This window comes from Rhinopithecus roxellana, chromosome 8 (genome assembly GCF_007565055.1).
Source record: "Rhinopithecus roxellana isolate Shanxi Qingling chromosome 8, ASM756505v1, whole genome shotgun sequence".
NCBI classification, from domain to species: domain Eukaryota; kingdom Metazoa; phylum Chordata; class Mammalia; order Primates; family Cercopithecidae; genus Rhinopithecus; species Rhinopithecus roxellana.
The window spans coordinates 89,886,838-89,958,179 of record NC_044556.1 but is presented as its reverse complement, the minus strand read 5'-3'; the positions used below and the strand labels follow the sequence as shown (position 1 = coordinate 89,958,179).

Genomic DNA, 71,342 nt, shown 5'->3' with positions numbered 1-71,342 from the left:
GCCCCCAAACCCGGGGGGCTCCCGAGGGTCGGGAGAAAGGTCCTTTCCTTACTTTTGGGGGAAGGACAGGCCGGCGGGGGCTCCTTGCTCCCTCTCCCCTCTGTGTGGGAGCTGCAATGCATGGCCCAAGGGTCCCACACAGCTGGCTGGCTTGTTCCAAGCTATGCACCACCACAGCAGCCTTCCCCTTCCCCAGCCAGGGGGTCAGCTTCACTGGGCAGTAAACTTTTCTCCCTGATGGAGGAACCACTTGTATAAGAATAAGAGGTTCTTCCCCAGGGATTTTTAAACCTTTTTTCTTTCCTCTTCTCCACCCCGTCAGCAGTTAAGTTTAAGCAAGTTTTTTTTTTTCTTTCTAGAAGACATTTTGCTAGGCTAGGAATGATAAGAATCCCTGTTTATAGTCTCTGTAAAGCTTTAATTGTGAAAAAGGATTTGTGGGGCTAATGTTGGGCTGTGGCCAATCTGATGTGCTTTGCAAGTCTGTATGGTTTGTGCTGCAAGCCTCCATCTTGTTTTGCATGCTGGGGCATGGCCAGTAACCTCTTGGCAAGGCTTTAACAATCCTGCCTTAGGGGATGACTGTCTCTGGTTGGTATCTTCATGTTCTCCTTGTCCTGTCCCTTAAAGGGTCCCACCCAGCAACGGGGTTTTCTTGTGCCTGTCTGTGTATGTACTGTGTGTGACGTCTGTAAAAAGAGCTCTAATTAATTTGGCCTAAAGAAAAGCGCTTGGACCAAAATTTTTTTTATTTTTATTTTTTGAGATGGAGTTTTGCTCTTGTTGCCCAGGCTAGAGAGTGGTGGCGTGATCTTGGCTCACTGCAACCTCCACCTCCGGGTTCGAGCGATTCTCCTGTCTCAGCCTCCTGAGTAGCTGGGATTATGGGAGCACACCACCACGCCCAGCTCATTTTTTTTTTCTTTTCTTTTTTTTTTTGCCATTTTTAGTAGAGATGGGGCTTCACCATGTTGGCCAGGCTAGTCTCGAACTCCTGACCTCAGGTGATCTGCCCACCTCAGCCTCCCAAAGTGCTGGGATTACAGGCATGAGCCATCGCGCTGGCCTGGTTCAAATATTTTTCAAAGGGATTATAAAATCTGTGGTACCTTTCAGTTCATGTGATTTTAATCTTTGAGAAATAAAAACAGCTGTGAAGATTATTAATGCAGGTCAGATGCAAAGTTTGCTAAGTGTTTTCGGGTTATAAACTGCTTTTTGGGTTTTGAGAACTATTTGACTTGCCGGCTTCATAACTGGTAAGGCTTGGGGACATATGGAACTAACCAGGCCCTTAACTAAGACAGCAAACCTTGACTGCAGTTAGCACACAATTCAACTTACCAAGTTTTACCTTAAAGTTAAAAATTGCTAGGAGTTACAATTATGACATGCAATTGAAACTACCAAAAATAGATTTACATGCAAGGGGTGTAAGAAGAGTAAAATGTGATTTTTATGTAAAAGGTTATAAGAAGGCATGGACATGTAAACATTTGCCTAGGGTTAAAGGATTATTTTGAGTTAGATAGGGAAAGCTGAAGGTTCAAACAAGTGGTGGAAAAGCTGTGGAAATTAATCTTGCAGAAGAGGTTCTCTGTGTGAACATGTTAACTAAATGCAAAAGGGTTATAAAAAGCTTTTGCTTCTTTAAAATTTCTGAGTCATCATTTTGAGAAAATAAATAGTTTGTGGTAAACTGGAACTCTATTTCACAGTATCAGGTGCTTTAAACATATTTAAAAGGCTTCTCGAAATCAAACTTAAGTTTCAAAATTGTCTTTTCTGATACCTGGCTTTTCAGATGTTTCAGAGGGCCCCTGAAACATCCCAAAAAAAGAAGTAAACAGGATTATTTGGCATGTTTAGGTACATGGGATTGCCAAAATGATTTTCAGTCTTCTTTAGGTTATACTTTCGTGAATACTGATATATGTTCCAAAATTGTATGGGATTTCTAAGATTCTAATGTCTGAGTATATGCTACCAATCATAATTAAGGTTGGTGTTTTAAGTTATTGTAAACCACCAAGATAACCAAACTGTGTCAATTGTGTTTCTAACTGTAACTACCCTGGATGTTTTGATTCTTTTCAAAAGGAAGAAAGAATGTCACTTTCTAAGAGGTCCCGGAGCTCCAAGTTTATCTTGGGACCTTAAGGTCAACTCAGAGTTGTTTGAGGATAAAAACCCATGGTTGGGCTCAGCTTTAAAAGGTCTTGTCTGAGATTCCTTGTGGAACAAACTTGCATCAAAGCCAATCCAAAAGGCCTATGTAGAAATAATTATTCTTGCTGCACTTTGTGCAATTAATCAGGCCAAGTGTAAGAGTAAAGTCTATTTTGCAAACCATTCAGTCCTATGATTATTTTTTAACAAAAATGAGGACTGGAGAGAGAGAAATCATGTTTCAAAACTTATTATACATTTGTCATTAAATTCTAAACTCATTGGTTGTTTTTAAGTTTTCACCTACATTTTAGAGTAACCCTGCTTGCTCCTGTGAACCAACCAGCAATCTCCAGCTGCAGCTCAGAAAGAAAAAAGGCATGGGTAATGTAGAAATCTGGATCAATATTCTAACTCTGAGCAATTATCCTGCAAGTCCTGCCAGGTGATTGGAATAAATAGGATGCCTATCACTTGGAGGTTTCCTTTTTGGGAAAGTAAGACCAAGAAAGCTAACAAAAGCCAAGCACCACGCACCCAAACCCTCACAAGCATTACTATAGCCACCAGTTATCTGGTTGTGTCACAAGACATCTTTTTCTCTCCATTGTTAGAGGAGGACTCAATTCCACAGTTTCACCTTAGCATTTGGCTTGCGGTAAGGAGTCCATGCAACCCCCTGAGACACATTTTTGTCCCAAACTCAATTCCAAGCTTTGGGTCAAAGTCCTAGGAAGGAAAACTGGATCTGAGGGATCCAGAGACAAATGACAACAGAGGTTAAAAGGCACAGTGCAGGTGAGCGTGGCTCATTCCTGCCAATTAAGCCAACCCCCAGCTTCCTGTTTCATGGATAAAGCTATGTCATAAATGAAGTCTAGGGAACTCCAAGGCTACTGACAGTAGGAGATAGAGGCATAGGTGAGAGCAGATAATTCCTATTCTCTAGGCCCTCCCTGCTTCATGGGTGCAAGCCCCTTTGGCACTCATGGTGGCACCTGCCAAGGTCACCAGGACTCAGGGATGCAATGACGGAAGAGGGAAAGAGGACGCTCTCATGTACTCCGAGTATCTCTAGGAAGAGAAGGGAACCAGGGACACCTGCTCCCCTCTTTCCAGATGGGTAGCTATTCATCTGCAGTCTGTACCCCTTTCAAATGTACCCTGAACCCCTGGGACTCCTTTAAAAGGTGTCTTCTTTTTTCCTTTCTTCTCCTCTGTCCTCTCTTCACTGATAGGTAATTGTGTCTCCGTACTATGGGACGATTCCCTCAGGTGCATCCTGCGAACTGGAAAGAGTTAATTTCCCAAACCTTAAACTGTTTGGCTTAGGATTAGGCTCAGGGGAAGGGAACTGAGAAGCCCAACATGCCAGCAAAAGGGTCCAGTTTTTGCCAGTCGGGCCTTTGGCCTCCCTCTCCCTGTGCAGACTGGTAAAAGGTCTCAGAATTTTTGAGCTGTCCTTACCCCTCCCCTTGTTTCCTTTTTTTTTTTTTTTTTTTTTTTTTTTGCCCAGGCTGGAGTGCAGTGGCATGGTTTCGGCTCACTGCAACCTCTGCCTCCCGGGTTCAAGTGATTCTCCTGCCTCAGCCTCCCGAGTAGCTGGGACTACAGGCATGCACCACCACGCCCAGCTAATTTTTGCATTTTTAGTAGAGATGGGGTTTTCACCAGGCTGGTCTCAAACTCCTGACCTCAGGTGATCCACCCACCTCGGCCTCCCAAAGTGCTGGGATTATAGGCGTGAGCCACCGCGCCCGGCCTGTTTTGTTTTGCTACATGTTTTCTAATGACCCTGTTTGTCTGTTCTTGCCTTCAGGCCTTCAGACTCCAAACAGTCATGCAACCAGAGCATCTGATGATGGCCTCTTCTGCTGGGAAGCCTTAGACAGGCATCTGAGGGAGCTCTGACTGCCATTTCCCAAAAACAGTGCCCCCTGTCAGCAGGAAGCCGTTAAGATCGGTGTTCATCCTTATCCTTCATCTAAGGGCAGTTAGGTGAACATCTTTAGAGGGGAAATGAGAGAGCCAGGTGGGAGGGGGTCCCTGCAGAAACTCCAGCCCCACCTGCACAGTGAGGTGGAGCCTCAGGAAGTTCATGATATTTGCAGCAGGGAGGAGCCTTGCCCCCTCTTTCCTGTGTGAAACCTGGTACTCAAGCTGCGCCCAGGAAGTCTCTAGCAGGGACTCCAGCCTAGCGAGATCCCTGTTTCCCCCTTTTCTTCCTTTTCACCCAATAAAACCCTGTTTCACTCACCATTCAAATTGTTTGTGAGCCTGAATTTTCATGGCTGAACTAAGGAAAAGTCCTGCAACATTATCACCCCAAGTTGTTCCTGACGTGTTTTATATAAACTGAATCTTGGGTCTCATGACCCTTCTCTAAGGCTTTACTCACAGGCTGACTTGGTATTAGGAGCCCAGAAATGTTCATCTTGGTCCTCTTGGGAATGAAGACCCATCCTCTGGGTTCGGTGGCCCAACATGCAGCCTGCACTGATTTGCCTCCCGGGGTCCCCCACCTGGGACTCTCACTGCACCAGGTTTGGGCCCCACTCCTCCTCTGAGGAACGCATGGGCAACCCCATCCTCAAACCCAAGCACACTGCCTTCCCACCTCCTCGAGCCCCTTGTCCCCTGCACATCCTCATGTGTCCCTTCCTGTGACTGGCCACTGGCAAGCACAAGCCTCTCCCAGGGCCTAGGGTCTGGGGTGTAGGGAGTTGTGGGGAGCAGATGCCTTCGTGTTTGTCACAGCCCTTTCCTTCTGGGGTTGAGGAGAACTCTGTCGGTAGGGAACACTTATTCACCCCCCAGCAGAAAGGCAGTGGCTGGCTCAACCCACGTCACCCTTCTTGAGGTTAAGAGGCTTGGTGCTGGGAGAAGAGAGGGAATGTTAGTGCATGCAAAGGGTTTCCTCCCTTCGCCTGGCAGTGCTGGAAGGAGAGCTAACTCTATCTCCCTTTGTGCCTTCTCATGAGCCCCTCTGAAGCTGAATGACTGCAGAAGAATCCTCCAGCCAGGAGCATTCCAGTTTAATCTGAGCACATTGAGTATTTGAACAGTGCAAATTATCACAAAATGCTCCCTAGAGTGTCTGGGGAACTCTGAGAGTGCCTTGGGTCATTGTACTGCCTTGGGCTTTAGATTCTGGTCTTAGCAGCGACTGAAGTCAACCTTAGGCACAGATGCCATTTCTGTGGCCTTGGAGGGGCCATTGCAGTAGAGCTTCAAGTCTCACCAAAGGTTGTGCTTTGAAGATGATTCGCTCTTTTGGACAACAGCAGCATCGAGGCCATTGAGACTGTAGCCTCTCCCAGGTAAGTGGACCCTAAGGGTGCTGGGCTGGCCTGAGGAAATGGCAGGAGGTGGGGCGGGGCCCTTCCCTTGGGTGTGAGTGACAGAGATGACACCTGGACACTCGTTGTCAGAGCACTCGCCCCCCCATGGCACCCAGCACTGAATGCAACGCTGCAGATGCGGTTTCATTCCAGACCCCAGCCTACAGCTCCTGGTGCATCTGAAACCAGGTGGCCTGTGTTGTCAGCCCCAGCAGGCCGTGATGAACACTGAGCCGCCTGTTGAGTAACTCCCCAGGGATGAAGGCAAGCACGGAGCTTTCTTCATGCCAAGCACAACTCTTTCATTGAACGCTATTAGATTTCATTGTGTTACATTGCCTCTGCCCGTCAGGAGATTTTGGGATTCTGATTTATTCATCTAATATACTTATTTCTCCTTATCCACAAATTTGGTAAGTTCTGTAGGTCTTCATCCCATTATGAGTGAAGGCATTGGCTGGGTTGTGGATGCAATTCTCTCCCAGGTGCACCTGTCCTTCATTATAACTGAACAGGTAGTTATACATTCTCCTAACCACTCTCACCCGGACTCTCATTTATTCAGAAGTCTTTGTCAAATATGTATGTTGCCCACATTTCCCTCATCAACCAGTCTAACAATTAAGAGCAGGAAATGAGCTGCATCTGTACACTTATTCTTGGTAAACCCCATCTGGGGCCTGATGCTTGATTTAGCACGCAAATTCCTGGTTGCAAAGGGATCAGATTATCAAAGATGAGACTGTTTGAAGAGTAACTTGCACAAGCCTTTCGGAAGAAGGGGAATTCAGGAAAAAGGTCTGAAAGAACGCAAGACCTGCCTTCGGGAGGACAGCCTTCATAACGCAAAGCACACCAATAGCAAAGGCTGCAGAGGTGGGAGGAAGGCGTGTTGTCCCAGTCAGAGATCTGTCCGATTCGGAGCACGGGAGGACACAGGGATTTGATAAACTACCAGAAAGGTCACAGGAATGTTTATTACAACATAGAAAAGAGGGAAAGGAAGAAAAAGGTTTCCAAAGTCATATTTCCAAGGATTTAAAAAAACACAAACTTGGAATGCCAAAGAGATGTCATGCTTTATATATTTATAATAGGAAGGTGTGTGTATGTATAAATATGTACATGGAGATATGTACACAGGTTTTGACTATCATATACGGTGTTTTTCATTGCATGTACAGCAATGCTGCTTGAGTGAAGGGTTTTAAAGCTGGCAGAAAGCTGGAGAATCTGGAACCCTGCTTGGCCCCTAGAGGGCGCAGTGGAGAGCCCTGAGCAGCTTCCAGGGAAGGTCTGGGGCTAGGTCCTGAGGGTGCAGGGGAAAGCTGAGCTGCAGGCGGGCTTGGGCCCCAGGCTGCAGGGTTCCAGACAGAGCAAGTCTGGAAGCGTCCCTAGGTCCCCGACATTAGATGTTTTCTTCCAAGAAGGGTTCCAGTCATTGGAATAGGATGGAAATACCCTCATGGCTGGACTGGGGTAGGGTAGGCTCCCAGCGGGTCAGGGTAGAAGTGAGACAAGAAAACTCCAGGAGCTCAGAGTCTTCTCTAAGAACAGTGAAAACGCACAGCAATTAATTTCACAGAAAGAAGAGAGACCCAAACAAAGCCAGTCACGGTGTCAAAACACTGCAAATCACAACACAACACTCATTTGTATGTAAATGAAGTTGATACACACAAAACCAGTTGTTGTTTTTTTTTTTTTTTATGTTGTTTTTAAAAAAGACACCACACACAACAGCAGGGAACTTAGCCAATGAAAAGGGCTGGCCACAGGTTCTCATGGGTGCCCAGGCCTTCTGGGGTGACAGTGCCCATGAGGAGCCTGATACAGCCACCATCACTTTGTCCCTTGCTTGAAACATCCAATCAAGTGCTAACCCAGAAAACAGTGAATGGAACCTCCTTCCGCCTTCTTTCCTCCCTGGTTCCTGTGCTGGGGCAGGTGGGTGGGAACACTGCCCCTCTCCTCTGGTCAGGTCCACCTTCCCCTTCCCACAGGAGGCCAAGCTGGGGTCTTGGGGAATGGGCACAGCCAAGTTTGGTGCTGAGCCCACTCACCCTAGGAGTGCATGGGAGGAAGAGATCCACAGGTTAGGGTCCTGGAGACAGGAAATAGCGTGTGCATGTGGTCTGGGCAGGGGTCAGGGGTGTGATGAGGGCAAAAAGTGCTGCCAGCCAGCGCCCATCCTGGAAGAGGGGGTGTGGGCTCCTTTGGATATAAGTCCCAATCCTGAGGCTCCAGGCAGACACCAGCCTGCTTCCCCCAGCAGTCAAAGGTGCTGGGAATGTGTGTGAGTGTGTGCCTCTGTCCATGTGGGGGTGAAATGCAATGGGGATGGACTGTGGCATCCACACCTGCCTGGACGATTGGCATTTTGGCAAATTCAGGCAGAGAGGGAGAAGGGTTGGGGGCCGAGGTTCCCCAGCTAAATGCAAATCCAGATGACTTGCACTGGAGACTCAGGACACACACACGGTGGACGCTACAGGGCACCTTTCTGGCCTCTGTGGTAGCATCAGGAGGGGAGAGTGGAATTGGGGGCCAGTGTTTCTGTTCAGCTAGAAAGAAGCTTGCCAGCCTCAGCGAGGCGGCGAGGCCTGGGCAGGAGAGGACAGCCCTTGACCGGATGGGGCTGGCCCTCCAAGCCCTTGGCTCTGGCAGAAATGGGGAAACGATGGCTGCCTGAGCCCTTCTTTGTTCCTAACCTATAGATGGGTAAACTGAGGCGAGAGGCAGTTGGAGAGACGCCAGCAGTCATAATAGCACTCAGGCCGGAACTCACTCCTCGGCCACAAGGGGATATTTGGGGTCACTCTGGTTGGGATTCTTCCTTTCTCTGCATGGCCTGGGATTTAGGGCCGGTGTATGACTGTCTGAGCGTGACCATCTCCATGCCCCCATGATCCCGTGAACATCCAGCTCTAAGAATCTTGTGGGAAGAAAACTGATGAAAAACACAAGCCCCTGAGCCTCGCACCCATCTGCTCAGGCTGAGTTTTTTTGTGATTATTTTAAAGATCCAAGCCAGTCAGAAGGACCACAGTCACCTCCCCTGACTAGGCTGGCATCTCATCCCCAAACCCAGTGCACAGAGGTCTCTGGAGGCAGAAGGGGCAGTCCTGTCCTGGAAGAGTACGTCCCCACACCTGCCTCTGCTCACCCTGCAGCTTCACCTGTGGAGGCTGGGACGGCAGGATTGTGGAGGTGAGGACATCCTTTCCAAGCACAGGACCACCAGGCCCACGTTAGCTCTCACTGAGCGCTTGCTGACGAATTAATGCAAAGCATGGAGGTGTTCCCCTGGCAAGGACTGCCCGAGGCCACTACCTGAGTGCTCACTGAACCCTCTGGAGAGGAAACCCTGTATTTCCTCAGCCTGAGGCCCGGCTTCTTCCCTGGGAGGGTTGGCAGCAAAGGCCTCAGGCTGCTCCCTAAGCCGGAGGCCTGCGGCCACATACAAGGTCATGGTCTCTGGGGAGCTTAGGTGCAGCTGGGGTGCAGGGGGTGGGGTGCACTTTAAAAGTGCTCTCCCATTTCCAATCCCTACAGTAAAAACCCTCCAACAAAACCGGCAAAAGGGAGGAATAACAGTAAACTCTGCTTTCAGCCACTATTGCGGAACTTCCATTTAAATGACACTGACCCCAAACATTGATGCAATGCTCTGGGCTTTCTTTGCAAAATTCACTAACACTATAAGAAACAGTCAATGCAATTAAAGCCTAAAGTGGGCCCAGGAGCCTAGAAGGGACCCTGAGGAGGCCGGGCTCTCCACCCTCAGGCCCAGGGTTTGGATCCTGGCAAAACTGAAGTGAATTCTCGGAATTGCAGGCCTCTGGGCAGGGAAGGGGTTAGCTAAAGAACAGGTTTCAGGGTTTTTGGCTTCAGGGGTGTTTTGTATTTTAAAGAGCCACACTGGTGCAGAAGGACCAGGGCCCTCTTAGCTTCCCCTCCTCCTCAAGAACTTCGGGCCTTCGGAAAGCCTTTGACCCCGGTCCTGAGGTTTCAGCCCGCTTTGCGCTGCCTTACACTTGGTGTTGGGGTCTGTGCCTGGCTTTTCTTTTTGAGAGCGGGGCCCCTTTGCCCTCCTGGGGAAAAGTTAACCATGTGGCTTTTTTTTCTTTCTGCAGTTCCTTTTTGCAGCATCCTCCTTACTGCTCCTGAGCCCTGGGCGTCCTGCATGAGGCAGAGTTCATCTCACACCTCTGAGATGCCAGTGCCAGCATGGCTGGAGCCCCGGGCTGGGAGAGTGGGCGACTTGGTCCTCTGCATTAGGATGGGGAAGCTCCTACTACCAGCTCTCTCTCTGCCACCATTCCCTGACACCCTCAGGAAGGGGCACCCTTCTGGGCCTGCCTAAAGGAGGGAGCATGGGTGTGAGGGCTGCCCAGGCAGGTGGGAGTATGGAGCCTTGTGGGGCAGGGTGGAGGCGTCCAGGACCTTCCCAGGAGGTTTTGCCCAACTCCCCCTGAGTGATGACAGGTCTCACGAGGGGGCCACCCCCACATGAGGGAGGAAGAAGCTTATTTTCCCGGCTTGGGGTAGGGGTGGCTACTGAGGGGATGGAGAAGAGATGGTAATTTACGTCGCATGTTTAGTGACACAATCCAGATGCAGGTGGGATTATGTCACTAAACATGTGACATAATCACCCTATTACTCCTGAGGGGCAAGGACCCCTTCACAGGACTGCTCTGGGCTGCCTGCAATTCTGCTTCTTCTGGGAGTTCTGTAATGAGTGTGTGGATGGCACAGGCTGTGAGGGCGGCCCAACCTGGCCACTTGCCCATCCTGCCACTTGGAAGCCGAGTGTTTTGGGGCACATGGCTTACTCTCTCTTGGAGCTTCTGCTCTGACATGTGAAACTCACAAAGGCATCTCCCCTCCCAGGAGCTAAAATGCCCTGCGCCGTGCCTGGGTGAGGCTGCTCTTGGGGCTGGATGTGTGGGTCTGGGGCAACTGAGGGTGGGAACCATGATGCCTGCCCCTTCCTTACCATGTCAGGGCCAGCGGCGTGGCCGGCTGGAGTGGGCCCTGGCAGCAGAGCTCTGCAGCCCCAGCGTTAGGCATGGGCCAGGGGCCGGGACCACAGCCGGGAGCCATCAGAATCCTGCCACTCCCATGGGGACCTGGCCTTCTCAGCCTGAGGTCCTTGGGTCTAAAATTGACTCAGAGCTCAACATCCAAATCAACAGTCTCCACCGTCCGCAGGACACACCCAGGCCACCCACAGCTCACTCTGGCTTTAGGTTCCCACTCTGACCCAAGGGAATGGCCACCCTGATCCCCGTGTCACAGTTGGGTACTGGGAGCACTCATTGCCTCTGATGTTCTCTGCAAGCCTGTGATTCCTGCCCTAAACACCCACAGCCAGGGAGCGTCCTATTGAATTCCGACCGACAAAGGGCCCCAACCTGGAACGTGCCCTGCAGCCTCTGAACCAGCAGCCTTGTCTGCACTATCCAGGCAAAGCCCAACTTTGTCACCAAAGGACTGTGTGTCAACCAAGCACTTGCTGGCATGAGAACCCTAATTTTCAGCTGGCTGGTGCTTGAGAAGTTAACTCTGGCCCTGGTCTGAGTGGCCAGCTGGAACTACTTGGAGTAAATCAGCCACTGTCCCTTACCTACTGAAGATGATCATGCTGGAGACCACAGTCTAATTTAGAGGGGCGGGGGTGCTATTTTGAACTGGTCCCGCCCACGTGGCAACCCTCACAGCTTCATTCAGGAGACAGGCAGGGGCCTCTTGGCTTCTCCTACACATCAGTTAGGCGGAAAGGGGCCTCCTCCTGAGGCTGATGTGTTCCCAGGTTTAGAGACGCAGCCCTCAGGGGACAGGAGGATCTGGGGACACAATGGCCCTCCACGCACACAAACAAACCCTTGTATTAAGCCATCCCACACGGGACCCAGGGTGACACCTGCCACTCAAGAAAGTCCCACCTGCGTCTGGATTGTGTCACTAAACATGCGACATAAATTGCTATCTCTTCTTCACCCCCTCAGCAGCCGCCCCCAGCCCAAGCGGGGAAAATAAGCTGCTCCTTCCCATGTGTGGGGGTGGCCCCCTCCTGAGACCTGTCATCACTCAGGGGGTGTCGGGCAAACTCTGGGGGCGGTGTGGGGTGAAGGGCTATGGGCTGGTGGGCATGAAAGGGGGCGGCTTCCTGCAGCTGAAGCTATTTTATCTGAGTAGAGGGGCGGCTCCGTTCTGACACAGCTTCCTCAAGAGCAGCGAGCACCAGCCTGGAGGATGCCCGCTGCACACAGCAGAAGGTTCTAGCTTTTTAGAGAAAACCAAATCTGATCCCACACCTTGAAGACACAGAGGCTTCCAAACAGGAGAGAAGAAGGCAAAGGCCTGGGTTGGGGTCTGCAGGAAGAGAGGACAGGACGCGACAGACACTGCCAGGTGTTCAAAAACAGCAGCCCAGCCCCAGGTGGCAATGGAAGACGAAGAGTAGCTAAGGGATCCATGCTGAGGGGTGGGTGGCAGGGCCCGCTCCTCAGGCAGGACTGTGATTAGAAAGCCCAGTGGATGGGTTAGATGGGCTGAAACCCCCAGAATGGTGGCCTCTGCTTCCCAAGCACTTTGATCCAGCAAAATCCCTTCTCCTGCCCTCAGGGAGTTCTGACAGAGTCTCTGATAGACAAACAAGCCCTTCAAAGAGGGACACGCCCAATAGCACTGTGTCAAGTGGAGTCAGAAGCTTGACTTTGGGCCAGCTCCACCTGTTAGCATTTCCTATGTTAGAATGAAAATGAAAGGAAAGGAAACAGACATGTAAGTGTCCATCCTCTTAGTATGATTTCTCTTGATTGATACTTGATCCACAGTAGTCTGGATAACTTCTGCTAGATTCTACCCACTCCCGGCCCCCATTAGGGATCTAGCCCTATCCCAATCACTTACAGAGGGGCTCCTTAAAGAGGCCTGTGGTCCCTTGGCAACCGAAGGAGTCCCTGTGTAATGCCGACAATTTCACCCTCCTAACACATCTGTTTGCAGATCCAGGTCCACAACCCCATACAATTGTTCTTGCAATTCTGAAACCCCAAAAGCTCTCAAATGGTAAGTTTTTCCCTAAGTTACTTAGTGGCAAAATTAGACTGAACTGAGGTGAGGCTATTTACAGTTTGTATAGATCCCAACTGATGGGACTAGTCACATGTTTCTCCGCAGAAATATTCACGTGCCTGATGGTAGGCGGGATGTTCCACACTCTGCCGGGAAGTTAGAAAGCGTACGATAAATGGATCGCATTGTCTTTCTCAAATCTAAAATTTCTCAATTGAGAGACACATCTGGCCCCAATGACTTCAGAAAAAGGAATGTGGGCCAGAAATGCTTTTAAGTATTGGGTGAAAGACAGCTAGTCTGCCCACTCCTGCTTCGGTCTAATAATTTTGTGTATAAACATCTGGCAGTTCTGGCAGTTTCACCCCAGGGAAGGAGCCACTCCTCTCCTTCCCAGGAAAACACAGGTCACGACACACCCAGCCCTTAGATTTCAGCTGCGAGGAGGCGGGGGTGCGGTCAGGGAGGCAGGCCCAGGAGACGCCTGTGGGACTGATCTCAGGCCGGCTCTGGGCACAGTGGGCCTTTCCACGCTAGAGTGGAGCCTGGCCATCCTTACCCCCACCCTGGTGCTGCCCCCAGGAGACCACAAGGTAAACACTCAGATTTGAGGGCACCAGATTTTGAGGTGGGTGGGGTCCCAGAGGACGGGTCTACCATGATCTGTCCCCTTGGTGAGCCCCTGCTCACCCAGACAGGGCCTGGTGTGGCCCGGCCCAGCTGCTGTGGCGTGCCCTTGCAGTGGGCAGTGGGTACAGCAAGGCGGGTTGGAGCCTGCTGGAGCATCCCAGCCTCTCTGTGGGCGTTCTCATCTCCACCCCGCTCTCTGATGCTCTGGTGCCTGCACCCACAGTGCTTTCCGGAGCGGGAGGGGCTGGCAGCCCTCACAACCTGCTGAGAAAAGCAGATGCGTTTTCAAAATAAATAATATTTTTAAAAATACCCCCTTTCCACCCCCAGTCCAGAAAATGGCAGAAGAGAACATGTAAAGGTCCTTGTGCCCAAAGCTGCCTGCTGCAAGCCCTCACAGGGCCCCCCTGGATCTCCCCAGCGGCTCCCGTGGGCTCACAGCTGCTGTGGGATGCCCTGCTCCTTGTAGCCTGTGAGGAAGAAGCAAAGGAGAGATGGTTAGACACCTGCTTCCTTCAGGATTTCTCCAGGAGGTGCCCCTAGCCCAGAATGCACACAGGAGGCCTTGTTTATACTAAGGTGTAAATGACTGCTACCATCAGAGCACAACTTTTCTCAAGGGCTTTGACTTTCTAATGAGAAACAAAATAATCAATCAGGAATTGTGGAGTACTGGGTCTACTGGGAATGTTTGTCGGGCTGTCATTTGGGGTGGGAGTTAAAAGGCTAATGATGTGCTCCTGAACCCACATCTGGAAGCCACTCATAGACTGGTCTGGTGTGATTTCCCAATGCAGAGCCTTGGGAGCTGGTGCCAGGCAGGCTTGCCTGAGGGTTAAGAATCTGCTATGGGTGGATGGAGAGGAGGAAGGAGAAAGATGGCATACAGAGGGGAGCAGCTGGCCGGGCGCGGTGGCTCAAGCCTGTAATCCCAGCACTTTGGGAGGCCGAGACGGGCGGATCATGAGGTCAGGAGATCGAGACCATCCTGGCTAACACGGTGAAACCCCGTCTCTACTAAAAATACAAAAAAAAAAAAAAAAAAAAAAAAACAGAGGGGAGCAGCTATCCCTGTATGCTTCCAACCTGCTGGACCATTACGGCAGGAAAAGGCGCCTGAAGGCTAAACCTTTAAAATATTGATCATGAGTCCTTAGGGAAAAAGTGAGCTCTGTGGATAGTAAGGAATTGTTACTGCTTTATTTAGGTGTGAAAGGGTATTGTGTTTGTTTTTTTAAGAAGATACCCTTTGGGAGGCCGAGGCGGGCAGATCACTATGTCAAGAGATGGAGACCATCCTGGCTAACATGGTGAAACCCTATCTGACTAAAAATACAAAAAATTAGCCCGGCATGGTGGCATGCGCCTGTAGTCCCAGCTACTTGGGAGGCTAAGGCAGGAGAATCACTTGAACCCGGGAGGTGGAGGTTGCAGTGAGCCGAGATCACGCCACTGTACTCCAACCTGGGAGACACAGCAAGACTCTGTCTCAAAAGATTAAAAAAAAAAAGATACCTACTGAAATATTCCCAGCTGCTATTACATGAGTAGAATTTGCTGAGTGGTTATTCCTGTTAGCCAGTGAACTTAGTCTGAAGAGGAGCTTCAGTGTATTCAGCTGCTTTTTCTCTTCATTTTACAGAGTATTTCTCAATTTTGGGTGCTAATAAACCCATGCTGTGGTAGGGAAGATGTAGGGAATGACAGAGGAAAAGAGGCTGGCCATGAATTGATAGTGGTTGAGGCTGGTGTGGGCATTAGGGCCTCATTTTACTAGGGGCTCTACTTTTCTCTATGTTTAATCATTTTCCAAATCAAAAGTTAAAGCTAAACATAAAAGCCCATTGACCCACTGGGAGAGCGGGTGGGGTGTTTGTGTGCAGGACTGGGGGTCTCAGGGGAGGAGAGGGCCCCAAGCAGCAGCACGAGGCCTGCACGTCCATCCGCAGACTCACCTTGGGAAACTGCAGCAGCACAGAGTGGGAGGCAGCAGGAGGAAAAGAGAGAGAAGAAGAGAAAACACAGCCTGAAAACAGAGCCATAGGGAACGCTCCGCACAGGAAACAAAGCGGATCCATGATAAGGCCTGGGAGATGGGACAGGGGCAATGCCAGCGGTTTCTCAGATGCCAATCCCCAGGCAGGGAGTGCTCAGTGCTCATGGTGACAGCCACAGTGGCCAGCGGTCTGCCCACCAGCTGTGTGGGCGTGGCTAGGGGCACAGCGAGGGGCTCTCATACTGCCAGGGAGCTCTGTCCACTGCCTCCCCAGCCCTCCATATCCTGGCCATGCCCACACTGCTGCCTTCATTCTTTATTCTTGTCTTCTTTTGAGACAGAATCTTGCTCTGTTGCCCAGCTGGAGTATAGTGGCATGATCATGTCTCACTGCAGCCTCAAACTCCTGGTCTCAAGTGATCCTCCTGCCTCAGTCTCCCAACATGCTGAGATACAGGCATGAGCCACAGCACCCAGCCCTTTTTTTTTTTTTCCATCCTCAGCTCATGCCTTTCTCCAGATAAGTTCCAGATGGACATGAGTGGCAGCTCCTGGACAGCTAGAGCTTTGACTGCAGCAATCTAAAGATGCCAATGTGTCCCATCCTGGTCCCACACTGGCTCTGTCTGAGCTATGTGCTTAGCTGTTTCTATGGAGAGGAGCCACATATATAAAAATATTTTGGGGAAGACCCAGGCCAGAGGGTGGCAAACAGGTTTTATCTTTCAGACCTCTTGGATCAATTAGTAGTGACTACCTGAAGCCCTGTGCTGATAACATGTGAGATTGGTCAGCAGAAAGTGTCATGATTGATTAGCAATGTCTGCCATGGGCATGGCAGTAGAAAGAGCCCGCCATAAAGCTACCAAGTATTTACTGACAGGGTGTTGTTGATTGTTATTTGTTGTTATTCATATAAATCAAGCAACATGCTTGCAAGTTCCTGATCTTAGCTCCCACTTTCATTTAGATTTCTCTGACTCCCCTCTTAGGAGTTTTTCATGATGGTGTATTTGCTGATGACATCCCAGGCAATGCCATGTGAAAAACCAAGGTGTATTGTTACAACTGAAAAGTTTCCTCCAGTTTTATAGCAAGGGGCTGGAGTGACACCGGAAAGAAGAGTCCCTTATCCAACTGTCTTCTAGGATAGGAAAGTCCATTATACTTATTCCCTTCAAAGGAGTCATTCTCGGACACACAAGTTCCATGGTTGCTGGGAGTAATCCCACCTGCAGCACCATCTTATGAGTGGCAACTATTCACCCTTTGGGGGTGGGATTAGTTGTGGGAAAAAAATGCAAAGGCTTCCCTTGCTGAGATGGGTGAATGAGTCTGGGAGTCAGGCAGTGGGCAAGAATGAGGTGTGACTGGTTTTTGTATGCAGCCCTCAAGTCTATACCCCTGATATGGTTTGGCTGTGTCCCCACCCAAATCTCATCTTGAATTGTAACTTCCATGATTCTCATGTGTTGTTGGAGGAACTGGGTAGGAGATGATTGAATTATGGGGACGGGTCTTTCCTGTGATGTTCTTGTGATGGTGAATGAGTCTCACAAGATCTGATGGTTTTAAAAATGGGAGTTTCCTGGCACAAACTCTCTTTGCCTGCTGCCATCCACATAAGATGTGACTTGCTCCTCCTTGCCTTCTGCCATGATTGTGAGGCTTCCCCAGCCATATGGAACTATAAGTGCATTAAACCTCTTTTTCTTCCCAGTCTTGGGTATGTCTTTATCAGCAGTGTGAAAATGGACTAATACACCCCTTAAAGCATTCTCAAAAGTTTGATGCAAAGACAGCAGCCCTGGAAACAGTGTGCAGGCAACCAAGGGGCTGACACTGACCCCCAGTGAAGGCTGCGTGGCAAAGGTGGGGGCTGCAGCTTCTTGCACTTGCTTATCCTGCAGCCCAGTTAGCGCCCCACACCAGCCACAGCAGAGGAGTTTCTGGCCAAGTCAGCAGCCTGGGGCAATGGAAAGTGAGGAAGTGACTGGATCCCCATCTGCACTTCTGGGGCCTCAATGCCTCACCTAGGGCATGATGAAGGGAGCTCTTTAAGTTATCTCTAAGGTTCCAACCTCTTGGTTCCTGGTTACTAAGGAGATCAAAGACAAGTGTACCAGAAAGCTCTAGAGATCAGATGAGGCATCAGCATACATTATTGAGACCTACCCTGTGACACAGTCACGTTCCGCTTTAATGCAGAGGTTCCTTACTCAGATCCCCAGTGCCTGGCCAGATGCTCAGTTTGAGAGAAGATGAGCCAGTAAGAGGGGCTCATCTTGCACAAATTGGGCAGCCTTCAACCTTCCAAAGGCAGAAGCACCTCCCAGCTTCCAGTTGGGAACAGGGTCAAGAGCCTGCAGACCACAGGCCCCTGGGGAAGCAGCAAATTTCCTCTGTGGAATTGTCGGGACCCAGTTTTAGGACTCACCCAAGGGCTGGCAGCACTTCCTTCCTATCAGTCATGCTCTTCATCTCTCTAGACAAATGAAAGTGGCCCCTGGACATGCCCGGAGGGTGAGATCCCATGAAGGAGATGCAAGGGCCTGCCTGCTGGGCTTACCTCACAATATTCCTCTGACAAGGCAACCCCTGCCCTGAGCATACCCCTCCCAGGAAGAAGGAGCAGCTTCCCTGCCACTTCTCAGCTCATTCCTCCCTGGAGCAGCTTGCTGCTCAGCTGCTGGTCCAGCCTGGAGTTCCCCTGCTCTGGCTGCCCCTGGTTGCCAGCATCTGGCTGATTTGCTCTGATTCTGGGAGATCCTGGCAGTGCAGCTGACCCACTTCCTCCCCTGATCTCTGCTGCTGGAGGAGCCACTTCTGGGCAGCCCATCTGACCACACTCCACTGCATCTCCCTCAGGCTCTGTGTCTACCTGCATCTTCTCTGGCCTGGTGGCCTAACTGGTCACTGACCCTTGTCCTGCCATTTATGTGTGCTCTCAGTCTTGGATATTCACAGGATTCTGAACTGAGGCTGAGTTGACTATAGATCATTCTACATAATTCTAGGGCCCCTGAACCCTGAGTTTCCCCTCCTGCCTCTGCCACCCTTACCTGGCTCAGCTTAGCTCTGGCACTGAAGATCCCAGCTATGAATGGTTTTGGGGGGTATAGGACACAATGAGGGGCATGGGGTATGGAGTGAGGCCAAAGTGCCTGAGAGATGAGGTCAATTATTGAGGAACTGTGCCCTCACAGGTAGATAGGTGTGGGAAAATACAAGGAACGTGGATGGTGGTATGGGAGACAAGTACAGCTGCTTAAAATGGGTGGAGTCTGTTTTAAGATTTTGCTAGGTTATTTTAGAAAGGGTAACTGAGTTGTCTTTGGTAAACTTGATTTTGTAACTTTAAACACTTTCACAAAACCATTCTGTGTCTGAATCAAGTTTGCATTAAATGATGGAACTCTGCCTGCCATGAACTCATAATTCCCTGCAGGTGTTGAGCTAGGCCTGGTGGGGAGGGTCCCTTGTGCCAAGCAGCCCGGGGAGTTGTGAAGAGGGCACAGGCAAGCCCTCTCCAGAGCCGGTCCTTACTGGGTGAGCAGGACCTCAGCCAGCCATGAAGGCCTCCCAAGTCCTTCCTGTCCCTGGTCACTCCCCCACCCCCAGGAGGCGCAGCACCAGCAGCTACTCACTGGCAAGGATGACCATGTCCATGCCCCAGAAGATGCTCATGATCCAGCCCACCATGACGATGGCCGTGAGGATTTGGATGAGGGCTGCTGCAATGTTCAGCCAGAAGACGCAGCACACATGCCTGTCCGGGAGGTCGGTGCGGGCCCCGCACAGCACAGTGAAGGCCGAGACGAATGTCCCTGTGAGAGGCCAGAGGGGACAGCCTTCTGAGGGTGCTGGGAGACAAAGGAGTCTGTGTGCTCATTGCTGGCCTGGGGCCCAGCTGTCCACCCTCCGAGAGCTCAGAGAAGAGCCACCGATGTCTGGCACCCTATCCTCTGAGTGGCACCACTGCCCAGACCCTGGTCCACTTCTCGTCTCCATACTACATAGGCCACCTGGAGCAGGTATGGCACGGGGCTGCCGGGGGCCCCATACAGTCTTGGAACCTTTCAGGGAGACAAGGAAATCACATTACAAGCAGTCCTTTCTGGGAAGGAGCAACAGGGAAGCCACTTGCAAGGACAACAGGCAGTTGGAAAGGGCAACTTTATCTGGCAAAGATTCCAAGGGCCAAAGAGTTCTGAGGTGGGAGCTGGTGTGTCTGAGTTAACAGAGAAGCAACCTCAGAGGTAAATTCAGGAGAGGTGAAGGGCCAGGAAATGACCACCTGGCACACATGCTGATTGCTAAGGGACAGGAGCCAAGAGCCTAGGTGCCTGCACAGTGTAGAGGGTGCAGACTAGGACAGGTTTCCCAGAGCCCCTCCCTGATGGGGTTCCCCTAGACACCCTGACCTATAAGGGGAGGGACAGGGAGCCTAAGCTCTATTGAGCATCCACAAGGTGCCAAGTAACGTGGTGGGTGCAGTCACATTCTTCACCTTGTCTAAGACTCAGCCCCTATGGGTAATATCACTACCTTTACTGAGTTAGGCCCCTTTCCTACATGGGCTCTGAGCCCTCCTGATGACAACTGTGAAGATAATTAGCATTCTCTGTGTCTGTCATAGTTCCCTACTGGTGTCAGTAACAAGTTACCCAAACCTCATGGTTAAAAGCCACACAAATTTATTCTTTTATAGTTCTGGAGGTTAGAAGAGTCTGCAATGGGTTCTCAGGGATGAGTCCTTCTGGAGGCTCCAGGGGAAAATCTACTTTCTTGCCTTTTCTAGCTTCTAGAGGCCACCTACATTCCTTGGCTTGTGGCCCCTTCCTCCATCATCACCACTAGCAGCGTAGCACCTTCTCCCTGACCTCTGCTTCTGTCTTTATATCTTCTTGCTGCCTCCCTGTGGTAAGGACCCTTGTGATAGCATTCAGAACCCACTTGGGTAATCCAGGATGCTCTCCCTATCCATTTAATTTAATCACATCTGTAAAATGCATTTTACTACATCAGGCAGCATATTCACAGGTTTGGGGATATGGATGTGGACATCTTTAGAGGCCACCGTTTGGTTTACTACACTCTTACACACACAGAGAGTGATTCAGTGTGATGGTTAATTTTAGGTGTCAACTTGACAGGATTGAGGGGTTCCTAGATGGCTGGTGGGGCGCTATTTCTGAGTGTGTCTGTCAGACTGTTTCCAGAGGGGACTGATGTGTGAGCCAGTGGACCAAGAGAGGAAGACTTGTTCTCAGTGTGGGTGGGCGCCATCCAATCAGCCGGGGGCCCAGCAGAAACAAACAGGCAGAGGAAGGGGAATGTCCTCTCTGCTTCCTTTCCTCCTTCCAGAGTGAGACGCTTTTTCTTCTCCTGCCTTTAGATATCACACTGCAGGTTCTTCAGCTTTTGAACTTTGGAACTTACCCCAGAGGCCTCCTGGGGGCCTCTCAGGACTGACTGGGGGCTGCACTGTTGGCTTCCCTGGTTCTGAGGTTTCAGACTTGGATTGAGCCATGCTGCCCACTTGAGCCAGCTACTAGCTTCTCCGGCTTTGCAGCTCGCAGTCAACCTATCGTGGGACTTCTCCACCTCTGTGATCACGTGAGCCAACTTCCCCTCATAAATACCCTTCCAGGGCTGGGTGCAGTGGCTCATGCCTGTAATCCCAGCACTTTGGGAGGCTGAGGCGGGCAGATCACCTGAGGTTAGGAATTTGAGACCAGCCTGGCCAACATGGTGAAATCCTGTCTCCACTAAAAAATACAAAAATTAGCCGGGCATGGTGGTGGGCACTTGTAATCCCAGCTTCTCAGGAGGCTGAGGCAGGAGAATTGCTTGAACCCAGGAGGCAGAGGTTGCAGTGAGCCAAGATGGTGCCATTGCACTCCAGCTTGGGCAACAAGAGTGAAACTCCGTCTCAAAAAAAAAAAAAAAAAAAATCTCCTTCCATATATCCTGCTTGTTCTGTCTCTCTGGAGAGCCCTAACTAATACCTCTCAGGAACTAAGCATCTTGTCCAAGGTCACACTCACAGGCAGGCATTGAACCCACCAGAGTCAGATGCCAATGCCACGCCCCGCTGCACTGCCTCCCAGGTGTAGATGACCTGTTAAAAGCAGGCCCAGACCAGAAAGCAGGGCATTTGGGAAATTGGCCAAACGACTGGTGACCATTTTCACATTCCTCACGTTCCATTCTGTCAGTTCCTGCTCTTTGAGGCTGCCTGTTTTTTATTTTGCCTCCCACTCTGAACTGAGTCCACACACTGAGTTCTGAAACTGACCCTGCCTCGTTTTCCTCCTCCTCATCGGTTACACTGCCACCAACGTGAGGTCCCAGGCTGCATCTCATTGGTTTCAGGCCCTTCCCTGCCCAAACTCGCTGGCTCCTATAGTTTCCAGGTCTCGCCTTTGCTCTCACCCACACCTTTGTGCTTCAGATCCAAGGCTGAAGCCTGAGTCCACGTGCTGATTTCTGAAACTAACCCTGCCTCGTTTTCCTTCTCCTCATCATAACCACTGCCACCGATGTGAGGTCCCAGGTGGCATCTCATTCACCTTCATCCCTTGAGCCCCTTGCACAGTGCCTTATACACAGTAGGTGGCCTGTCGGCATTCAAAGAAGTACACCAAACCTCAAGTGTCTCCTCCGACCACCTGTCTCATCACCTGTGGCATTTGTTAAAAATGTGGGGTCTCACCTGAGATCTACGGAATGTCTAAAGGATGATCCGGCATCTGCATTTCTCAACAAGCTTCCCCCCTGCCCTCCAAGGAATCATAAGGCTCACTAAAGTGTGAAAACCACGGATGCAAGATCAGGCAACTCACTAACTACCCCTACTATGTCCCTGGCACAGAGCCCCAGAGGCCCTGTGGGAGATCCAGAGAGGCAAAACTGTTCTTCTACTCACACCGATGGACAGCCAGCTAGGGGCACAGAGTGTTGCCTGGAGCCTCCTTCTGGGGGGATGAGATTGGGGTGCAACTCTGGAGTCTCTGTAGAGACTCATTCAGGAACCTAACTGGACCCCTGTCCTCAAGAACTCACAGTGTACTGGGCAAACTCATCACCCCATCTGACAAAGGAGAAGGAGGCTAAGGGCTTCTGTAAGGGTAAAAGTGATGAAGCTGGGACTTCAGCTCCAGCCTCTTCCTGCGGGGAGGAGAAGGGAGAGGATGGTGCAGGGGGCAGGGTGGTGACAAGGGGAAGGTGATGGGGATGAAGAGGGAGGACTGACTCTGGCCATTTGTGGAAGGCTTTGAATGCCTGGGTAAGAGTTTGCCCCCAACCTGCTGGAAATGGAGCTCTCACAGAGAGTTCTGAGCAGGAGAGAAATGCAATGGAAGCAGGGACTTAAGAAAATTAATTTGTCAGCAGGGTGGATTTTTTTTTTTTTTTTGAGACAGAGTCTCACTCTGTCCCCCAGGCTGGGGTGCAGTGGCACGATCTCAGCTCACTGCAACCTCCACCTCCCTGGTTCAGGTGATTCTCCTGCTTCAGCCTCCTGAGTAGCTTGGATGACAAGCATGTGTTACCGTGCCCTACTAATTTTTGTATTTTCAGTCGAGATGGGGTTTCCCCATGTTGGCCAGGCTGGTCTCGAACTCCTGACCTCAAGTGATCTGCTCGTCTCTGTCTCCCAAAGTGCAGGGATTATAGGCATGAGCCACCGTGCCCAGGTGGCAGGGTGGATTTAAAGTGTCTGAGATGGGAAAGATGAACTAGGATGAGAAGTCAGCAGCTGAGGAATGGAGGAGATGTGGGCTCAGTACTTAGTAGTGGACACAGGAAGATGCGGAGGACTCAGGGACTATTAGGAAGTGTGTGCCACCATCCTTTGCTTCTGCCAGTGCATCGTGCATGTGAGACAGGAGATGCATACAAGTGCACCTATTACAAAAGAGAACGCTGCAGAAGTTGAAAGATGGTTGAAGATGAACAAGAATATGTGTGGAAAATGTGAAGTGAAAATAACATAGGTGCCATTTGCTGCAAACTTATAGTTTGCTAAGCACTGTGCAACCCTCTCTCTACCTACATTACCTCTTATTCTTAAAACCACTGGAGGTAGTTATTATTATCCCCATTTTACAGATACAGAAACTAAGGCTCAGATAGGCTAAATGACTTGCCCTCACAGCAGAACCCAGACTTAAAGTCGATCCGTCTAGTTAAGAAGGCTGAGTCCTTTTCAGTCTAGGGTGTTGCATCCTTACATTAAAAAATAAGGAAAGAAGCCAGGCGTGATGGCTCACGCCTGTAATCACAGCACTCTAGGAGGCCAAGGCAGGCGCATCAACTGAGGTCAGGAGTTCGAGACCAGCCTGGTCAGCATGATGAAACACTGTCTCTACTAAAAATACAAAAATTAGCTGGGCTTTGTGGTGCACGCCTGTAGTCCCAGCTACTCAGGAGGTTGAGACAGAAGAATCTCTTGAAGCCGGGAGGCAGAGGTTGCAGTGAGCCGAGAATGCTCCACTGCACTCCAGCCTGGGTGACAGAGTGAGACTCCATCTCAAAAAAAAAAAAAAAAAAAAAAAATTATTAATAATAAGCAAGAACCTTCATCCTTAATGGTTTTCAAATATCCTTGAACCTACTCCTTCCCCTCCCTATGTCCTTTATGGAAGGCCTTGAATTGGATGGTGTTCTGATCTCTGGGCTACAGTGTCCTGACTCGGTGGGAGCTGAGACCCAGTGACCCTCTCTTTGTGGCTGTGGCCTCACCTCACTCTTTCAGGCTAGGAAATGGGAACAGTGGTCCGTGTTCTTTCATGTTTTTATTAGACTGAACCATATGAAATTGGCATTTCTGCAGGTCAAGAACAGCTGAAAAATAAAAGCCTAATGTGTATATGAAAGTTTTGAGCATAAGGAAACTTTGTCTTTGAACTCAGAGATTCTTAGAGTCAGAAGGTCATCAAGCCCATCTCTTGTCAAAAGATGAAATCTCATTGGCATTGCCAAAGTGATTAGAGGCCAGTGGGCTGAGTACCTGCCTATTCCCTGTGGAGCAGGGAAGGCCTGGTGAGCCCAGTGCTCTGCAGACGAGCAGGGCTGTGCAAGCTGAATGATCCCTACCAAAAGCTTTGGCTTATATGGTAGGAAAAGCTGGGCTGGCCCACACTTTATTTAAAGGACGAGACAACCTTAGCATGTGTGTGGTGTCGGAGGGATTTTTGGTCTCTGCACCTTCTTTTACTCATGTTGACACATTCATGATAACTCTAAGCCATGTAAAAATATAACCTTATACACATACTGACTTCTACCATGTGCACGCATATTGTCCAGTTGTGTGAACTCAGATATCACTAATTAGGAAACTATGACAACAGGTCTCTTTTGCCATATAAGGTACCACACGCCATAAAAGGTAGAGATTAAGTGAATGGATTTATGATATAAAAACTGTTTTAATCTCTTCAGCAGTAAATTTTAAAAATGGTTTTAGCACATTTTCCTATGAAGAGGTGTTAATTGTTTTAAATGAGTCTTACCAGTTAAATAAAATGCTCTACCCAACAGCCATGTGTTGGTTTTAATTTATTCTATTGAGCGCCAGCCATATGCCAATGCTGAGTCCTGGGAATGGGAGCCCAGACAGGTGATGGGAACTTGCCACCCCAGCCCGGGAGCTCACACTCTGGCAAGGACACTGGGTCACACCAGGAACAGTGACGAATTCTGTTTGGCCATAGCAGGAAAGACTTCACAGGAGAGCAGGCGATGCAGCAGGGAGCTGGGAAGCTGATGGGGACTCATGGAGGGAAGGAGGAGGGGAAGAACATCTGCAGAAAGGCCAGCCTGGCTGTCCGAAGCTAAGCGGTGCACAGTCTGGAGCTCAGGGTGCATAGACTGGACTCAGAGGAGGGAAGAGCATCTGGAGACAGGCTGACCTGGCCGTTCAGAGCCCAGTGGTGCACAGGTTGGACTTAGGGCATGTGTAGGGGAGTGATGAAAAATGAGGCTGGCTCAGACTTCTGTAAAAATTTCAGAAATTAAACAAGTGAGGCTGGAGGGGGCAGGGGTCAGACTGGGGAGGGCCCTGCGGGCCTGGCTCTGGAATCCACCTTCCTCTTCCAGGCAACAGGCAGCCCTGGGAAGGGGTTAAACAGGGGACTATCGGGCCTAGTTTGAATTTGAGAACAAACACTTGACCCCTAAGGAGGGATGGGTCGGAAGCGGCGAGGTGGAAGGCAGGGAGAGGAGGCCTTGCAAAATCCCCAGTGAGAAGGGAGGAGAGGGCAGTAGGAGAGACAGGACCTGCAGAGGACAGGTAGGCAGCATCCTCAATTTAGTGACCTGCTGGATGTTGGAGCAGGGAAGGAACAGGGGCATAGGATGGGTTTGGGGTTCTGGTTTTCCACACTACAGGGTTAGGATGGAGCCATTGACCAGGGTGGGAAACCCAGAGTGGGCCGTGCCCACCAACTGAAGAGAGCTGAGTCAGAGACAAGGACCCCAGAGGTGTCAATTTCAACTAGTGGTTGAAAGTGAATGAGGTCACCCCACGAGGGCATGAAATTCAAGGACAGACCCTGGGAGACACCAAGATTTTAGGGGTGAGCAAGGGAAAAGAAGACCACAAAGGAACAGGGGAGATCCAATCAGACTGGCTAGGAGAGGGCATCCCAGAAACAGGAGAGAACTGTCTGGAGGAAGAGGTGGTGGGGCAGGTCACCTGCTTCAGCAAGGTTCAGTGAGAGGGGCCACGTGCAATCACAGACTCTCTTAGGCCAAGAGTAGCTCCACAGGGAGTCGGGAGACTGGCAGGGCTCAGAGCAGGAGGTCAGAGGGTTTGGAGAGAACGGAGATGTGGATTCCAGAGCGTGGGTGAGGACCACTTTTCCTTAAGTGGGAGAAACTTAAGCTTGTTTATCTGCTGAGAAGAAGCTGCCAGGAGGGGGCAGGGGACAGTGTGAAGACATAACCAGGTAGGGGATAAGTGGACATCAAGGTTCTTGGCAAAATGAGAAGGGGAACCATCCCCTGATGTTTTTCCAAAGCAGTATGTACATCAAATGTCTCAAACTGAGGTTCATATGCAGATTCTAAGGCCCCAACTCTAGACTGCCACAAGCACAGGGATGGATCTAGGAATTGCTTGTTTAAAAAAAAATAAACATTCCTCCAGCTGATACCAATTCCTCTGATGGGTGGAGGAATTAGCCTGGCAGATATAGAACGAGAAAATCATACAACTTCATCAGAAATGAGTCCACGATTCTAGTTTTTCACTCTGTCCAACGGCTTCCCCCACATGACTCAGAGCTGGAGCGGGAAGACGGTCCTCTGCAGCAAGGACAGGGAGGCTGAGGCTGGCCCTTGGCATGCTGTTCCTGGAGGTCCCAGCGAACGCTAACTGGTACCAGCGAAAATGATGGCAATGGATTGTACTGTCAACCACCAAAATCAATGTGTTGTAAGATACCTGGGACTTAGGCACAGACATGTGGTTTGCACATCCTACCATGATCCTGGGAAAAAGGGCAGGCAGCAGAGGCCTGTGGAAGTCCTCCTACGGAGAGGTGCAGCAAAAACACAAGAAGAGCCAAGCTTTGCAAGCACAGCGCCCCCTGGCTGCCATCACTGTGGTCTCTGTGCTTGCAGCTTCCCCAAGGAGCTCAGGGCTCAGGCCCCAAGACAAGGCAGTGGGGAGGGAAAAGGGTCTCTCCACTTCCATCCTGGAAGCCCCAAAGAGATTCTCTGGGCCTGTCCTCAGGGGAGAGTTCCTGAAGCTTGGCTGTCAGGCACGAGAAGGCAAGCAGTCAGGAGTGGGCTGGTACAGTCTCCCATCAGGAGGGGGGCGGCTCTGCTCCCACAAGATAGAGCCTGGGAGCTGGGAGCATCCTTTGAACTCTCACTAGGTTCAGTTTTTCGCATGACCCACATGGGAGCTTTGGGAGGTGTTGAGTTTGGAGAGAGGATCTTAAAGCCTCTTGGAACTTGGTGGGAGAAGGGCAGAGCTGTCTTCTGAAGCAGCTACTTCAGGGTAAAAACTGCCCCGGGACCTAGGCCAGCAAGTCGTTTGATCCCAGTTGTCAGCTCCAGCTGGCTCTGTAGTCATTGTGATGTGCTGCTCCCCAGTGGCTGTGACTTACACCTGGACACCCTTCCTCACTCCCGGGGTGTTGGTTGAGCAAGGCCTTTTTCAAGGCCTTACCCTGAATGTGAGCTTTGGGGGTGAGGAAGGAAATGTACAGCTGATTTTGAAAGCAAAGAAACAAGTTCTTCACACCCTGAAAAACAGGACCCATTGCCAAGGGCTGCCTAGTTCAAGGCCAGAATAAGCTAAATGGAAGATTATGTTCAGGATCAAAATGAGAGATTGCTAAAAATACATCTTCCTGGGTCCTGCCACCCTAAGATTCTGATTTAGGAGGTCTAATCATCTTTGCCTCATTGTGCAATTATTTCAACCAGAAAGAAAAGGAAAGAGAACTGACTACAAGTTCACAAATACTTCTGGACAAAAGTCCCAGGGACACAGAATCAGCGTAGCCTTGAACGTGAACGGGGCCTATATGGCCATGGCCTAAGTAAACCAGAGGAGGCTGCAGAAAGCAAGGCCAGAGTCCTGGGCCACTCTGATGCTCTTCGTGCCAACTCTTTTGGGTTTTGTTTTCTCAAGAAATGGAGCAGAAGATTTGGGATATCATGTGTTCATATGTGCTGAGGGAAGGCAATGTCATCCTTTCAGCTTTGTCACTCCAGAACAGAGCACAAGAAGGCCACACTAGGTGGGAGACAAAGGTGTCAACAAAGGGCATATCAGCGCAGCGTTTGAGGCTGAGCAGGTCTGTGGAGGGGCTGTGTCTTCCCCTGGAATTACACCAAGTCAGTCACCCAGAAAGTGTTTTGTAGACCCAGCACTGTCTGCAGCCTCATGTCCTGGCCAGCAAGGAATTTGCAAGGAGGACTCAGAACATAAAACCGATCTAGAATAGTGCAGGGTAAAACACAAACAGTTCTAGCATCCTCATCATTCCTGACCCTCCACACACTTTTTCAGAAAGAATCTGCCAGTGCCCTTGATACCTCTATCCTGGAGCAGCAAAGGGTCCGTGAGTGGCTTTCAACATTAGAGAAAGCACAGACACCCTAGTGAGGTCACACCACCCACTGGAAAGCCGAATTTGCCAGTATTTCGTTGGGATCCCATCATTTCAGTGCAGTAACTAGGGGGTCTTTCCTGCTATCAGCAGTTCCCAGTGGCCAATAACCCACCTTTGATCAACTAGAGATGGGAGAGTAAATTTATTATGACTTAAATCTTTCCATGCATGGGTTTCATGGAAGAGAATGAGGAAAAGTGGACCGGTGACCTTCTGTCTTCCAGCAGAGAGAAGGTGCATGGCATCTTGAACCACTTCTCCCTTAGCCTCAGCTGCTCCCCTATATCCAGAGGCCCTCCATTCTCTCCCCAGTCAGAAAGTGCCAGCTTGGGACGAACCCTCTTCATTCCTCCCAGGGTCTCGGGTAAATGCTCAGGGGTCTTGGGCAAATGAGTTGGGATTGTGAGGTTGACGGGGTCAGGGGAACACAGTGGGGTACGAGTCTTCAGGCAGACAAGGGGTGTGCAGGTGAGACCCTGGTAAGTCACAGCCTTCAGGTGTATTGCAGCATCAGGTGGGCTGCAGCTGTTACTGTGTGCCTTTGATTTTCCAACTGGCATAAAGACAAGAAGACAGGAGCCTTCTTGGATGCCACATACCCATCCAGTGTCCTTCCTTCTGAGGACAGAAGGAAAATGAGACCAGCTCCCTCCTCCGTCCCCCTCAGTCCCCTGACTGTGACATCAATTCTCATCCTGCTGGGGGTGAGGGTGACTGGAGCTAATAATTAATTTTACCGGCTCTGGGTGTGCATCAGCTTCCTTGTGCTTATTAACAAACCTCCTCTGCCCTCTGCCTGCCCGCTCCCAGCCTGGGCACTCTGTGGCAGGGCTGGGGAGCTGTGCTACAGAACTGGACACCATAGGTCTCTTCAGGGGTATTCCCAGGATGTTAAGCTGGAGGAGAAATTTAACCCCACGGAATTTCTCAGTTCCCTAACTCCAAGCCTGCCATGACAGAGTCTAGGCTTCAGTGCTAGAGGGTGAACTGAGGAGACAGGGATGGGATGTTGTGTAATGGCCAGGGCAGGGGAGTCCAGGACAATTCAGTGGCCCTTGAGGGCTTAACCTTGTCCTTCCTACCTTCCAGCATGTCGGTGTTAAGGGTGGCCAGTTTGGTGGAAAGATGGGTGAGGGCAGCAGTGGTGACATTTGTTATAGGAGACAACACGGCTACCATCTCCTTAGAATTTGCAACCTCACAAGATGACATTTCCATGGATGGGTAGACACGGAGATTAAAAACAGAGAGGGGTTCTGCCCAAGGCTGCAGCAGCCAGAGAGACTCTCTGAGATCAAAGGCAGTGAGAGCCTACAACATGATGAGACCCAAAGGGATCTCTTGTGGGGATGCTGCTGCAGCAACTGAGAACAGGGATCCCTGAGCTGACCCCTTGCCATAATAGTGCCACTAATCCACAGGCCCGAGGCTAAGACTTCCAGACTCATGCCCGGACCTCATCTGATTGCCCAAATAACAAATAACATGGATGTAGTGCCCACCATGTGCTCAGCATGGAGCTTGTTAAAGCTGAGGCACTCTCTCCTTACCAAACGCAAGCCTGGGAACAAGACTGCCCCAGGGATTCAGCAGCCCAGTGTGTGTGAGCTCAAGTGTGCCAGGCACCAGTGGGAGCTCATAGCCAGGCGTGGGTGACCCCTGGGATTGGTGGGAAGAGCGGTCCCCAGGTGCCCTGAGCTGTGGCTACACACACTGGGCATATGGGAGAACGGTGCACCCTGAACCCTTAAGTCTTTGAGCCCTCAGAAGCAAAAGCCTCAGTGGGCCTCTGACACAGCAGGTAGTAGCAGACTCCAGTCACTAGACCTGAAGACTGCATTCCATCGTGCAAAAGTTTGATGAGATCATGGAGTTAGAGTCTCCACAATGGAACTGATGCCCTTATAAAGGGATGAAGAAATCCAAGCTCTTTCTCTCTCTCCCTCCCCACCTTGTGAGAAAACCAGGAAGAGTCCCTTCCCAGAACTCAACCACACTGGTATACTGGTCCCAGATTTTCCAGTTTCCAAAACTATAAGAAATAGATGTCTGCTATTTACGCTACCCTGTCTATGGTATTCTTGTTATAGCAGCCTGAACTAAGACATGTCCCCTCCTTAAAATCATACCCAATTCATTTCATCCATTCATTTTTCCATGTATTCAGCTAGCATTTATGAAGTACCTGCTGAGTGTTTCAGTGTCCAAGCCCTCAAGTATCCTACGGGGCAGTGAGAGGCAAATAACCCACAGAACGCAATGCTGTGTGGTCAGTCCTCTGAGCAGGGACTGAGGCGGGACAGGCAGGATAACACTGTGAATACAAAGGTGGGCTCTGGCATCAGAATGCCAGGGTCTGAATCCCAGCTGCATCACAGATAAGCTGTGCAACCTTGACAAGTGATGGCATTTCTCTAGACCTCATCTCTAGATGATAGCATTTCTCATTTCCCCATCTATGAAATGCGCAATGATAGTAGACAAGGGTAAACGTGAGGATTAAATTAACGCATGTAAAGTACTTAGAACACAGCATGAAACCAATAAGGCCTAGCTGGGGCATGAGGAGGGCCCCACACTAAGTAGGAAGGAAGATGATGGGGACTGTCCTCTGAGGAGGGAATGCTGGAGGAGAATCTTGGCAGATAGGAGTTATTAATTATGACTAGGAAAACAAAATTGAAGATTTCAATGAATCCTGCTCTCACACTGACTTGTGGCCAATGGCATTATTCTTCACTCCACCTTTTTAAAAAAAGTTATTATCATTGTTAAGTTCACCGTGTCAGCCTCATGAAGCCTGAGGCTAGGCACTCAGCCCTATGCTGCAGTGTGATACAGCCGGGAAAAATTATAATTGTGATGACTACACAGCAAGATGGGCAAGTGCTTCAAGTGAGATTACACAAATAGAAAGTATATTGTGTGGGGGACTATTTTTTTTTTTTTTTTTTTTTTTTTTTTTTGAGACGGAGTCTCGTTCTGCCGCCCAGGCTGGAGTGCAGTGGCCAGATCTCAGCTCACTGCAAGCTCCGCCTCCCGGGTTCACGCCATTCTCCTGCCTCAGCCTCCCGAGTAGCTGGGACTACAGGTGCCCGCCACCTCACCCGGCTAGTTTTTTGTATTTTTCAATAGAGACGGGGTCACACCGTGTTAGCCAGGATGGTCTCGATCTACTGACCTCGTGATCCGCCCGTCTCGGCCTCCCAAAGTGCTGGGATTACAGGCTTGAGCCACCGCGCCCGGCCGTGGGGGACTATTTTAACATATGTGTGTATGTGGACAAAGACTGGAGTGTATTAAGCAAAATATTGTAAAAATAGTTTTGCCATGGTGGAATTACAGGTGGCTTTTCTCTTTTTTCAAAACCAAATTCTCATTTTGGTTAAAACAAGGTTTTAGGCAACCTGTTGAGATCTAACTCTTCAAGGATGTCTATCAGTTAGCTCCTCACTAGCTGCAGAGAAGGCAATGGAGTGGTTGAGTAAACTAGGGGACAGATGCATGCAGACATCTAACACAAAAAATTAAATGATGCCATGGGACTCTGCAAGGCTGTGACAGAAGCCCCTGAATTTCCAGGAACACCCCTGGAATGCAGCTCCCAATCCTATGGTGTTGTTCGCAGTTAACCAGGCAGAGTGGGGCTTTCAGCCAAATGGCAGGCTTGGGTTCACCTGCTGGGAGGCCAGACTCAGAGGCTTCTGGGTTGGAAGCCAGGAAAGGACTCCAGTCCCAAGAGGCCTTCGGGAGCCACTGTAGACTCAGGCAGCCACAACACAACAACAGTGGAAAAGGAGGTGGTTTGACTGAGCTGGCGCCCAGCCTCTATGAGGACCAGGAAGGGAGGAGAGGAGGTGGAAGGAGCCCTGTGTGGGGCTTGTGCTCAGGTGCACCCTGTTAGCTGGTGATTCCCCACAGGCCTGGCAGACACACGTGTTCCTTCCTGGAACTGTGCCCTGCCGGGCGGCCCATGTATATGCTCTAGTGCTAGGGACAACTTCCTGCCTGGGGCACATGGAATCAGTTCAAGATGGCTGTCTCCATGGGGAGGTGATGTTGCCGCTCCTGCCATGGGGACATACCACACTTGCAGGGAGGAGTTGTCCCTTGTGGTCTTTAATTTGGAAGTAACCAACTCAAACAGGCTTAAATCACAAAGGGATTTATTGACACCTGTAATCCCAGCACTTTGGGAGGCTGAGGCAGTCAGATCATCTGAAGTCAGGAGTTGGAGACCAGCCTGGCCAACATGGTAAAATCCCATCTCTACTAAAAATACAAAAATTAGCCAGGCATGGTGGTGCATGCCTGTAATCCCAGCTACTTGGGAGGCTGAGGCAGGAGAATTGCTTGAACCTGAGAGGTGGAGGTTGCAGTGAGCTGAGATCATGCCACTGCACTCAGGCCTAGGTGGCAGAGAAAGACTGTCTCAAGAAAACAAAAACAAAGGGAAATCGGTTCACAAACTGGAAAAAACAAAACAAAACAAAACAAAACTAGAAGGGCACTGTGGGATCATGTTAGGAAGATGGAATCTAGGGTCAGACTGCTGAGTGTTATTCCTGACTTTACCATTTACTGGTTGACTGAAATTGGGCAAGTTATTCTACCTCTGGAGGTCTATCAAACCTTTTCAGCCCAATTTCCTCATCTGTAAGATATGGGTTATACTAGTATCCATATCCAGGATTTCGTGTGAGGCTTCATAGAGATTATGCATTTAAAATGCCTAGAACGTATTAAGTACCTAATATATCCTTGCTATTTTTATTGTTAACAGGAATTCAGGGTTGGTTTGATTTCTTGGCTCAATGATTCATCAGAGACCCAATGTCTTCCATCTCTCTGCTCTGTCTTCCAAGGTGTGAGCTTCATCACAAGGCCAACTTCTCTCATGGTGACAAAATAATTGCAGCAGTTCTAGGTTCACATCCATATTCCACATCTCCAGAGGAGACAGAACATTTCTGTCTCAGCATTCCAAGTAGGAGTCCTGAGATTTACTGAGATAGGACTAGTTAGTTCACTTGCCCACTCTTGAATCAATGATTTGGCAGAAGAAATAGAGTCAGCTTCCCCTACAAAACCCAGGTGGCATAAAGGAGACATGAACTCCTGAGTGAAAATCTGGATTTTTTGGGGAAGTAGGAAGAGGGTAAAATGATGCTGGGTAAGTGATCAGTAATATTCACTAATGGGATAACTGCATTATTAAATCAAGCATAGAAATGATAAATTGAACCATCTTTTTCCAAATGGGGGTGTGGTGGATTTAAAACATGGCACCCAGGCCGGGTGCAGTGGCTTATGCCTACAATCTCAGCACTTTGGGAGGCCAAGGTGGGTGGATCATGAGGTCAGGAGTTCCAGACCAGCCTGGCCAACATGGTGAAGCCCCATCTCTAAAAATATAAAAATTAGCCCAGCATGATGGTGGGCACCTATAATCTCAGCTACTGCAGAAGCTGAGGCAGGAGAATTGCTTGAACCCGGGAGGCAGAGGTTGCAGTGAGCTGAGACCACCCATTGCACCCCAGCCTGGGTGGCAGAGCAAGACTACATCTCAAAAAAAAAAAAAAAAAAAACAAAACATGGCACCCAATTCTTCGACACTCTTTCACCAGGAGATGGGCCCATATACTTTCCTCTTAAAACTGAACTCTCTAAGAACCAACAGCATGTAACAGAAGTGGCACTATGCCACTTCTCAGGCCTTAACAAACTGCTGGATCTCACTTCCTGCATCTTCAGCTGCATACTCTTGAAACCAGCCACCATGCGGTAAAAAAGTCCAAACTAGCTCATGTGGGCAACTCCGGGGAGAAACCTTATGTAGATGGTCCAGTCAACAGCTCAGGTGAGGTTCCAGCTGATGGCCAGTTTCAGCTACGAGACATGTGAGTAAAGATGCCTCTAGATGATTCCAGTCCCCAACCATCAAGTCACCCTGGTTTTGAGTCTTGCTAGCTGAGGCCCCACACATCATGGAGCAGAGACAAGATATCCTGAATGTGTCCTGTCTAAATTCCTACCCGCAGAAGTGATGTGCATAATACAACGGCTTTTTTTTCACACCACTAAATTTTGAGATTGTTTTCTATACAACAATAGATAGTTGGAACAAGAGCGTCACTGGGCAACATGTCAATGGAGGGGGAAGAAGAGTAGAAGAAGTGGGCGAGGATGTTTAGTTTTTACAGCAATCATTTAGCATCTAGAATCCTAAAGGCCTGTACTGCTTGGTTCTTGGGCAGAGGGGGTGATTACTCCCATCGCCCCTCCCAGAGCTCTGCCCCACCAAGTCAGGACAACTGACAAGAGTCAGAGAGTCTGTTAGGATAACACTGCACTGCAGCCATGCTACAGGAAGTACATAAGATTATCAAAAGATAGCCAGTGACAGAGAGGGGGATTCTAGTGGACACAGAACTGTGAGGAAAGAGAAAAAGGAAGAGGCCAGTGAGGAGTCGCTCCCTGAGGACCTTTCTAGGTGGACAGGAATGGACTAATAAGGCACTGGGGAGGAAAAAACAGAATTGCTTTATGCTGTCCTGTAGGATAAACGTGTGCTTGCTTGTCTGGCAAAAGGTACCTTCCCAGTCTTCCAACTGGCAAAGGTAAAACCATTATCATTATAATCAATCTGTAATGCACTGAGCACTCATTAGAAGTTAGCATTTTACCATATTTCCTCACTTGATTTCTACAACAATCCCAAGTCTTTATTATCATTTAACAGACAAGAACAGGCCTAGAATGAATGGTACATTAACCAACGGCAGTGGATTTCAGAAATGGCCCCAGTTCTCCACTTCCTGTATCCATAGCCTTTGCAATGTGACTTTGCTGCTCCTTCCATTAAGAAGTAGAATCTGCTTCCCCATCCTTTGAATGCAGGCTGGACCTGGGACTTTCCTTGGCCAATATAATGCAGGGGAAGTGGCGCTGTGCCACCGCTGAGCTGAGGCCACACTCGTAGAGCTCTGCACTGTTCCCACATGAACAAGCTCTGGCCAGCCTGTTAGAGGATGAGATACCACATGCAGATGGCTGCAGCCATCTAGCCATCCCAGCTAAGAATAACCAAGCCCAGCTTGACCAAAGAAATGCCCCCCTGAGCCCAGCCCACAGAATTGTGAACTCCATAAACACTATTGTTTTAAGCCACTAAGTTTTAGGGAGGCTTGTCATGCAGCAAAAGCTAACTGAGACTGCCTGGGCCTGTTTTCACAAACTTGTTGGCTACCAGGAAAGGAGAGGGAGAGGCCTGAGGTCTGTGGCCCCTCAGCTTCATCAGAGAACAAGAGGGGAAGGGGTACTGGGGCTTTAGGAGACAGCCTACCCTGGGACTGTAGAAAACCTTTTCAGGACTTTGAGAGTCAAACAAAAGTGGCCTGGCTTCCTGTGCACTGGCTTTCAGATGAGATTGATTTTGGAGAGACCCTTCAGGATCCACGTACTCATGTCTTTTTTTTTTTTTTTTTTGAGATGGCATGTTGCTCTTGTTGCTTAGGCTGGAGTGCAATGGCACGATCTCGCCTCACTACAACCTCCACCTCCCAGGTTCAAGCAATTCTCCTGCTTCAGTCTCCCCAGCAGCTGAATGGTGGCACCTGCCACCACACTCAGCTAATTTTTTGTACTTTTTAGTAGAGATGGGTTTTCACCATATTGGCCAGGCTGGTCTCGAACTCCTGACCTCACGTGATCCACCTGGCTCGGTCTCCCAAAGTGCTGGGATTACAGGCATGAGCCACTGCACCTGGCTCATACTGATGTCTTAAAAGAGCAAAGAGCCAAATGGATTTGAGAAACCTACTTTTTAAAAGAAAACTCATTTCAGGAAAGAACTAAGGATTAAAACCAGTCATTCCAATGGTGAAGGATGGCACTGACCTTTCCCAGGGCGGGGGCTGACACAACAGCAGCAGCATCCACCTCCGTATCAGTGGAGCTGTGGTCAGGATCCCCGGGACCAGGGCTTCCAGGAGGAGGCTGGGGACAGCTCTGGTAGCAGCATGGTTGCAGGGTGACTAAGTGAGGGGGAACTGGAAGGGGAGGGCCAGACGTGTGAATGAGGGGCAGGGCAGAAGCCTGCAGTTATAAATAGAAGAAAGGAAGATTTTAGTCAAACCTCAGATAAACTGCAGCAGCTGCAGAGAGGACTCACAACACTCTACAGTGGACGGGTGCAGGAAGTCCCTGGAATGGGTCCCCCTGAAGGATGAGAGCATTTCAGGGACACAAGCCGGCTAGGCCAGGCCTGGTTCAGGATGAAACCCACTAAGAGGATGGCGGTCCTTCACCACTGGCTCCTCCCTGATGTGCCCATCTTCCCATCCACTGACTCTTTTCAGCTCATTTTGCTGGTTTCTAGTTCTTCTCCCCACCCACTACCTGGCTGCCCATCCTCCCCCACCATCATCTCTGTGTGTACTCCTGCTCACTGCACTCCAGCCTGGGCAACACAGTGAGACTCCATCTCAAAAAAAAAAAAAAGAGGAAGAGAGAGCTAAGCTCATACACTCTCGTCCTCTCACCATGTGATGCCCTCTGCCATGTAATGATGCAGCAAGAAGGCCCTCACCAGATGCTGGCACTATACTCTTAGACTTTTCAGCCTCCAGAACTGTGAGCTAAATAAACTTCTTTCGGTTATAAATTACCCAGTCTGTGGTATTCTGTTATAGCAACAGAAAATGGACCAAGACACCGACAAACCAACTGTCTGTCCATCCATTCAGTATTCATTGCCCACTGAGTAGGAAGACTGCTAGCTGTCCCCCAAATCCCTTCTTTTTGACTCCTGGGCATTTAGCCAGTCATCTAGCATCTACATGTCCCAGCCTCCTTTGCAACCAAGAGAGGCCATGAGACTAAGTTTGACAATGAGCTATGAGCAAAAGTGATACATGTAGGAAACTTCTGGGTCATCTCCAAACTAAATCCAGCTGCTTTCCCCAGACTTTGCTCTTTTCCTTTCCTATGGGCTGGAAAGAAGACACGGCGGCAACCCAACTTCAACTATGGGAACTAGGGCCACACCCTGGGCCTTGGCAGAAGACTATTCACCAAGATGATTCCAATGAATGACCTCTTAGAAGAGAGCTGCCCTGCCAGCCTGGCACAGCCTGATAGATAGCTTGACGTGAGAGAAAGGGCTTCTAATGCATTTAAGTCACTGTGTTTCTGGTCTCTTTGTTATAGCAGCTGAGTCTCTACTCTAACAACAGACCCACCAGACACTGTGCTTGGTGCTGGGGGCACAATGGTGGCCCAGACGTACAACCCTTCGATTAGTGGTGGATTCAGATACAGAGCTGGGTATTCGCTGGTCAAGGTGATAAAGGCTGTGAGGGGGCAGCATGGGGAGCAGTGGGACAACAGCAGCCCTTGACCCAGGCATGAGAGCACAGGAGGGCTTCCAAGAGGAAGGAGAGATCTCAGGTGAGTGTGGAGTCTAGGAAGGGGGAAGAACGTTCCAAGTAGAAAAGATGCAATATATGCCAGAGAGAGTGGGGCATACTCAAGGTATGACTTGTCCTCCTCTGCCCTCCCCTTCATCAGCCATGCAATGTTGAAGTCCTCAGCCTCAGCCCTAGACCTCTCCTCTCCCCAGCACATAGCTTCTCCTAAGATCCTCTCCCCTCCACCCAGGGCACCTGATTGAAGACTTCATTCTCCAGCACAGACTTCACCTCTGAGCTCCAGACCACTGACAATGGCTTACTTGACAACTCTTCTGAGAGATTTCAAAACCTTTTAGAAACAAGTACAAGAACAAATTCCTGACCTGTCCCCGCATTAAGCCTTGCCCTTTCTCATCTCAGAGATCCACACCCACTCCCATCACCTGCACCAGCCAGAACCCAGGATTCCCTATGGCTCCTCCTCCCCACAGCCCATCTGAGACCAAATCTGTCATTTTTACTTCTAAATGTCTCTTACCTCCACCCACTTTGTCTCTGCTAACGCCGCCTCCTAGTTCAAGTTCCCATCAACTCTTGCCTGGACTGCTGCCTCCTAACAGGTCTCCCACAGCTGTGCTGTCTGCAACAGCTGCAGGGATGTTTTCAAGATGCAGATATGATTATCCTTCGGCAGCTCCCATTGCTCATAGAATAAAAACAAAGGGGCAGGGCAGGGTGGTTCATGTCTGTGATCCCAAATCCCAGCACATTGGGAGGCTGAATCTGGAGGCTTGCTTGAGGCCAGAGCAACACAGGGAGACTCCATCTCTACAAAAAAAATTTTTTTAATTAGCTAGGAGCAGTGGCATGTGCCTGTAGTTCCAGTCACTAGGGAGGATGGGTGGGAGGATGGCTTGAGCCCAGGAGTTCAAGGCTGCAGTGAACTATGATTGCACCACAGCACATCAGCCTGGGCGACAAAGACCCTGTCTCAAAAAAAAAAAAAAAAAAAAAAAAAAAAAAATATATATATATATATATATATATATATGGCCTTCCCAAGTTGGTCTCCCTGATCTCTCCCACCCCAGCCTTGCTTTTCACTGCACTCTTTCTTGGCCAGTGAGGCTTCCTCGGGAGGCCTCCATGGTCCCTCACTCTCCTAGCTCTGAATGCCTCTCCTTCACAGACCTCCTCATCTCACACTTGTGGGTGGATTATCTGATGTAATGTCTATCTCCTCTAAGAGACAGGAAGCACCACATGGACAGGGACCAAGTAAATTTTGCTGATACCACTGTATTCCGAGCACGCAGCCCAGCACCTGGCACAGAACTGAATGAAGGCTGCACTCACGTGTTTGGAGTTGGCATCCCTTATCATGATGACCTGGCATCCCCATACCCCATCCTTCCCCCATCACTCATCTAATGCCTCACAGTGGCTTCTCTCCACCATGTTGCCAAGATAAGATTGTTTCCTTCTATCATTTGCCAAAGGGACAGTGTGAGATTAGGACACCACGCTTCTCTCAAAGAATTAGTGCACATAGCCGGCTTCACAGCTGCAGACCCTAAGAAAATGCATTGGGATGGGCCAGGCGAGAACTCACCATCCATACAGGTTAAGCGCATCATGAACTTGATCAAATTTAGGGATGCGCGAAGATTCCTCATGCAGAGGTATGGGCTCCACTGGAATAGGAAATTCCAGCCGCAGCACTCACTTCTTGCCATTATGAACTTTTAGCTCCCCAAGATTCTCCTTCGAAATGCAAATTTATCGATTAAATCCCTAATACATCAGTGTGACTTTTTTTTTATTTCATTGCTTGAGAGAGAAATCAGCAAGAGAAAACCTTGAGGTATGAGGGGCAGCTGATCAAGACTCAGGGATGGGAGGGGAGAGACCTTCCAAGGCCCAGCTGCACTCATTGTCTCTGCTCAGGGAAGCAGCCACTACAGGGGTGGCTGTGGACTTTAAACGGCCTTCACCAAGTCAGACTCAGCCCAGTCATAGCTGCCTTTTTAAAAAAGTGATTGGGGCTGAGTGCAGTGGCTCATGCCTGTAATCTCAGTACTTTGGGAGGCCAAAGTGGGAGGAGTGTTTGAGCCCAGGAGTTCAAGACCAGCCTGGGCAACATGAGACCTTGTCTCTACAAGTAATTTAAAAATTAGCAAGGCATGGTGGTGCATGCCTGTGGTCCCAGTTACTCTGGAGGCTGAGGTGGGAGGATCACTTGAGCCGAGACAGTCGAGGCTGCAAGTGACCTGTGATTGCGTCACTGCACTCCAGCCAGGGTGACAAAGTGAGATGCTTTCTCAAAAAAAAGCTGGGGGTGGGGGAGAGGTGTGGGGGACTAAATGCAGGATGATCACTTGAGGGCAAGAGTTTGAGACCAGCCTGAGCAACATAGTGAGACCTTATCTCAGTTTTTTAAAAAACATTTTTAAAATTAAAAATAAAGAAAAAATTGAAAAGAGACTACATGCCCATGATGATGTGTAAAGACATTTTGAGAAAGCACATAGAAGCAAGATGGTGAGATGTGGAGAAGGCGGCAAACAGCAGTGTCTTTTTGACAGCATCATCCTCCACCATGGGCCAACAAGGTCCGGTGTCCTGGACCCACAGGGAGGGCAGTCTGGGGCCACCTCTCACAATACTATCTCATTACAATGAAAAAATAAGGTTGCATGTCAGGGAAGAGGCAACGGGGGCAGACCTCCCCCAAAGAAAAGGATAGGCCAGGCCCTCCCACCTTCCCCGGGCTAGTGGTAGAAGCAAAGCAGTGACTTTGAGTTTTTGCACTCACTCTCCCCCGCCCTACTGTCTCCTCTGTGCAGCCTCTGTCTCCTTCACCCCATAGAACAACCATCCCCCACAGAACAACCCATCTATCTGGGGAGAAGACTGCAGGGCAGCCCCCGAGTTGGAATCTGACTGAAGCCTCCGAAAGCGGCGCATGGTGTCACAGTAAGAGCGGCTCCTGCTGGCCGCCTCTCCCTTTCAGTTGCCCTTACTCCCATGAAGACAATGGCCCTGGGGTCCGAGGGAGTCTTAGCTTTCCCTCTGGCAGCTAAGGGCACCATGGGTAGAGGACTTTCAGCCATCATCATCAGTCCCTGGCGTGCGTGCGTGCATGAGTCTGTGTGCCTGAGTGTGAGTGTGTGTGTGAGATCCTCTTTTGTGTGAAGAGCTGGCAGGGTGAGTGAGATAGCAGAGAGCCTCCCACAGGCTCATTCCTTCCCGAGGCTTCATTCCCCATCTTCTCCATGGTCTCGAGCTGTACTAGATTTCTGGGTACAGCTTCACTTTTTTTTTTTCAACCGGGTTTGCTTTGCTTTTTGCTTTCCTGTTTACTAGAATCATGTCACGTAGACACAATGAGGACAATTCCTGAAGGGAGAGCAGTCTCAAGAAAGGACACTCTCTTCCCTGCACAGGCTGTGAGTCCTTCAAGGCAGCACAGCCGAGAGGTTAAGAAGACCCAACACCAATGCTGAAGCCAGCCTGCTTGGGTTTGAGCCTCAGCTCTGCCACTTCCTACCTGTTTGACTTTAGACAAGTTACCTAACCTTTCTGTGCCTTGGTTTCCTCACCTGAAAATGAGACCAGTAATGCCTATCTCTGTGTGTGGCTGTGAGCAGTAGAGGGGGTAACAGGTGCTTAGAACTGGAGGGAGCAGCGGTGGTCACTAGGAAAGTGTGTGTGTAGCTATTTTTGCTGTAGAAAATAGGGCTGCATTTACTCCCCTTTATAGTCTAGGCACCAGTGCAATGCCTAGCACATGGCAAGCCTTTCATAAGGGTTTATTAAATGAATAGATCTCCAGAGAGGCATCAGACAAGACCCAAAGAGCTGTGTGTCCACAGAACTAGACAAGCTGTGTTTGTGGGTTTCTGCTGCCCTGTACTCTCGTGATTGCCAGGGGCTGGGGGAGGGGGGAGTGGGCAGCTCATGTTTAATGGGCACAGAGTTTCCGTTTGGGAAGATGAAAATGTCCTGCAGATGGATGGTGGTGATGATTGCACAATGTTGTGAATGTACTTACTGCCACAGGACTCTACACTTAAAAATGGCTGAAATGGCAAATATTACATTTATGTATAAAATGTTATGCACACTTTACCACAATAAAAAAGAAATCTCTTTTGGATGTCCACTAGCTCACTAGTCATTGGCAACCTTGGCAAGAGATGGGTCTTTACCTGGGACACATACACTCCACACAGCAGCCACTCGGGAGCCTCGATCATGTAATCTCTCCACAAATGAATTTCATTTCACCATGGCTTTTCGAGAATGGGGAGAATTTCTTTTTCTTTTCTGCTGTGAATCAGGGCTACTGGCCTTGCAGGAGACTTTTGGCTGGGAACCCCAGAATACCTGGCCATCCCAGGCCCATAATACCAGCTCTGTCTCCCTAGCCCCTTGCCCAGCAGCCGCCCCAGTCAGGAGCTCCGGGAGACTGTGTGTCACTCCCTCTAACGAACCGCTCCTGCAACCTGCAGAAAGGACAGACCATAAGTTCACCTGCCAGGGAGCGGCTGAAAGAGGAGTCGTGCTCCATTCTGGTGATCCCCGTCTGATTACTGAGCCAAGGAGAGAATCACAGGGTCAGACAGAGCCGTGTCTGAGGCTGATGGATTTTCAAAGCAGAACTCATTAGGTACAGGGATACTTAACTGAGGCTTTGCAAGCTAGGGTAGTTCTCTTTCCAGCAGTCTAAACAAGCAGGAAAATAACAGGGGTGGCAGCCCCTGAGATGGGGAGGGCAGGACTCAGCCCTTGGCCTGATGTCAATGCAGGCTCTGGGGAGAAAGTCACCAGCAGACATTTCCTATTAGGGAAAGAAGGCTCTGTGGATGTGAAAGCCTGAATATCTATTGGAGTGCAGTTGCCTTTGATATTTTGGTGGTTCAGACTATCCACTGCAGGCTTCCCCATGCCTAAAAGGAGCTGAAAAATGGGTGACCAGATATGACATGGTGTTGATTATTTTTGTCCTCCCAGAAACGGCACTTTAGGAAATCTTGTCCTGTTGAACACCAAGAAGCACACTCATGTTTGCCCTGGCCGGGGCCTTTGCCTCGTCTTCTCCCCAACCCTGTTCAGAAAGTCCCCATTGCCACTTAGCCACCCCCCACTCTGTTCCCCACAACCCAGAGCCCAGCCAGGCCTTGCGGCCCAGTCCATGCACCTGGCCAGCCACCGTCGCCTGCCTCCTGCCTCACCTACCCTGGGTGCCTGCCGGCAGGGATTGGAAAGCAGCCTGCTGGAGCATCAGACCAGGCCAATCTGTCTGTCTGGGAACCTTCAGCCTCCAGCTGGAGCTGACTCTCAATTTTTGGTTGAGAAGTCACTTTTCTGCATTCCCACCACACTATCTATCTGCAATAGGGCAGCGTGAGTCTCACCTTATTGAGGGCTTCTGCTGTGCCGGCCCATTCTGTATAAGCCTGATCTAGTCCTCACAAATCCCTGTGATGTGCAGGGCAGTGGTCAGGCGACTGCTCCTGGTACCTGGCTGCCTGAGCCCACCAGCTCTGCCCCTTCCTAACTTGGGCAGGGCCATCAAGTTCTCTGTGCCCAAGGCTCTCCTCCTGCTAGCGCCTACTTCACAGGCCTGCTGTGAGCAGCCAGTGAGTCCACATATGCAGAGTTCCGGGATGCAGCCAGCGGCCTGGCCAGCAGGGAGCCCAGGCATGTGACCCCGGCCCTGCTCGGAACTGACCGCGGTCCACACCTGCAGTTTGCTTGTTCCCCATGAGTTGGGGTGGGCCTTTCCCTGAGGGGCTGTGAGACCCACAGCCCTGGGGCCCCGCTGACCTCGAGACACATCCTCTGGGCTTCAGGAGTCCTGTCACTTCTCTTGCAAAGCTCTCTCCACTCTGAGAGTTGGCAACAGTAACGTCCCCACCTCGGGCTCCCTGAGGTGCACATGTTTATGTGAGGTTACGACATCTCTCGCAGGCCTAGTCACCCGTCACGTTGGCCTATTTCACATCAGTTTCTCTTCTTCTGGAAACAGTGCCCATAGCTTCCTTTGGGATCCTCCTCTCCCCCATGCTCAGGCCACGAAGTTTGGGTGGGACTGACCTTGGCCCCAAGTTCCCAAGGTGGGCGCATGATACAGGTCTGGCCGATCCAAGCGTCTCATTGCCCCATCACAGTGATTACATAGGGAAGGGCACATGACTCAAGCCAGGCCAATGAGATTCAACTCCAGGAGCTTTACAGGACAATTAGGGAAAAACAGCCTTTTTTGAAGGAAATTCTGTCATTTGCAACAACGTGGGTGAACCTGGAAAACATTATGCTAAGTGAAATAAGCCAGATACAGAATAAAAACTGCATGATCTCATTTATATGTGGAATCTAAAAAAGTCAAATACACAGAAACAGAGAGTAGAACAGTGGTTACCTGGGTCAGGGAGGTGGTGAAATCAGCAGACAGAGGTCAAAGGGTACAAAGTTGCAGTTACATAAGATGAACAAGCCTAGAGATCTAATATATGGCATAGGGACTATAGTTAATAAAAGTATAGGCCGGGCGTGGTGGCTCATGCCTGTAATCCCAGCACTTTGGGAGGCCGAGGTGGGCAGATCACGAGGTCAGGAGATGGAGACCATCCTGGCTAACACGGTGAAACCCTGTCTCCACTAAAATACAAAAAATTGGTGGTGGGTGCCTGTAGTCCCAGCTATTTAGGAGGCTGAGGCAGGAGAATGGTCTGAACCTGGGAGATGGAGGTTGCAGTGAGCTGAGACTGCACCACTGCACTCCAGCCTGGGCGACAGAGTGAGACTTTGTCTCAAAGTAAATAAATAAATAAATAAATAAATAAATAAATAAATAAATAAGTACATTGCAGGCTGGGGGCTATGGCTCATGCCTATAATCCCAGCACTTTGGGAGACTGAGGCTGGAGGATCATTTGAGGTCAGGAATTTGAGACCAGCCTGACCAACATGGTGAAACCCCATCCCTACTAAAAATACAAAAAATTAGCAGTGCATGGTGGTGTGCGCCTGCAGTCCCAGCTACTTGGAAGGCTGAGGCAGGAGAATTGCTTGAACCCAGAAGGTGGAGGTTGCAGTGAGCTGAGATCACACTGCTGCACTCCAGCCTGGTGACAGAGCAAGACTCCATCTCAAAAAAATAAAAAAACAAAGAAAGTATACTGTACACTGGAAATTCACTAAGAGAGTAGATTTCAGGTGCTCTTACCACATATATCCACACAAACGTAATTCTGTGAGGAGATGGATGTGTTCATGTGCTTGACTGTTCATTTCACTATGTACATCAAAACATCATGCTGTATGCCTTCAATATACACAATTTTTATTTTAAAAATTAAAAATAAATAAAACCCCCTCTTTTTACTGGAATCGCTAGTTAAAAAGACATTGTCACTATGGATCACTATGAGTCACTGTGTAAAAAGAGTCTACTTAAAAATCAAACAATATAGAGGAATGGAAGTTGGGCCAAGAGCTAGAAAGCAAAACAGAGCCTTGAGCCTTGAGGATTTGAGCACCTGGATCCAGCAAGGCCTGAAATCCACTGTGCCCTGGATTTTACTGTTCTGTGAACCAATAAATCCCATCTTCTGTTTAAACCAGCTTGAGTTGGTTTTCTAACACTTTTAACTGAAAGAGTCGTGACTAACCCGCCACCATCTGTTACAAAAGCTCTATGTGCATTAACTCACTTACGGCAACAAGCCTGTGAAGTAGGTACTACTAACATCAGGTTCATCAAACCTGAAGCACAAAATGCTTAATTGACCTGGCCAAGGTTAGAAAGAGCTGGTCAGGAATGGCAGGACTGATGCACCACTTTGGAAAATCTGCTGTATGTGGTAACTAACATATGCAGGGATCCAGATGCCCAGATAACACTACTGCAGGTGCTGGACTAACTCCAGAAAGTTGGATTAAAATAACAAACCAAACCCCAAACCTGCAGCAGGCCCAGGACTCAGACATGATCTTCGTCCTACTGATTCCCATGTGACCTCCGTCTGGGGATCGGGGTCAGGAGGACTGGGTTCTAGCCCTGGCTCTGCCACCATGTGACCTGGGAGAGTCCCTCTTGCCTCTGAGCCTCAGTGCCCATGTCTGTAAAATGAGAGGCTTGGATTGTGTGTTCCTCAAGGATCCTTCCAGCTCTAACTTTTCATGAGCCTGGGCCTGTGAAACCATTCTGGCAGAACTAGTACTATGGACCCAGACTTCCCTGCTCAATGCCATGGCAGGACCACTTGAGGGGCTTCCAGGCATTTCCCCAGAGGTTGGGCCACTTTCCCTGGGGCAGAGCAGCCAGAGTACCTGAGTCCTAGGAATGCTGCCCAAAGGCCGACTCAGGGACTTAGGGGACTCAGGAGGCTTTCCTGGCCTGCTTAATCCACCGGGAGGCCCTGCCCTCTAGGAGTGCTTAGATAAAGGGTGCTTCCCCCTGCTCGGTCTGCTCATGGTAAAACTGTGACCAACTCCACTTTCCCCTTTCCATCTCCCCGAGGCATCTAGCCGCACAGGACTCTTAGCCTCTCCCACCTCAGGTTTCCTGGTTTCCACTGAAGCCCAGCTTCATGACAGTGTCACTGTAGACCCAGGATTTGATCAAGTGCCTACTTTCAACAGCGCATACTTGCTGAAAGTTGTTAAATGAACATAGTAGGTATTAGAAAAACAGACTGAAAAAAGCCCTGAGAATCTCAGAGTCAATGGCTCTCATCTTTCCAAGGTCAAATTACATTTCAATGACCTTGACCCAGGACCTGTGCTGTGAATGCCCCTCTGTGGAGGAAGGTGATGGTGCCCGTTTCTTTGACAACAAGGGTAACAGGTTCTGACAGCAGCCTGTATCATCGTCACGCCCTTTAATTCTTATTTATTGACTGTGCTTGTTCAACAGTGTCTTGCTGCCTCTCTGCTCTGACCGCCTGTCCATGCCAGTGTAGCAGCTCCGACAACACAGGTTTTTAAGCAACTTTGCTCAAGAGGCCTCCAGGCACTCAGAAGTGCAAAGTAGGATAACAAAGAAGGGAGAAGGGGCCAGGTGTGGTGGTTCATGCCTGTAATCCAAGTACTTTGGGAGGCTGAGGTGGGTGGATCACCTGAGATCAGGAGTTCGAGACCAGACTAAACAACATGGAAAAAGCCCATCTCTACTAAAAACACAAAAGTTAGCTGAGGGTGGTGGTGCATGCCTGGAATCCCAGCTACTCAGGAGGCTGAGGCAGGTGAATCGCTCAAACCCCAGAGGCAGAGGTTGCAGTGAGCCAAGATCACACCATTGCACTCCAGCCTGGGCAACAAGAGTGAAACTCCATCTCAAAAAAAAAGAAGGGAGAAGGTCCCAAGGGGTAACCCTGGGGTCCACAAACCCCCTGGGGCATCCATGAACTATAACTGAAAAAAAAAATTTTGCATCTTAATTTTCACTAACCTTGAACTCAATTTTAGCATTCCCTCTCATTATGAATGCAGACAATAACCACAGTAATATTAACACAATCTGGTCTTCCTCACCAAATGGAAACCATAGACATTCCTGCTATGGTCAAGAAGTCGATTTCTCAAAATATCATTTGCACTTATCACTATTTCAAAGTTATGGTACTTCTTAGACCCTCTACTGGATCTTCTTATTTAATACATCAATACAGAAGCACAGTGTTTCTATATGCAAATTTTTTTCTATAGTTTTTGTTTTGTTTTGTTTTGTTTTTGAGACAGAGTCTCATTCACTCTGTCTCCCAGGCTAGAGTGCAGTATGCGGTCTGGCTCACTGCAACCTCCGCCTCCCAGGTTCAAGCAATTCTCCTGCCTCAGCTTCCCAAGTAGCTGGGATTATAGGTGCCCACAACCATGTCTGGTTAATCGTTGCAGTTTTAGTAGAGACAGGGTTTCACCATTTTGACCAGGCATCTTTGCAGTTTTAGTAGAGACAGGGTTTCACCATTTTGACCTGGCTGGTCTCAAACTCCTATCCTCAAGTGATCCTCCTGCCTCGGCCTCCACAAGTGCTGGGATTACAGGTGTGAGCCACAGTGCCCGGCCTACAAATTTGTTTTTAAAAATATTTTAATAAGTCTTTTTTTTTTTTGAGACGGAGTCTTGCTCTGTCGCCCAGGCTGTAATGCAGTGGCGTGATCTCCGTTCACTGCAAGCTCCACCTCCTGGGTTCACGCCATTCTCCTGCCTCAGCCTCCCCAGTAGCTGGGACTACAGGTGTACACCGCCACACCTGGCTGATTTATTTTTATTTTTTTATTTTTAGTAGAGACAGAGTTTCACTGTGTTAGCCAGGGTGGTCTCGATCTCCTGACCTTGTGATCAGCCCGCCTCGGCCTCCCAAAGTGCTGGGATTACAGGAAGTCTTTTTCAATATCATTGGGGCTTTTAAAGTCTATGTATTAAATGCATGAAAAATGCATTTTAAAAAAAACATTATTCTGAGAAGGGGTCCAAAGCTTCATCAGACCGCTAAAGGGTCCAATGGCACAAAGGCAAGGTTAAGAACCTCTGGATTTAGGTCTCTAATATCTCCTCCCAGGTTCAGCCCTCATCCCTTCACATATGAAGGATAAATGATCATTTGTTTGGATGCTGTGGCTCCAGGTGCTGGGGAAGCAGGGAGCCCAAGGAGGGAAGAGCTCTCTGTGTGATGCTCCTTGAAGAAAAGGCTGCTCTGGCCAGAAGGAAGCCAGGTGGAGGGAGGTGGCTTGGCCCCTGTGGGGTAGAAACTTCTCTCACCCTGGTGCTGTGTAGTTTAAAACAATGGCGACTGCATCTGTTCGACCTTCTGAGTTTCTTCACCTGTTGGAGGAACTGTGCTTAGCTTCTTCCCTCCTACTCTGTATATTTCTGTTGTATTTTACAGGGTGGTTTTGGGCATCATTGGCTGCTCTGACACTGCCAATGTGCTTTGGATGATCCCTGTTGCTAAGAAACAGACTTCAAATGTATCTTTAAACACACAGCTCCATAAAAGCACATGCCTCCTGACTCAACTCCATTATGTCTTTTCTTGGGCTGCTGGGATATACTAACAGCTGTTTTCCAAAGGCCACATTTTGAACCTCAAGGAAATCTCACTGACTATTCTGCTTACCCAGAGGAGGCACCAGAGCTCTGGGTAACAGCCCTGAGCAGAAAGGAGGGCATCACTCCAGCCAGGCAGCTTGCAAACATCCAGCTGGGGGCTTGTGAAGGATGGCCTCCAGGGAGCGGCAAGGTTCAGGTTGGTGGCAGAGCTGAGGAAAGGAGGAGCCCTGATGTGTGGCAGTCACCCCGAGGGACCAGTGAGCTGTGGGCCTGTCTTGGGGGCTCCTTTTTAGTATTTCTAAGAACCACTGACCTCGTCTTACTGCAGAGCAGCTCCAGATTAAAAATGCTTCAAACCAAATCCAATCCCAACTTCTCTCCCTGCAAGGCTCTAACCCTCTTCAGTATTTTTACCAGACAGTGCAGATCCCAGCATCCCCTCCCAGTCCTGAAGGCAGAAGAGGAGCACGCAGGCAGGCCATGGCTGGAAATAGCCACTCCTGACTCTCCCTCTTGTCCCTCAATCCCAGGCTTTGGGGGTACATTACATTGAGCTTCCCCAGGAGTGTTTCTCAAATGGGATGCTTTTCAAACAATGCAAGTTATCTGGCCCCACTCCATTTCTGCTAATATTGAGTCAGAATCTCTGAGGATGGAAGCTGGGGCTTTACATTTTTACCAAGCTTCCTAGGGGATTCTGAGGTCTGAGAACTGCAGTGTGGGACTGCACATCAGCCATGTCCCTGACGGGCTATTTGGCCCCAAAATTACTGAGCACCTTCTGCGAGCCAGGTATTGTACTAGCCACAGAAGTGCGGAGCTGAGTGAAGACTCCGCCTGTGCTCAACAGGCCCACAGCCTAGTAGCCCTGCTGGGTCACAAGGCATTGGGCCTTTCATAGCTAGAATGGGAGGGCTGGCTTCACCCCAGGACAAATTCTAAGGATAATAATAATAAGGACAATATGTAAGCCTCGCTATATATATGTGCAAAGTACTATTCTAGGACTTTATATGTAATAACTTTTAATATTCAAGAGAGCCTTATGAGATGGGAACAATTATTATCCCATTTTACAGATGAAGAAACTGAGGCATAGAGAGGTTAAGTCACCTGCCTAAGGTCATACAGCCATCATGTGATAGCGTGGGATCCAGGAAGTATTCCTTCAGAAGAAAAAAAAAGTTATCCCCAGAAAAGGGACACCAAAACTTGGGGAAGCATCCACGTGTGGGCACACATACAGCACACCAGCATTCTGGGACCTGACTGCCCACCCTCAAATACCCTTTTGCTGGGGACACCACAAGGACCTCTGCCTCCCACCCCACCTCCTCTGAACAGTGTGGTCGGCGGTTCTGCTTCTGCTTATCCTTGCTTCTAGAGAATGAGAGAGGCTACCCACATTCCTGGCACCAGGAACAAGGTCTGTCCCTGAAGCAGTGAGGTGTCCTCCAGAGAGCAATGTCCCGGGGCGAAGCTCCTTATTGCATTTCTTGCCTTGGGCCTCCTTTCAAAGCCAAAGTCAAGGGACAAGGGACATGTCCGCTCCTCCCCACAGCTGGGACAGTGGCCGCCAGAGGGGGCAGCAGGCAGCCAGGCACCAGACCTGGCAGTTCTTTGCTCAGCAGCCTCCTTCCCTCTCCTCCTGGCCACCCACCAGCCTCAGTCAAGCTGCCTGCTACTGATGCTTTAAACTTTTTTTTTTTAAAAATTAAATGTGTGTTGAGGGAAGATGCCGGAGCTGCGCTGCAGGCAGCGTTCTGGTTCCAATTCCCACTCTGGATGGGGCGATGAACCACATTCCTGAAACTGTCCCTGCCAAATTCCTCTGGGCTATTTCAGGGCAACGAAAAAAATGCCTGGGAAAAAAATGCCAGCGCTGATAGGCCCTGAACAACCCACCCTGCCTAGGGTTGACAGCAGCCCTGAACCCGCAGTGGGACTCACAGCCCTCAGCACCCTCAGAATGAGGCCCACCCAAACCTGACTACTCTAGAAGCACAAACTCTTTCTTTTTCAATAAACACACTTGAGAAATCGCAAATCAGCAGCAGCTGCCGGCCTTTGCCACAGAGTCTGCAGACTGGATAGTCTCCTGGCCTTTCCCACTGGTGTGAAGCGTGAGACCATGCATAGCGGAGCTGGTGCTCTGAGTTTTTCTGATTTGTGCAAACTTCTGACTTGTCTTAGGCACGTGTGGGATGCCAGTGTGCAGGCTCCCGGGCAAGTACATGACCTCTCCTGGGCGTCTCAGGTTTGGCTTCCAAGGAATGGAGATCAGTGCTCAGCCAGACAGGTAGTCCGGTACCACCTCCTCGGGGTGCCCTGTTTGCATTTCTGACAACACATAAATAATAATGTTAACACAAGGGCTTTCTGGTAATTCATAATTCTTTATGATTCATAATTCTGTATGATTCAAGCCCCTCGGCTGTGTTCAATTAGGCAGCGCCTGGCACCAAATGCCTGACCTGCTCACTAGAGACCCCTTGGCAGAGTCATCTCATGCTGGCACGCTTCCACTTTTAACTGCTTTTACCTGTCATTTCTTCTCCAATGTGTGTTCGGCTATTAGAAAATTCTCTGTCTTACTTATTCATCTCCTCCCTCGATCTCTTTGTATAGCTCATTCTCTGGGAAATAAAATTTACTGGCAAACCCCTGTTTGTGAGCCATAACAAATGTCTGGCATCACTGATACAAATGATGCTGTTTAGGGCCATTGGGACCATCTACCTCTTCTCATTAAATCTGCTTTCCCTCAACCACTGGCATTCAGGATGAATATAAAACTATTTCTTATTCAATGTTTCCTTATTTTGTTTAATAGCTAATATTATTGTGTTTCTACTTTCTGTTCTTCTCCACTGCAAATGTTCAGCATTTTAGCAGGGTAGTGTGGTAAATGGGATTTTTGAACCAATGTGGTTTGAGAAAAGAGCCCTCGGGGCCCTCACCACCCCTTGGATAGCTCCAGGATGGACAGTCTTCAAAGGCTTTCTGAGAGCAAGTTTTGGGAAGATATTTCAGATCAGTCTGGCCTGGAGAGGACCACTGATCAGCAGAGCAGGTGCCCTGACCTCACCACCCTACTGGCTTCATCCTAGGAACAGGCTGGTCTCCTTCTCCCCTGACCAGATCTACTTCCAAGAAGCCCCTTGTGTCGTGTACTGTTTAGAAATCCAGGCCTCTGTCATAACATGGACTCTTGGAATCTTATTTGCAGCATTTGCGGGAAGCAGCAATGGGGTTGCTGCCAAATTCACCACCTACCTTCCCCCCAACACTGCATATCAACCTCAGCCTTCAATGTGCAAAAATCCCCACAAAAATCATGTTTATGGAAATTATATTGCCATGGCAACTGTAAAGGTCTCACAAGTATTTTTAAAATAGCAAATTAACAAAACCCACTTATAAAAATCTAAAATCTGTTCCTTCCTAGGAATTAGTGATCATACAAGGTCCAGCAAATATAAGACGTGTTTTGTGACATGGTGGCAAAAAGTCAATTAAAAGGGCTCTTGATCCTGGATTAACTGGGACAGAGAGTTGAATTAGTGAAAGCAAAGTTTGATTTTTTTCTATTAAGAGGTTGCACTTTGAATTTATTCTGGAAAAATGACACCAAGACCTTCTGGTACAAAAAAAAAATGTGGGTAAGAGACCTGAATTGCTGAAATACTAATTTATTACTTTCTATTTTCTCATCATTTATATTATTACCTTCCATACTCTGCAAGACTATTCCATTTTTAACTCATAGGTTTTTAGCAGTTGCATAAGCTTCTGCCACTGTGATTTAGCCTGGCTGAATCTCTGTTATAAAACCTGCTTCTCAGAAGTCTGCACACAAATCACACAAGAGGGGGGAAAAATTCAGAAGTACCCTACCAGAACCTTTATGCCTTTTAAAAATGTAATTGGCATGGCTATCAAAAGAGATTCTTTTAAGTAGATGATGCACTAATTTTTGGTGTCTTTTGTAAAGACTTAAAACATAATAGGCGTATTTTGATGACTTCTCATAACAAGAAATCATTGGGGGCTTTGACAATTCAAACAGTGGAGGTTCTTTCTGTGAGTGGAGGAAGAGAAATCAAACCACGCAACTGAGGATTCCATTCCTAAGCAGGTGTCATTCTCCAAGGGAAGAGGAACAGAAGAAAGGGTGGTGGGGGACAAAAATGCAAAACGATGGGTCCTAGGGAGAGGGGAGTATGCTGGACTGAGTAGCAATTTGCTTTCAATATCTTCTGTTTATCACAGAAAGAGTAAGGAGGAATCACTGGTAAGCCCAGGCACAAGCAATGGGCTGGCAGCTGTTGCACCTTCCAAGATGAAGGCTCCAGGTGAAAGAGGGAAACGACATTCTGGGAAGGCAGTGATGCTTCCAGCCATCTGGGTTTCTTGGGAGGAGAGCAGGCAGAACCAGGATTCTGCTGCTGGGGAATCCTCTGGGCAGGAGGTGCAGCCCAGAGATCTCTGAGCCAAGTGTGGGCGGGAAAGGGGAGGATGGGGGGTATGCAGAACTACCCAGGCAGGAGCTGGGCAGGGAGTCACGCCTAGCACCTTCTCAAGTCTCCACCCCTCCCCCGACTAAGGCATCTCCTGAGCACCAGAGCCATTTGCAAGCTGGACACCCACACTTTTCAGACAGCAGGAAGCTCTGGCTCCATGTACTGGTTGTTCCAGAGCTTCTAGGAGGAAGATTGGGTTAGAAACCAACATCTTTAGGAAAACCAGGTGGAGGTGGGTGGGGATGAGGAGTGAGGGTGGGGGAGCAGTAGTAGTGCCAAGGTTGGTGGTTCAGGACCCCACAGTCTAGTCAGGGGCGCTAAAAACAAACATCTCTGTGTGACCAGCGGGTCCCAGCGGGAAGCAAAGGCTCTCACCCCCAGGGCCTTCATGAAGGAACTATACACAGAGGTCTGGACAGGATGGGAGGCTGAAATGCTGGTGCCCAGCAACAGTAGGAGGCCATTCCCACCTTTGGTCCCGAGGGGCAGGGAGAGGGAAGGCTGTTGTTGGGCAGAGAGGGCTGGGGTAGTGGAAGGCGGCTGTAGAATGGAAGTCGTGGTCATAGACAGGAAGTTGGAGGGAACAGAAAACAAATACCCCAAACTGTCCCTCTTTTGCTCCATCCCTACAAGAACCTCCCATTGGCTAAGACACCTGGAAGCCAGAGGGCAAGGGGGCTGGTGATGCAGGCCATAGAGGTCAGCCCCCTTGGGTCCAGAGCAGGATAGGGAAGAGCAGTAAATGCATGGGGGAGGGCGGGGGAGTGGGAGCCACGAGCCTACCTGTCAAGTCTCCTCCCCTACCCACCTCTGCTAGGGTAAGGCTTCTTACTCATTCAGAACTGAAAAAGCATGAGATGCATCAGGCTAAGCGCTGAGGCTCCCATCAACAGGATGAGCTGGAATGAGAACCCGGGATTCCAGATCTCAGCCAGTAGAAGCCACACTCTCGTTGACGAAGGGGCACATTTCCCAGCACATTATCACTCAGCAAGTAGGGCTGGGATTCTACTGGGTGCTCTGCATTGGGCCCTCCACTAAAGGAAGTCACACAAAAAAGGTATAATCAGAGAGATAAGACTAACCCACATGCTAAGTTAGAAAACTCAAAATTAGAGTGGCAGGTAGACCAGATAATCCAAGAGTAGATGCCTGGTTCTAATGCATGTTCTACCCGTTCTACCCATCACCCAACCACCAACCCCAGTCATTGCTGACTGTCTTCAGATGCATGTGAAGAATCACACTATTTTCCCCCCATGATTGGTGGCAGTGCCAGTCCCATGATGCTGAGCAGGGAACCCCATGAAGAATAAGAAACAATGAGATGGAAATAAGCCTGGGAGACATAGCCACTCACCCACTCCCTTTCCTGAGTCCTCCTTCAAGAAGTGCTTTGCTTGACTTCCAAGCATTTCCTGAGGACCTACATCTTGAAACAGGGTAACCTAGCTCCTAATTCCTCATGGAAACTCACACAGAGAGATATAGAACATCCTGGGGCATGAGGTGTATCAGGAGCAGAAGGGAAACTAGAAGGAAAAATAAACCACACAATGGGCCCACCCAAGAGTGGGCCCAAGTAATTGGGTATCTCGCCAGACTCAAGACTTTCTTGAGTTTTCTTTCCCTATAGCCCAAATCAATTCGCAAGCACTGAGACCCTTGTTCTCAGGATGTATCAGCCTCAGAGTTCAGCCATGGGCAGTCGGACCCAAGACCACCCAAGCCTTTTGGCCAAGCCTGACCCGTGAGCAAGAGTGCATCAGAGCCTGCCACTCTTTCTGCCTTGAGCCTCAGAACCCCAGTGATTTGGGCCCAAGATGGTAATGTTTACTTTTTTCCCTTCTGAGTCAGGCCACAGGGCAATTCCTGGAAGGATTCCACTTGCATGTTCAACCCACATGACCTCTCAGAGCAGACAAGGCAAAGGGGCAGTTCTCCCATGCCCTCTTGGCATGGCAAAGTCACTGGTTGTTGATTTGAGGTGGTTTCTTTGAGGTCCATGGACAATTTCTGGACTCCACACTAAGTCAAAAAGAGGAATAATGAAGAAAATGAAGACTTCTCCAAAATAGCTCTGCGGCATTGGGATCTGCTCTGGCTCTGACTGAAGCATTCAGTTTCCTGATCAGCTCCAAAGGAAGCCTGCAAAGGCAGCCTGTTCAGATCCACGGGCCACTGAAGGGAATTGGGTGTGCACAATGACCCCAGCCTCCTGAAAAACTCACTTTAACTAAGTTAGTTCATCAAGCCTGTGCTGATGGAGCAGAGAAACACCTCATACTCCCAAATGGCTACAATAAACTTTTGTGTGCCCTTAGGGTTTTAATAGTAAGGATCTCTGGAAAAATCTCCTTCTGGGGTCTGTACCTTGCAAATCAATGCCACCTTGTGCCCTGACTTTTTTCCTGTGGTCCCAGATAGCCCCTGACTTACTTATGGCTGGTAGACCTTATGGAAGTGATAAGAGAGAGGATGTGACTGGCTTAGAGTATAGTAGTTTGGATTTAGGTGCAATCACTATGTCTGAACTGCATGAGTGTGTTTGGCTTTTTTGCCAAAAAATTTAACTTTTTATTTTAAAATAGCTTCAAACCGGCAGAAAAGTTGCAAAAATAATGCAAAGAACTCTGGTCTACGCTTTACCCAGATTCCCAACTTTTAACATTTCACTCCATTTGTCTTGCCATTCTCTCTCTCTCCACATTCTTATTTGTTTCTTTCTGAACCATTTGTGAATAAGCTGCCGACATCATGGCTCTTTATTTCTTTACATTTCAATGTGTTTCCAAAGAACAAAGATATTCTCTTATATATTCATAGCACAGTTAAACTTAGGAAGCTAAATATTGATACAATATTTCATCTAATTTGCAATCTGTATTCTAATTTTTGTCAATTGTCTCAATAATGTCCTATTGTGATTCTTTTTTCTTCCAGTACAGGATGTAATCCAAGATTATGTTTTGTATATAGCTGTCATGCGTTTTAGACTCCCTTAATATTTTATGACAATGATGCTTTTGAAGAATACAGGCCAGGTACCTTGTAGAACACCCCTCAATTTGGGTTTTTTTTATGTTTCCCCATGAGCAGATCCAGTTTATGAACCCCTGGCTAGAAGACTACAAAAGCGATATAGTGTTCCTCTCAGGATATCATACCAGGAGGTACATGATGTCTTGTTGATGATGTTAGTTTTTTAACAGCTTTATTGAGATACAATTTTCTTTTTTTTTTTTTTTTTTTTTTGAGATGGAGTCTTACTCTGTTGCCCAGGCTCGAGAGGGCATGCAGTGGCGCAATCTCAGCTCACTGCAACCTATGCCTCCTGGGTTCGAGTGATTCTCCTGCATCAGCCTCCTGAGCAACTGAGACTACAGGCATGCACCACCACACCTGGCTAATTTTTGTATCTTTAGTAGAGACGGGGTTTCATCATGTTGGCCAGGCCATTCTCAAACTCCTGACCTCAGGTGAGGTCTCCCAGAGTGCTGGGGTTACAGGAGTGAGCCACCGCACCAGGCCGGAGATACAATTTTCATATCATAAAATTCACCCACTTAATAATTCAGTGGCTTTTAGTATAGTCACAGCTTTGTGGAACCATCACCACAATCAATTTTAGAACATTTAGAACATTCAAAAGAAACCTCATACCCATTAACAGTCACTCCCCATTTCCCCCCAAACTCACCTCCCACCCCACATACTGTCTGTCTCTATGGATTTGCCCACTGTGGAAATTTCATATCAGTGGAATCACACAATGCGTGGCCTTTTGTGACTGAGTTATTTCACCTAGCACAGTTTTGTCAGAGTTCAGATGATGATAATTGTGTTCACCCAGTCAAGATGCTGTCTGGTTTCTCCACTCTGTCTTGTTCCCCCATGTAAATTAGAAGCATTCCAAGGGTAGACACTTTACGGTCATGCAAATAAATATCCTGTTCCTCATTCAACTTCCCCCTAGACTTAGATTTGATGGTTATTGACCAAACCAATCTTTATCAACAAGGTTTACTAAGATTGATTCCTTCCACCACTCCTCTCACACTCATCAGTGGTTAGCTACAAAATTGGAAAGTTCACGAGTAATTAGAGACAGTGGCCCCGCTCTTCTCAGTAACATCATAACTGCTCCAACAAGTCCCCCACAGACCAGGCCATCTGTCCCAGCAACATCTCTCCTCTGCTCCAGTTCCTCCCCGAGTGGTTGGGGACCAAGGACTCCTCAGAGACACACATGCTGCAGGACAGCATATCTGCCCTCATTCTGCATGAAGCCCTGAGAATTCTGAGCTAGGAAGGCCAAGAAGTGACAGGAAAGCCTGTGTTCATTGGAGAAGGGTCCACTAGGTTAAAAGAACAAGGACCTGCTCTTGGTTCCACCTCTTCTACCAGTAGTTAATATGCAAATCAAATGTACCTTCACTTCAGCAAACACCTACTAGCAAGGTGCTACTTGCAATTGGAAACAGAAGATAAGTAAAGCACAGCTCCTACCCTCAAGGAGATGATTTCACATAAAAGGATTAAGATAACCAAAGAACCAGATTCTCAAGGAGAGCAAGAGGAATGTCCTAAGTGACCTGACCATTCTGAAGAAGGAAGAGCCCACCTCACTGGTATGGTCAGGAAAGGCATTTGGAAGAGGGCATTTCAAATGGGTCTTGAAGGCTGGGTAGGAGTTAGACTGTGATGATAGAGGAAGGTGTACCAGGCAGAGGGTATAGCAGGAGCCACAGTGTTCCCAAATAAAGGCCTACATAAAGCGATGGAAAGAAGGGGTGAAGTTCGCTGGACCCTCGTGGGTCCAATGTGGAATGTGAACTTGGCTCAATGGACAATAGGGAGCTCCTGAAGAATTTCAGGGGAGGAGGATCCAATGATCAGAGGTGAGACATGAATAGAAATGTGCTTAATCTGCTAACAGAGAAAATCAAAATGGGAGCATTATACCACAGCCATTCTGAGATGTGACCCAGGGGACCCATTTCCATTTGATCTGCTGTCAGTGCTCCCTTCTGCAGCCTGGCCTAAGAGTGACACTTCTGAAACCTATGCAACATCCCCAACCAGGGCCAGAACTTATCCATCCCAGAGAGAGTGACTCACTCCATCACAAACACGCCCCACATTTCAACTTGTGCCACTGGCACTGTGCTATTCCATTTTCATTGAGAATGTTTTCTGCTTGGTGACATGCTTCTTTTTCAAATGAAACAGAAAATAGAAGATGACAATCTCCCAAACAGTGTTCCATAGCCTGGAGGCTGCTCACGTCTTGCCAAACAGCAAACTAATGTGAGCGTTGTCTTCTGAGATGTGGATTCCTGCACTGGCAGAACTTGGAGACAGCAACAGCAAAAAGGTTCCCAAATGATTACCCTTCCCCAAGAGCACCTGGATTACAGTGTTCTTGTCTCATTAAACTTCCAAGGTTCTGGAAGAAAAGTGGTCAAGTAGTGAGGTTGGAAGACAGGGCTGAGGAAGGAGCAAAAGGCTATAGATCTCCTAAAAGCCATTGAATCATATACTTTGTGTGTTTTTTTGTTTTGTTTGTTTTGAGACAGAGTCTCACTCTGTCACCCAGGCTGGAGTGCGGTGGCATGATCTCAGCTCACTGCAACCTCCACCTCCCAGGTTCAACCGATACTCCTGCCTCAGCCTCCCAAGCAGCTGGGATTACAGATGCCCACCATCATGCCTGGCTAATTTTCTTTTTTTTTTTTTTTTTAGATGGAGTCTTGTTCTGTTGCCCAGGCTGGAATGCAGGGGCACGATCTCGGCTCACTGCAAGCTCTGCCTCCTAGGTTCACATCATTCTCCTGCCTCAGTCTCCCTAGTAGCTGGGACTACAGGCGCCCACCACCAATTTTTTTGTATTTTTAGTAGAGACGGGGTTTCACCGTGTTAGCTGTGATGGTCTCGATCTCCTGACCTTGTGATCCACCTGCCTTGGCCTCCCAAAGTGCTGGGATTACAGGCATGAGCTATCATGTCCAGGCGGAATTATACACTTTGAAAGAGTGACTTGTGTAGTATGTAAATATATCTCAATAATGTTGTTCTGGAGGGTCAAGGATGGAGCAGTGAGGAGAAGGGTCCCGGTGGCAGGCATTGATGTGGTCACCAATAGGTCATGTGGCTATGCAGTTGTCCTCTGCAGTCCTCACCAAGTCTTCATCAACAGCAGTGTGTTCAGTTAACTGGACAAATATGAATTAACCCTCCAGGACAAGCCAGGCACTGTGACAGGCAGGGAGGCCCCGAAGCCAGGGTAACTGATGGTGAGATTGTGGGTTAGAGCCTTGGATGTAGTAGGAGGCCTCCTTTCTTCCCTTGTCTGTAAATTGAAGGGGTTGCAGCCATCCTAAAGTTCCTTGGCCCTTGGAAAGTTGAACCATTTTCATTGTTGAGGTTTCAGGACAGGCTCTTTTCCACAAACAGCAAATTGCTCTTGGCCTCAGCGTCAAACTTCTCAGACAACAGAGACCAGAGCTGGACTGAGTGCTCTGATCAACAGGGGGCTCTGACCATGGCCCCACAAATTCCAGGTTCAGGGGCTGTCCTGGCCTCATCTCATTTTATTCTTTTCAAGAAAATTTACTTCATCAATGTAATTTATGGTCAGTCAGAAAATAAATGCATGATGAATCCCCGTGTCCTGCCTTTTGATTAGGAAAATATGGTCTCCTTCCCATTGCCTCCACTTTTCCCTAGGAATGTCATTTCTAGTATGTGCTCAGCCTGGGACCCAATTCTCATGGGTTCTCATTGGGAAGTTCCCATGCTGAAGACACACCTGCCACCCCACACTGCCCCAGACTGTGGGGCTTCAAGTATGCTATAAACCACCAAGTGTGTGCCTCAAGGGTATAAGGACACAGAGATTTTCAAACCCAGACCTAGAAACTAAACTGTGCTCTAATTTTTATTGTAAAATAACTATAGGTAAAGTCTATGGAACATTTGTGCACACAAACACACAGGTGCACGTCCACCCACACACACAGACACACACACACGTGCGCGCTCAGTCACCACTTTGATGTTCCCCACAGCCTTTTTTACCAAACTGTAAAGTTAGCCTCAGAGACACATCCCTCACACAGGCCCAGGGTTTGGGGAGTACAGTGGAGAAAGCTTCCAGTTGGTGTGTTGAACTAAGCCCTGGAGAATGTGTGTCCTTCCCCTTCAAGCCAGCACGTCATGTGTGGGAGGTTTGGTTGGGTTCCCAGTGGGAATTCCTAGGTTTCAGCTCCATGTGCTGCATGGAACTGAGATGCTGAAAAAAGGTAGAAGTGCATGTTAGTCACCCTGTCCACCCCCAGTTCCCACTCAGAGAAATACCCCAGGAATGATCCTGGAAACAAAGGGGATTTTACTAATGATTTTTGTGTGTTGACTTTGTATCACATGACTTAATTGTATTATATTCTAATATGGTCTAACAGTTTTCTGGTGGAGTCTGTAAGGTTTTCTATATACAGGATTATGTCATCAGCAATGACAATTTCACTTAATCGTTTCCTATTTGGATGCCTTTTCTTTCCTTCTCTTGCCCAATTGCTCTGGCAAGGACTTCCATTAGGTTGAATAGAAGTGGCAAAAGTGGGCATCCTTGTCTTGTTCCAGATCTTAGAGGAAAGGCTTTCAACTTTTCACGTTGAGTATAATGTTAGCTGTGGGCTTCTCATATATGGCCTTTATTGTGTTGAGGTATGACCTTTCTATACCTAATTTGGTGAGTTTTTTTTATCATAAAAGGATGTTGAATTTTGTCAAATGCTTTTTCTGAATCTAATGTAACGATCGCATGGTTTTTGTCCTTTATTCTGTTAATGTGATGTATCACATTTACTGATTTGCATATGTTGAACCATTCTTGTATCCTAGAGATAAATCTTAATCATGATGGATGATCCTTTTAATGCATTGTGGAATTTGGTTCACCAGTATTTTGTTGAGGATTTTTGCATCTATGTTCATTAGGAATATGGGCCTATAATTTTCTCTTCTTGGACATGTCAGAATGACTTTTATTAAAAAGATGAAAGATAATAAGTGTTGGTGAGGACGTGGCAAAAAGGGGAACCCTTGTACACTGTTGGTGAGAATGCAAATTATAAGACCATTATGGAAAATAGTATGGAGGTGCCTCAAAAAGCTAAAAATAGAATGACCATATGACCCACAATCCTACTTCCGGGTATTTACCCAAAAAATTTGAAATGTGTTTATTCAAGAAATGTCTGCACCCCATGTTTACTATAGCACTACTCACAACAGTTAAGTTATGAAATCAATCTAAGTGTCCATCAGCAGATGAATGGATAAAGAAAAGGCGCTATATATGCACAACAGAGTATATTCAGCCTTAAAAAAGGAAAGTCTATCACTTGCAACAACATGAATGGAATTGAAAAACATTGTGCTAAGTGAAATAAGTCAGGCACAGAAAAACAAATACTGCATGTTCTCACATATATGTGGAATCTAAAAGAATCAAAGTCATAGAAGAAGAGAGTTGAATGGTAGTTGCCAGGGACTGAGGTGGGCGAAGGAAATGGAGAGATCATGGTCAAAAGGCACAAAATCACAGGAGAAGTATGACTTTTTTCCCTTTTTGAGTTCTATTGCACAGTGCGGTAAATATAGTTAATAATAGAGTATCATACATTTCAAAGTTGCTAAGGGAGTAAACTTCAAATGTTCTCACCACAAAATCTGTTAAGTATTTGAGATGATGGATACATTAACTAGCTTGATGTAATTATTCCACATTGTATTCATAAATTAGAGCATGACTTTGTACCCCACAAATTTATATAATTAGAAATTGTCAATTCACAAATTTAAAAGTGCAAAGGGGATTTTGCTAATATTAATTGGTAATGATAACCTTTTCTGACCGTGGAGTGCTTTACAGTTAACGGGGCATAATGACTTTGTGAGATGCCCAAGCAGAGATTATTATTTTCATTTTATAAGTGAGAAAACTGAGGTTCAGAGAGGCTAAGTGACCTGCTCAAGGTTCCATGCTACTGAGGAGCCAGAATTAGGTCTGACGCCTCCTGGCTTCTAGTTGACCTCCCTTTTCATGATGCTTTGTGGCATCATGAACCTAATGTTGAACTCGAAACGGCACTTGATTTAGACCATCCAGGTCATTCTGTTCAGTCTGTTGCTCATCTCCCAGATGGCCAAGTTTGCTAGGAAAGCATTGCCTCACCACTGCAGACTGGATGAGATGGGCCCCAATGGCCCACCCTTTCCTCCATTAAAGCACACACTACTGTCTGTATTCATTAGCATCTGCCTTCCCGTTAGACTGTCAGCTCCTTGGCAGGGACCACATTTTCTTTGTCTTTGTGCCTCAGCTCTGATCATAGACCTGGCACACAGTAGGAGCATGTTAAGAGTGAAATGCTGCTGAAGGCACTCAGAAGCAAGCCCTCCTCTGCTTAGCAAGCTATCTAACCTTCAATGAGACACAAAATTCCGCTGTATCATCTATTAACTGACCACTCCCATGACAGCTGGGTCCCTTGCCATTTCTCAGAAGAAATTCAGATGCTGTTAATACATCCACTTGAAATTACCCTTGAAATGGGACAGGTCCAAATTGAGATGTGCTATGAGTGTAAAATGTACACTGGATTTGAAAACTTAGTATGCAAAAAAGAAAATACATCTTATGAATAATGTTTATATTGATTATATGTTGATAATATTTTTAATATATTGGGTTAAATGAAACATATTATTAAAGTTAACTTCATCTATTCCTTTTTACTTTTTATGATATAGGTATGTACTAGAAAAATTTTAAATTCCCTATGTGACTTATATTTCTATTGGAAAGTTCTGGCTTAGGTCCTTACAGGTCATAATAAAGACTCGAGCTTTTACTCTGAGTGACATGGGAGCCATTAGAAAGTTTTGAGCTCAAAAGTGACACAGTCTGACTCACTCATGTTTAAAAAGTAGCACTCTGGTCGCCATGTTGCGGACAGACTGTAAGGGACATGAGTACAGACAAGGAGACCATATAGGAAGCTACTGCAATAATGCAGAAGAACATGGAGGCTTGAACCAGAGAGTAGTAAGAAGTGGTCGGCCGGGCGCGGTGGCTCAAGGCTGTAATCCCAGCACTTTGGGAGGCCGAGACGGGCGGATCACGAGGTCAGGAGATCGAGACCATCCTGACTAACACGGTGAAACCCCGTCTCTACTAAAAATACAAAACCTAGCCGGGCAAGGTGGCGGGCGCCTGTAGTCCCAGCTACTCGGGAGGCTGAGGCAGGAGAATGGCGTAAACCCGGGAGGCGGAGCTTGCAGTGAGCTGAGATCCAGCCACTGCACTCCAGTCCGGGCGACAGAGCGAGACTCCGCCTCAAAAAAAAAAAAAAAAAAAAAAAAAAAAAGAAGTGGTCAGATACTGATCAGGCTTGGAAAGCAGACCAAGAGGACTTCCTAACAGATTGGGCATGGGGTTAAAAAAAAAAAAAGAGTTGAATCTCAGTTTTTGGCCAGAGGCACTGGGAGTCCTCCATTTGCTGAGATGGGGAAAGAGGAGGGAGAAGCAGGTCTGGGAAAGAAGACCAGGAGTTTGGTTTTGGATGTGTTGTGCCTAGGATGCCTTTCAGTTTCCAAGTGGAGACAATGAGAAGGCAGTTGGATATATAACTCAGGAGTTCAGGGAAGAGGCCTGAGCTGGGGGTCTAAACTGGGGGGTCATCATCATAAAAATGCAATTGAAAGCCCAGAGACTGGGCAAGATCACTGCAGGAGTGAATACAGGCAGAAAAGAGAAGATCAAGGTCAAGAAGACCAAGCGCCCTGGGGAGCCCTAAAGTTTAGAGGTTGTCAAGAGAGGCAAAGGAAACACAGAAAGAGCCTTGAGGTAAAAAGAAAACTAGGAGGGAGTGGTGCTGTAGAAGCCAAGTGAAGAAAGCATTTCAGGAGGAGGTAGTGAGCCCCTTTGGCCGGCACTGCTGATAGGTCCAGGAAGAGGAAGACAGAGAACCGGAAACTGGATTTAGCAACCTGGAGGAGACTGGCAACCCTGACAAGTGCAGTGTAAGTGAGTGATGGAGGCAAAAACATGATTAAAGTGAGTTCACAAGAAAATGAGAGAGAAGGGATTGGAGACAACAATTACAGACAGTTCTTTCAGGGAATTTTGCTGTGAAAGGGAGAAAAGAAATGGGCACAGGTCAGAGGGGATATTGGATCAGGAGAGGCTATTTTTAAAAGGTAGACAAATTCAGCATGGATGTGTGCTGCTGGGAATGAGCCAATAGACAGAAAAATTGATGATGCCAGAAAGACTGGGAATTCTGGTGCTTCCCCAGTCTCCAAAGAGTACACTTATATTGCTTTTTCATGTTTTATCAACTTTAGACATCACCTATCCACTTTCTGCTGTAATACGTACAAGCCAGCTTGCTTATATCACCCCTCATTGCACTTTTACTCTTGTTGCCATATTATTCCAGCAGATCACTATCATCTCACTGTCCCAACACATCAACTATTTCAGTTCGTCTATTGGTCACCTTGGTGCCTTTTATTTCTTGGTCTATTAACTACAGACAGCATCTCTTAACTCCCATTTTATATGATTAGGGTATTCATGCCTCTATCCTACCATCTGCTGTAAGTCAGCTTTGCATATGTCATGCTGGGACAAAAACAAGACCCACAACCACAAAATCTCAGCAACTCAGGCTTATTTCTGATTCACATGCCATGCCATGGCCTGCTTCTGATGTGTTGTTTATTCTGGGAACTAGTTGAAGGGCATCCCCCATCTGAGACCTGCTATTTTCATGAGAGAGGGAAAAGAACAATGGCAGAACTTCACACCGCCTCTTAACGTGTCTGTTCCGCATGGAATATGTCATTTCCACCCACATTCAATTGGCCAAAGCAAGTCACGTGGCCAAACCGGATTATCAGACAGGGGAGGAAATATTTTCCTACAAGGGCAGGCAAGCCATATGGCATCAGGTGGGGGTGTGAAATCCTCTTTCAGGGAGAACAGTGAATAATTGGGAACAACAATTTAATCTACCACAATTCCTCTTCTCTCTTCTTCTACTCTCCAACTTCTTTTATATTGTCAAGCCAGAAACTCTTTACATACTCCTTTATAGCTATTCTTAAGTAGTCTTCAGTGCTTTGTTGTTGATTTTAGAAGTTGAAAGCCACTAAGCAGCATTTACATTATGACTAAGCAAATATTCTTTTTTTTTTTTTTTTTTTTTTTTTTGAGACGGAGTCTTGCTCTGCCGCCCAGGCTGGAGTGCAGTGGCGGATCTCAGCTCACTGTAAGCTCCGCCTCCCGGGTTTACGCTATTCTCCTGCCTCAGCCTCCCTAGTAGCTGGGACTACAGGCGCCCGCCTCGTCGCCCGGCTAGTTTTTTGTATTTTTTAGTAGAGACGGGGTTTCACTGTATTAGCCAGGATGGTCTCGATCTCCTGACCTCGTGATCCTCCCGTCTCGGCCTCCCAAAGTGCTGGGATTACAGGCTTTAGCCACCGCACCCGGCCGCAAATATTCTTTATTGCAGAGCCAAAGAGTCCATATCATGCACCACTGTTCCAATGACAGACCTTATGTGCTTAGAGCCTTTCTTACATTCCACCACATGCTCAAAATCAGGCCACATTTTGGACTGCTTCATATTCGGGCTATCCCTTTCATAAGAAATTTTTTGTTTTTCCAGAAGTTTCCAATTATGTTTCTTTTTTCTTGTTGATAGAAGAAAATTTGCCTTCTACATCATATCCCTAATATCCTCCAAATTTCTTCCCACTCCATTTATTGTTTGGACTCTTGTTTTCCTTTTGAAGCCTGCTGTCCTTCTGACCTGATTGGGCAAACTGCCTCATTTTTGAATCTTAATGCTTTTGCATGGCTCTTTGTCTTTACTGCAATTACTAATTGCCTTCTGTTTTGTTTGGGTGGTTTTTTGGCTTGATTTCTGCTTTTCATTACAAAGTTAATTTTTTGCAGTGTCCTAATAATGCTCTCTACTCTCTAGAATGTCCTTCTCTCATGTCACCTTCAGAGACCTCTTTCCTTCCACTCTAATGAAAAGTAACTACTCTCTTGTTCTGCTGAATAATTTCATCCTGGGGTTGCTTTTCATGGCTACTCTGCATAGGATCCTCTGTTTCCTGAATCTCATATCTCCTTTCTTGGTTTACTCCCTTACTTTGTTGAAAAACCTCTTCAGGAACTTCCTTCAAAAGGTTTAGTAGGCTATAAACTTCCTTGGTCCTTGCATCCTCAGGCCTACTTCCCTTTTATATTGAATAAAGGCTTTGGACCAGATGCTCTCTAATGCCTATTCCAGGAGTATAATTCTAGTCTATATGTATTTGTGGATAAAATACTCTTTCAAGAAGACATTTAAAACAGTTGCTGCTCCCAAGGAATTTAAGATCTACTTAGATAGACAAAGAATAAAGTCTCAAAACAGCAACAAAAAATCTGTGATACAAAAGATGCTGGGAGGTGGGACATGATTAATCATCAGCTTGAGACTTGGGTCTAGAGGAAAGAGACAGAAGAAGCAGAGCCAGCCTGTGGTGCTCTTATTGAGCAAGCAAGACTTTAGTAGCATCAAAGGTAGGCAGTGTGTTAGGGATAGATTGTTCCTATCTGATGTCTTGAGTCCAATGGAGTGGTTAAAGGTCAATGCAGGTCCTCCTCCCTTTAACTTTCCCTGTCACTGAGATATCAATATTTTCGTTTCACCAAATCAAGAGAAGATAATTTTTAAATACAAAAGTATAACGATACCCTTGACCACTAGACAAACTCTCTGGCCATTTGGGGGCATAACAATGAACTTTCATTACAAGTATGAATAATAGTGTATATACTTATAAACACCCTAATTGTTGGAACATGAAAGTACCAACGGTGGTCTTTATTAGTAGAGTTTCACTGAGTAGGACTAAAGGTGACTCTCTTTACTAATGTCCATTTGTAAGAATTGTTTTTCATTGTTTCAGTGAGGAGTTGGAGTGATTATAAATCACTTCTCCTTTCCAGCCACTCCCTAGGAGAGGGCACATCCCACTCATGATATGAGTGTTATCCCAAGAGCACTGTTGCTTGGGTGGAGAAGGCACTCGGGAATTTTAAGGATGGGGCTTCTCCATGGCAGGTCCTGAAGACTGAATGGACATGAGACACCTACATCAGAGGGAAAAAAAATAAACAAGCCTTCATTCAGCAAAGATGGCCCTCTCATCCAATCTGCAATCAGAGAGAGTACTTGTAGGGAAGGAAGTTTCCAGAAAAAAAGAAGAGATCTTTGGGCCAGTGGTCGCAGCAATTTCCAGAATGGGAGTTTAGTGAGGATGGCAAGTGCTTAGGCCATGTGATAGATTTTCTCAGTAAGGTCTAACCTAACACTACTCCCTCAGGGAGGCTTTCTCTGAGCCCCCTTCCTTCACACCCAGGAAGAATTAATTTCTGCTACAACACTCTGTTCCTGCTGCCATCCTAGCACTTATCAAATTCAGACAAAGTTGGCATCAATTTTCCTCAACAGTCTATGACATCCTGACTGATTTATTCATCATCACAACCCCAGTCAATGCCTGGCATGTGGTAGGTGCCTGTGTTGGTCAAATGAATGAGTGAACTGAAAGAAGCTGCATTTCATCAAATGGCAGAAGCAGCCATGAATATTCAGTTGTCCCAGGAGCTTCAGACTAGCCAGGAGGCCTTGGAGAAGTGGATCTGGGCCAAGTGGTGGATTTCCAAGAGCTGGGGCCATTTAAACCATTGCCGGGAGAGGAGAGCAATAAAACCACCTGCAAGATTGGTCTGAGCTGCTTTGTTGCCTGGCACTCCACTGCAGGTGGAGAGGGGAGCAGAGAGATCAAAAGCACTCAAGGAGTCTTTGCTTCTGAGTAGTCCAGAGGGCAGTGCTGCCCCTGCTGCAACGACCCCCACCCAGAGATGGGACCAGTGCTCAGCTCTGCAGAAGAGCAAGATGGACCCACCATCCCCGGAGAGCTTCCTATGCACAAGACACTGGGCTTTAGGTAATCACGTTTCATCCTCTCAGTAATGCCAAGAGATAGGTGTGCCTGACTTACAGATGAGAACCACCATTAAGGATCATTCTGTGTGGAGAGGAGCTGGAGCCTGTGCACCCAGGAAACTGTACAATAGCAACCAAAGCAAAATGAAAAAAAAAAAAAAAGCCAGGATTATGTCACTGAAAATTCAGAAATCTGTGCACCTAAAGCTCACCTGTTTTATTACTTTTGTGGTTTGCATATCTTCCCTTTATTTTCTCCTGGTTTCTTATAATGGTTTGTTTTGTTTGTCTGTCTGTCTGTTTGTTTGTTTGTTTCACAAAAATCCCATAGGATTCTGATCTCACAAAGGGAAAAGCTGGATCCCCAGGGCAAAGAGTCAGGGGTCAGCGATGGAAGATGCCCTGCAGTCGATGCTGTCAATGCAGCAGGGCTAAGGCTGGGAAAGGCACCTAGTGAGGGGAGACACAGGAGGGCACACACAGGTGCATGGGTGGGCAGTTGCTGTCTCCTGGGGCTGGTCTCCCACAAGGTGGTTTCCTCGTGCAGCAGTGACTTGGTGCAGCCCCTCTCACCTGGCACCAATGCATTTGTTTCCTCAAAAGACCATAGAGTGGCATTTACCTCACCACTTAAAAAAAAAAAAAAAAAGGTGAATCAAGATGCAAGCTGGCTCAGGAGGATCTTCATATCCACCAGAGGGAGGGGCAGGCAGTCTCTTTTTACTCCAGCAGGTGGGAATTTCTGATAAAACTAAATTCACATCAGCTTGCCTCCTTGCAGTATCTACATGTGCAAAGAGAGCTGATCTGATGACACCAGCCAGGGGGACAGGCTGCTGGAAGCATCCCAGGAGAGAGAAGCCCAACTAAAGACCACCTAACTTAACTGCTCAGATAGGCTGCTCTGGCGGAGCAGCCCTTTGGGGTAGAAAGACAAGTAAGCTCGGAGGGGAAAGTGAACGGGTCCTGCGTGGGTGGCTGTGGCCTTGGCTATCACCGCAGCAGAGGCCCCTGCTAAGCAGGCTAAGAGCGAGCGGACCGTGAGAAAGGCCAAAGTCAAACTGGAAAACCCTTCCAGCTGGGCCTCTGCTCTTGGGAACTTGGAGCCATATGCTGGCAACGGGCTCGCCGACAGGGGCACGCTTTCTCCCGGAGAGGGCACTAGGGCTTCTGCCTCTTCGGGCGGGCATGGGAGAGAGGGGGGCACCTCCCAGCACGTAGGAGCGACCAGTGCCAAGCTGGAGGAGGGGAGGGGCGTGCAGGCAGAGACTTGGGGGTGGAGTTAAGGGAGGGAGGGTCAGGAAAACTTCTCATTCCCTGCCTCCATTCACCCTCCCGCACCATCTCTGTAAGGGGCCTCTGCTTTAAAACTTGGGACATAGATGCCACTAGAACCCCTGCCGGCTGCCAGAGTCCTGCACAGAATTACATTGGCGCACTCTCTACTTCTCAGGAACGGAAGGGATCAGGGGGAGCTATGGGTTCATCTCTGGCCACGTGCATCCAAACTAATAAAATCATCCCCCATCCCCCTGGAGCCGTGCCGGGTGCTCGCGGAAGTGCAGGCACCCCGAATGAGGCGAAGGAGACTCTGGCTAGAGTTCTCGTCCCCACACAGTCCGCATGCCGTGAATCAGAGTGGTCTGCGGGTGTCTCTAGCCCGGTTTGTCACCTTTCCCCTGCTCAGCTGACTTCGACGCCCGGGAGTTTGATCCCTGCCACCGAAGCCCAAGAGCTCTTTCTGCCTCAACCCCATTCCTTTCGGAGAAATGGGCTCGCGGACGGATGCGCGCGACGGAGAGGAGCGGCAATCGGGGCGCCCGGACTGGAGCCCTACTCCGAAGCCGGCAGAGCCATTCCGGCCGCCGCCTTGGGCTCCAACATTGGCCGCAAAGTTTCCGGCTCTTTGGGGCCCCGCCTGCGGGTCGGAGACCCCAGAGCAGCCTCTCCCCTCTGGGGTGCCCACTCCACGCGCTTCTGCCATCTGCCAGGGGACGCCGGGAGCCGGCGGGCGCGCGTGGTCGCAGCACTGGAGCGCGCAGCATCTCCAGGGGGTCTCCGGCCGCGCCCGTCTCTCCCCCTACGCCCTCCCGCGGCGGGGTCGAGGTCGCAAGGGTCGCGGCCGCCGTGTCTTACCCAGTCCCGGCACGAAAGTGTTGAGGAAGAGGCAGATAACGGCTACGGGGAAGGGCATGTAGGGGATGGCGGCGCGCAGGGGGCCCTTCTTCTCGCGGACCTGCACCACTACCCCGCTGGACGAGGACGCCCCTCGGGGGTCCGCCGCAGCCACCGCTGCCGCCGCCGCCGCCGTCTCGGCGTCTTTGTGCGAGGGCTCCATGGTCGGTTGCGCTCTCATGCAGCCGGGCAGCACGGCCGGAGCTGGCGCCCAGCGCACGGGAGCAGGAGACGGCCGGCTGCGGGCTCCGGGCTCAGCGCCGAGCTCAGGCGGCCGCAGTGCTCCGTGCGCCGCGCGGCTCGCGGAGACTCCCGCCCTCCGGCGTCCCCACACGCCCGGTGGAAGGGCGGGGAGGGCGGCGCGACACCCTGTGACAGCGCTCTGACGCCCCTCCTCGCCAGGCCCCTTCCCCGTCCCCTCCCCCCAACCAAAACCACCACTCACAAGGAATGGAAAATCAGGGCGAAGGAAAGGCAGTGGAAGAGAACCGCAAGGGGAGCTGGTTGCCCAGGTGCTGGAAGGGTGGACACACCTCGCCCTCCAGACAGGTGAACGGGGAACCTTGACCACGAAGCCCTGCGAACTGGGAGTGTGTGCTTGGCTGACACTGTCGGGAAAGCCTCAAGGCTGAGTCCCCTAATCTAGAGCATGCCTTTGGCCAGGGACATGGGGACAATGGACCGCGCGGCGCCTGACACCTAGTCGGCCTTTAGTGCGTTGTGATT

General features: G+C 48.7%; 1 protein-coding gene across 1 annotated transcript; it reads right to left on the bottom strand.

Annotated features, from left to right (window-relative positions):
- Positions 1-13,661: 13,661 nt before the first annotated feature.
- Positions 13,662-70,892, bottom strand: STUM (stum, mechanosensory transduction mediator homolog). The gene is made up of 4 exons (XM_030935081.1): positions 70,578-70,892; positions 18,870-19,049; positions 15,182-15,190; positions 13,662-13,696 (listed from the first exon to the last, which is right to left on the bottom strand). The coding sequence occupies exons 1-4, from the start codon at positions 70,795-70,797 to the stop codon at positions 13,662-13,664; spliced, it is 444 nt and encodes a 147-aa protein (XP_030790941.1). The 5' UTR covers positions 70,798-70,892.
- Between the last annotated feature and the right edge of the window lie 450 nt (positions 70,893-71,342).

Excerpts from the sequence above, each read along its gene's own strand:
- STUM (XM_030935081.1), bottom strand. The coding sequence starts at position 70,797 with ATGAGAGCGCAACCGACCATGGAGCCCTCGCACAAAGACGCCGAGACG. Across the intron at positions 19,050-70,577 it reads CACTTTCGTGCCGGGACTGG|GGACATTCGTCTCGGCCTTC; the intron begins GTAAGACACGGC and ends GGCCTCTCACAG.